The sequence below is a fragment of the Xenopus laevis genome, chromosome 3L (assembly GCF_017654675.1).
Source record: "Xenopus laevis strain J_2021 chromosome 3L, Xenopus_laevis_v10.1, whole genome shotgun sequence".
In the NCBI taxonomy this organism is placed as follows: Eukaryota; Metazoa; Chordata; class Amphibia; order Anura; family Pipidae; genus Xenopus; species Xenopus laevis.
This window is the reverse complement of record NC_054375.1, coordinates 104,034,398-104,106,486: the sequence shown is the minus strand read 5'-3', so window position 1 is coordinate 104,106,486 and position 72,089 is coordinate 104,034,398.

Genomic DNA, 72,089 nt, shown 5'->3' with positions numbered 1-72,089 from the left:
TCTGGCATTGACTCCTACATGACCTTGACAGGTTTTAAATGGTTTATTTTCTGATTCCAGCAATTTCCAGGTTTGGGTTATAATAAATATCAAAAAATTTGAGTTAGAAAATGTTAGTTTTGACCCAACAAATCAACTCGAATTTTCATGGAAAACACGAACCTTAATAAATGACCCCATTAATTTACTCATTTAAATGTTAAATAAAAGCTAGGTAAATAGTGCAAAACAAAACATGTTTTCCATACAGTTAGCCAAAAACGTATTTTATAAAGGCTAGAGTGACTGAATATTTAACATAATAGAACCCAACTTCCTGCTTTGCAGCTCATTTATTGGTTACCAGTCATTAACAAATCAGTGACTTGAGGGGTGTCCATATGGGTCATAACCGTTTTCTTTTAAATCTGACCTGCATGCTAAAGTTCAAAAGCAAACTAACTTGCCCCCTTTCAAGTAACAAAGAGTTAGAGAGTTGAAAAGCAGAAAGTTGACATCCCTTGACGCAAGCCTTTATACATAATATTTTAAGCTAATTATACAAGAAACTTTTTATTTTGCACAGCCTATTTACCCAGTTTTTATTTTTACACTGAACTGTTTCTTTAAAACAAAAAGATATCTGTATTATTTTTAATTTTTAAATATTGTTAATAAAGACACAACTTTTAAAAAAATATTTGTTTGCTATCCATGCTACAATAAAAATCATTATTTTTGACAACAAAATAAGATGTTTGGGTAGTAAAGCAGATCTTGCCCAAAAAAATTATTTAAACTTTCAGGATACTATATTCCAGAATTTCATTGTGTATTGGTAGAAATGTCATTTTTCTTTGAGTGCAGTGTTCTCTCTGCAGCATGCACACCAGCTAGGACTCTCTGTGCCTAGAGCACAATCATTCTCTGTGTAACAAGACAAATAAAATATTCCCTTTGAAGTTGTAAGAAGAAAAATACGTAGAAGTTCAGAAAAGAAGGATCCTTACAGATCACACAAATACAATGTAGAAAGCTTCCACAAGAGCACAATAGGAGACAGAAATGTTGCGTCATTGCATTCAAATATGATATATTTGTAGGTTTCTGCTGTCATGTAAAAACAGCCGTAACCCCTCTCTGACAAGAAAAGTCTTAAGTCAGTTCTCCCTAATTATTAAAGGGCAGTTTACCTTCAGGTGATACAACACCGTTTGCTCGAGAACAAAGGGCACATATGTGTTAGGTTATACAAATTATTTTGTAAACAACCAGCAACGGGCAAAAAAGGTAATAGTAAAATAGTGTGCAAGGAGCAATTTTCATATGCAAATCACTACCCACATTGCAGCATTATGCCTCAGGATTCAAGCATTCCCCCCAATTGCACGTCAAAATGAACGCAATTACTATAGTAATCAGGTGGAAGACACGTAACATTTTCAGAGCAGCAACTGTGTGACTTCTGGCATTAAAATGGCATTAGCAAGCCTACTGCGCCTATTGACAGAATACACTTTGGGAACTGTTTATATATTTTATATCTTTTATATCTGGAACGGTCTATTTCCTATGACGGACGAATGGCTAGTGTCAGAGGGTCGATATCTATTACCCCCGCCCTCTATGACGCCATAACGCCATAGGGCCCAAGGCAGGATGGACTATAAGGGCTAATGGTCAACTGTGGACAATGGTCACTCATATAACTTATACTAGGCCATACAAATAAATGATCTCCAGTCTGTTTCTTAGATTCCAGAGTGTGAGCATAGTGTCAGCATGTTTCTTGGGGCCACTTTTGCAGAAGTGTTGCTCAATTACTGGTTTTACCACAATGGCTTTGTTTAGCCAAAAGATGTTTATGAGGCTGTTGACAGTTGGAACCAGAAAACTCTTATGTTGCAAAACTGTACATCTTATAGGAATGTATAAATGTATATGCCAGTAAGTCTCCTCGCCAGACCATGTATGGTATTTCCGTGTACTCCTTGTCAAAATAACTGTTAATGCCTTCTGAAAGCTATATAGCGTTTGGACCAAGAGGTGTGTCTTTGGTGAGTCCTTGGGTGACATTATGTGTGTTACTCCAACAGCTTACCCAGACAAAACTGTTATGTTGCATTCTGTATGAATAAATTGCCTGACTATTTTTTAGATTAGAGAAAGAAACCCCACCAAATAGTTAATACTGTATCGATACCAAGTTAATTCAAACCTTAAATTGCAAGAAATAAATGGTAATTAAAGAATATAATATAGGGAGGCTGAGAATACCTGTCACACTCTATGGGGGTTATTTACTAAGATCCAAATACCCTAAATTCCCCCGAAATCCAAAAAATTTGTGATTTTTTGTGTTATAATAGGCTTAAAAAAATCACACATTTTTTGGAATTTACTAAACCCCGACGGCTAAAAAGCCCAAATATAAAAACACGGCATCTCAAGCCTGTCCAGGTTGCATAAAAGTCAATGGGATCAGTCCCATTGATTTTTGGTTGTTTTCGGAGCTTTCGTGGGAAAATTCCGAATAGTGAAAATCTGAGCTTTTCCTGCAAAGGTAATTTTCAAGAAAATGTAATAATAAATAAGCATTAAAAACCCGAGCGGGTTAGATTGAAGCTTGTAACAGCCAATATTGAGATAAATTCGAACCTTGATAAATAACCCCTATGTGTTGACTCTGAGCACAGAGGGGGAGGAGTCCCTTCCCATGTGAGCTGACAGGAAGGTGTCACGGATTAAGTAGGGGGCGCTGTGGAGACTGATAGGGAAAGGGCGAGTCCTTAAGGAAGGAGCTGTATGAGCCTAGGGAACACTTGAAGGGAAAGCAGGAACAGGTTGATGAGAGCGAAGAGTCACTGTCTGGATCAGGTGCAGAACAGGGCAGAGAGGCCGAAGATCAGGACTGGACTGGACTAGGCAGGAAGAAGAGGGTGACGACTCAACAGGAACAGACTGGACGGGGCAGGAGTGGAACAGGAACAGAACGGAGCAGGCGTAGATCAGATCAAACTGGGGATAGAGTGCAGAGGGAGACTAGAGCAGAGGGAAACTGGATAGCAAGATAGTAAGACAGGACTGGAGCGGATAGCAAGACAGGAGCAGAAGGAGACTAGAGTGGATAGCAAGAGAGGACTGGAGCAGGATAGCAGAGGGAGGGGTACAAGGTACAAGGCAGGGTCAGAAGGCAAGAATCAGGAACAGGTGAGACAAGGTCAGTACAAGGTGGAACAGGAAGTAGAAATCAGGAACAAGCAAGGCAGGGTCAGGTCAAGGTCAAGGCTGGGAAGGTACAAGATAGGGTTAAGCAAGACAAGACAAGGACAGGCAGACCAGGCGGAATAATACGGGAAAAGGGGCAGGAGCTAGAACTACCTAGTAAGGGGTGCTAAAGCAGTACTGGGGAGAAACAATGCAATGCTCTGGCAAGGAGTGTTCTAAGTGCTGCCCTTAAATAGGGAAGAGTCAGCCCTGATTGGCTGATTGCAACTAGGCAGCAGCTGAGTTGGGACTGCAGAGGCTAAACAGGCTGCAGCTGAGCAGGGGCTGGAGAGGCCAATCAGGCGGCAGCTGGGCTGGGGGTTCAGAGACCAGGTTACACATAACCAGCAACCCTACAGGCTGCTCACCTGGCCAAATGGTTAAGGTATCGAGCCAGAAACCCAAAGGTCCCTGGCTTGAATCCCAGCAATACCTGACAGAAGAAAGGCCTGCAGAGGAAGTGCTGGGAGGGAAGCAGGGAGAGTAAAAAGATGCAGGTTGAGAGTGTTGCTCCATTAAATAACGGTTCCAGTATGGTTGTAACAGATACAGATAAGGCAAATGTGTTAAATCAGTTCTTTTCTTCAGTGTATACAATAGAGGAGTCTGGGTTCACAGGCTCACTTAATAACTGCACGAATGGTTCAGCTCAATCTAGTCAGTGGCTGACTCAGGATATGATTCAAAAACCTTTAATACAAACTAATGTAAACAAGGCTCCAGGGCCTGATGGCATACACCCCGGGTTCTAAGAGAGCTTAGTTCAGTTTTAGACCAGCCCCTATTTCTGATTTTCTCAGATTCACTGTCCTCTGGTATGGTGCCTATGGATTGGAGAAAAGCTGATGTTATTCCAATATTTAAAAAGGGATTTCGATCTCAGCCTGGCAATTATAGGCCAGTAAGCTTGACATCTGTGGTCGGCAAATTATTTGAAGGCTTGTTAAGGGATCACATTCAAAATTTTGTCCAAATGAATGGCATTATGAGCAACAATCAGCATGGCTTTATGAAGGATAGGTCATGTCAGACAAATTTGATTGCTTTTTATGATGTGGTAAGTAAGATTCTGGACAGTGGGGGGGCAGTAGATGTGATCTATTTGGATTTTGCCAAAGCGTTTGATACTGTGCCCCACAAACTACTGCTTTCTAAACTAAGGTCTGTTGGGCTTAATGAAGGCATTTGCACGTGGATAGGAAACTGGCTACAGGATCGTGTACAGAGGGTGGTTGTTAATGGGACATTCTCTACTTGGAGTAAGGTTCTTAGTGGGGTCCCCCAGGGCTCAGTATTGGGTCCACCTTTATTTAACTTATTCATTAATGACTTAGGGGAGGGTATTGTAAGTAATGTATCAGTGTTTGCAGATGACACAAAATTATCCAGCCCAATTAATTCCATCCAGGATGTGGCATCCTTGCAACACGATCTTGACAAACTGGCAATCTGGGCAGCTAAGTGGCAAATGAGATTCAATGTTGATAAATGTAAAGTCATGCACCTGGGATGTAAAAATATCCAAGCCACTTATACCCTTAATGGGACTGCACTAGGCAAATCCATTATGGAAAAGGAACTTGGAGTCCTTGTAGATGATAAACTTGGCTGTAGCAAGCAATGCCAGTCGGCAGCATAAAGGGCAAATAAGGTCTTGAGCTGTATTAAAAGGGGCATAGAGTCAAGGGAGGAGGGGGGTCATTCTTCCACTGTATAGAGCACTTGTAAGGCCCCATCTGTTTAGGGTGGTCCTTGTTAAGGCTCTGAAGTACAAAGGGTTCTCTTTTCAGGGCACGGAAAACCAGAGGGAGTCCTTCTTGGGACTCTGAAGAAACTCCCATATAAGTGGGGATCCCCCAGCAGCATAGAGATCAATCTTCAATATTATGTGAGATTGCTGCTGGCTGGCAAGCCATTATGCAAGTCATTTAAAGGTACAGTGCCTTGCAAATAAACCTCATTCATATATACCAAAATTAACCTTCCTCCATCTGTGTGATTGTGGATCAAAGAAGTTCCCAGGGAGAGGTATTACAGCCCAGTCTAACCTCACACTCCACATTATAGTATACCTGGTCTCCCATATAGCTAAGACACAGGGCTCATGTGTTTTTTTTACACTTTATTTACAAACACGCACACTCACACAGTAAAGTCATTTAGACTACTGTGGTTATTATACAAGAAGTTATTCAATCAATTCAGTAGAGCCCGAGGGGTATTCCACAGTCTCGCTGCCCTGTCTCGCGCAGATTCAAGTGTATATATATATATATATATATATATATATATATATATATATTATACATATACATACATACATACATACACATACAATGAGAGAATACCCAGCAACTGAAGTTACCTAAGGGAAATACATGCATATTTTTTATTCACTGACTTGGTGGCAAATAATACCTGAACATATATTGTGCCACAAAAGTAAATGTGCAGGATCATGTGCTTTCGGTTAAATCGATTCAGTTCCTGGTCTTTTCCAGTAGACTTGTACACAAATGGATATACTATACATCATCTGTAACGTGCCTCTAAATGCAGACGCATGTGGCTATGAAAAATGTGTCACAGCTGTTGTATCTCCTTTTTGTCACATTCCCTACAAACATGAATGACAATGATGTTTTAATTGGATACATTTACAGCAGGTGTGCATATGGCAGTGCTTTTTATGAAGATATATTGGTCTTTTTGTCCCTAATAAGTATTTAGCTGATCCTGTGCATCTGCTTGCACTCTTTTCCTTATTCACACTGTTTGTCAGGCTGCTCGGGAAGAAAAGCTCTGAGGAATAAGAAAAAGAACAAAGGTTGCAACTCACAGCGGAGTGAGGAATGAATCATAGTACAACCTCTTTTTAAACTAATGGAAAGAAACTGCTAGAAGGTACATACTGTGACTAGTGATGAAAGATTTCAATTACAGGTATTACATTTTTATGTGTTCATTTGATCAAGAGATATAACATGCTTCTATTTTAAACACCAAGGTGCTCAGGTCCAGAAAGCTCAGGTGTTCTGAAATGAATTTGTTCTGAGGCTGGTAATGGCTGGCATGCAATAGCCACATATTCCTTATTTCTTTCTGGACAATCTCTTGTATAGTTGGTATACCACAGATTAAATTGACCCTAACTCCTTCAAACATTTAACATTCATACGATTTTTTTCAAGTTAAAAGGGAACTATCACAAACAAGTTAATTCAATAGGGACTTACTAAATAAATGTAATCAAAAATTCTGTACCCTTTCTGAAATACTGTAGTTACTATTCTGTCTTTCTATGGGCAGGAATCAGAGTTAAATTTTGACAGTTAGTTGGTGAGTTCGAAGCAGAGCAACATCACAGGACATTCCTTTTGCAAAAATGCTAAAAATGTAAAAAGTTTTACATTCAATTGTTCTAAGGGTTTACAGTTTTTTATATAAATGATTCACAATAAAAAATAAATAAATAGTGAATTGTCAGTATCCCATTTTCTATTACTTAAAAAACATAGGATTCAACTTAAACAAGACCCAAAAGCCAAGATGTTATTTATAAATGAGGTGGTCCAAACAAATTTAATTGTGTTGCATATCTGAAAGATTGCAGGATCCTTCAATCACTATCTCTGAATCAGCATGCATTACAATAATATACTAAAGTGACCTCTGGAAGGCTGGAAGAAGGCATAGTTGTTGCAGTTAGCCTTTGGTATGCTGCATTTAGAAACTGGGATAGCACAGAAGTATCTCAGGGGGGCTATTTTAGGTATGAAGTCATTTTAAAGTCAATTTGCAGTGAGAAATCATGCAGATCAAATTGGAACTGCCTGCAAATTCCATGGAATATGCTTTTACAGATGCAAATGTATTTAATTCCTACAATATTGCAATCCATTATGCAAGTAGATTCACATTACCGTTTAATGTAATTGAAGCATAAAGTGCTTTTCTCAACAAAATTACTTTTTCTGAATACCTCTCATTAATGATCATTGAAAAAAATCTGTTTCTTATGTTTTATAAATGTAATAGTGATTTAGTGTAACACAGTGTATAAGTTTGTCAGTGTGTGAATCTGTCATATACGGATTTTCTAGGTACAAGGCAACCTATTTAGAACATGCTCATTGTATAAAATTAGCGAGCAAATGACATTAAGCCATGGACACACATGCATTTTCGGAGCGGAAACGCAGTGCGGTCTTTAAAAAAGCCGACCACCGTGTATTTACTCTAACCTAGTGTGCCATTACCTAAGCTTGCATATGTACGTAGCAATTGGCTTTTTTAAAAACAGTGCTGCGTTTCTTCACTGGAAAAATACTGTGTGTGCCCATGCCCTTATATTTTAACAGCAGCTACTGGGTGAACCATCTTGGTGCGACTTAATTCTCTGCACTCTGACCCAAGCCTTAAAATGCATTCCTATATTTTTTGACCCAAGCCTTAAAATGCATTCCTATATTTTTTGTGCCACTCTGAATGCTGTCTCCTTCTTGGGAATATACATTGAATGGTTGTAGTTTAGTAACAGATTGGGGGTTATTTACTAAACCTTTAATTTATTTAGTTTGGCTTTTTGGGGTAAAAACTCAAATTTTTCAAGATTTATTATACCCGATGCTGCAAAAAGCCAGAATCTGAAAATCCACCATCTTAGACCTGTTGAGGTCCTTTATAAGACAAAGGGAATGGCACCTATCTCAATTTGAAGTTATTGTGGACTGCTCTGGCTTTAGCCTGTAAATCCAACTTTTTCTGCGTTTTCAGGCACAAACGTGAAAAAAAGCACGAAAAGTATGGGTTTTCGCTCGATTTTGTCGTGTTCTTCCATGATATGATTAATTCTGGTTATTTTATTAATAAATAAGGTCAAATCGATCATGGGAGTTTGGTCGTGGTTTTTTTAATAAAATATGGGAAAAATTCAGATTTTAGTAAATAACCCCCATTGTATTTAAAAACATAAATTTGTACTCAACCTAAAGCTGCCTAAGTATCTGTCTTTTAATTGGACAACTTTACTTAGCAAACCGCATACCCCACTTCAAAGAAAATTCTAGTAGTTTACCAAGCCGTGATTTAAAGATGGTTATTCTCATAAGAGTAACCTTTATAGTTGATTTAATAGTAAGCTTAGGAACAATGGCACACCATAAATTTTGATAAGGAAAATGGATGTGATCCTTTTTGTTAAAGCCTGCTTCATCTGTACTGTATTAAAAGTTTACATAATATATTTAGACAAAACAATATTATATTTATAATTATAATTTTATTTAGTAATATCTACTACACAAAAAAATAACCTGGAAAAGGAATTTTTATAAACATAATTTATTCGAGAGAGATATATAGAATCATAATTATAACTCAATACCTATGCGAACAGATGCTCAATCATTAGTAAAATATGCCTAAAAATCATAGTAAAGTATTGAGTTTTATTGATATCAGCAGTCATTTATGACCACAAGCACAGTTGTGGGGCTGCTAAATTGGCCACAGTCAGTTGTGCAAAGAAATCTCATTCATTAAGGTACTTGCTCCATCATGCATTCCTTCTACTTCCATATAGTTAATCTTGGCATCGATGATCCTTCCTGACAACTGTCGAATTTTGCAGTTGGGGAACCCTGAAGCTACTGCCACCTCTGAACCAGGCAGTAGCTCCTGCTGTTTCTGAGGCTGATGCTCCACAGTATGTCATTCATACTGGTTAGTATGAACTTGATCTTTTTTAACATAATGTAAAGCACAATAGAATTTCCCTGTGAAGAACAAGATGTTAGCCTTCTGTTTAATCATAAAATGCACAGTCCCGACATAAGAGGTAGATGAACTCTCTACTTCAGAAGCACTGAACCAATATGCAACGGGAGATTGGATTCTAGATAAGGAAACAGGACATAGTTATTCAAGAACAATGCCACAGCATGAATATTAATATTTATATTTATGATATAAACAATCCTCCCAATTATAACACAACTGCAGTAATCAAATTCCTTCTCTCTATTTGAAAACTTTGAATAATTTATTTAACCAGCTGCACATTTGTAGGATTTCTGTTATCTTGACAAAGTGCCATATAGAAAGGACAGAGGAAATAATGGAACACCAAACTATATTTCTATGGATTTGAGCTAGTTTTTGCTTCCAGAAGAGCTTCTTTCTTGAAATACTGCTATATAGGTTTTCAATTCATCGTAGTGAGATATTACCCCATTGTACAAGAATTAAAGCCTCTGGCTCTTTGACCTACTATAATAATTTTGGTGATTGGGGAAAAACATAGCATGCATTTGATTCAAATCTGGAATGTACCGTATGCACGGTGCATGAAGTTACAGTATGTTACATAAGCGAATTGTCCTTTGAAAAGCACTGTCCTTTGGAATTCAATATCCATAAATTAAAAAATATCCATAAAAAGTGCAAATGTTAAAAATGTATGTTCATTTTCAAAGACATATTCATATATGTTGGAACAAATTTTAGATTGCTCAATGAATCAACCTACAATACAATTTAGGAAGTTACTCCAATATTCTATTGAAGACAAAATTATTACATTTGATCACAAAGTTCAATTGATCTTCTGTGCTTTTTAATATGCGTTTTATCTGTTGTCTTTTGTCATAAGCAGTGAAAGGACAAGGGAAGGTGGATTGACTAAGGAGCATTATAAGTCAGGCACCCCCAGTGAATCCAAGTGCTACATTTTTCCCCAGGTTGCTGCTAGTGATGGGCGAATTTATTTGCCAGGCGCGAATTCGCAACAAATTTGCGCGATTCGCCGCCAGCGAATAAATTCGCGAAACGCCCGCGAAAATTCGCGGCACAAATTTTTTTAAAATGAGATGCCGGCGCCATTTAGTGAATTTTTCACGGTTTAGCGAATTTCGCGCGAAATTCACAAATTTTTCGGCGAAGCGAAACGGCGCACATTCGCCCATCACTAGTTGCTTCTTTTAGGAAAGAAAATGCACTGGCCCAGACAGATTAAATGCTCTGAGTGGCCAATACATGTACTTACAAGTGGAGTTATGCTCTCATTTGTATTTGTTTCTATTTGTTTTAAAAAGATTCTCTCTTTACAGTTTACAAAGAGATCTAAACAGGGCTTCAGCGTTATTAAAGCTAAACAGTTAGTAATAAAATTGACTTATGAAAAGGGCACATTTATTTTGTCTTGAACCTGATTGCAGATTTTAAGTTCTTCAGATATATATATATAGAATATATTATTCAGAATGCTTGGGGTTTTCCAGTTAAGGGATCTTTCTGTGATTTGGGTCACAGAACTTAAAGGAACTGTCCAGTGTAAAATTTAAATTGGGTAAATTAATAGGCTGAACAAAATATATATATATTTTTTGAATATAGTTAGTTGAATGGACTCTATGCGATATTCAAATTGGACTCTATGGGAGATGGCCTTTCCCTAATTCTGGATAACAGGTTTCTGGATAACATATCCTATACCTGTAATATAAGAAAACACATACAGTGTTCATGGCCTATATAAACTTGCCAATTTCTATGCTTCAAATTCTGATATTTGTAATAAGAAATATTTAGCTACTACCTTCCATAGCTTAAAAAGTAATCTTTTCCACAACTTGCCAGGTTTTCAAAGGTCAGATAGTGGCACAAAAACAACTGCTTCAATCATAGCAAAATAATGTTGGTAAGTGACATAAATCAAAACAGTTGTCTGATGCTGGGATTTCATCTCCTCACTGTTTAAAAAAAATGCAAATGAAAATAACCTGCATAAAAGAACTGAAAACAGTGTTTTATTACCAGGATAAAACATCAATTTATGCAAGGATGTTCTGACTTGTTTTCCCTTTGTTATAGTTAATTAGAAAATACAAGTTATAAATTAGTATATTTATTAGGAAAATCATAGTCCCAGACCTTGGCCTTGTTCCTCTTCTGCTTAATCATTAACAGAGGGAGATGGGGCAGACATAGCCTAGAAGTGGGTGTAAGTAAAAAACAAATGATAGGTAGTTCATAATACAAACTGCTTAAACCATTTTATTGGAGATTCCGCAAAACCTCTAATACTTACACCGGGATTCTTGTTTTGACGTCCAAAAATGGGTTCCGAAGCTTAGGGCGAGAAGTGCAAAGTGCAGAAAACAAGGAATAGGGGGACTGCTTATTGCCCTAAGATTTAGAAATGAGCCCTATATATTATATATTTTTACTGGAGATTTTTAAAATTGCCCTCCATTGTTCTCTTAAGAACCTGCTATAGATCAAGCAGCACAGACAGCAAGATAAGTGATCATTGATTTTAGTATTATAAACAGCTTACAACTATAACCACATTTAAAGCATTTGAACTCATTTAATACCATCAATGGTTCAAGTTCAGCTTGATTAACTTACTTTATCCATTGTACACACTCAACAGACTCCGTTCTACAGAATCAGCATTAGAGTGCAAACAGGGAGAAACTGCTTAATAGGTTTAACTAATAATCTGACAGAAAGGAAAGATTTAACATGTTTTAGTCCTTGCTTGTTTATTTTGTTTTCAGTAAGGAAAAACCTCTTCCTAAAAGATTGTTCCTAAAATGCTACATAAAATATATTTTTCTTATTTCACAGAGCTGTTTACAATAAGGGTATCAATGTATGAATTCACATTTCAATGCACAATAATAATCCCTCCAATAATAAATACTTTTCCAAGGTTACACTGCCCAAATGCACTGTGTGTGGCATAATGGGTTTGTATTATGGCATATCCTAAATACAGTATGTATATATCCAACCTAGTATAGCTGAGCAGTCCAGACCACCAATCCAGCATATCCTCTCACTTAAAAACCCTTTTATCACATTTTGAGGAGCTAGTTGAAAGTACAATATTCTTTTTTGGTTAGGAACACTGGCAAACTTTTTTTTTACAATAGTTCAATATTTTCTTACATATCTTCATTAGCATGCATAAGAAAAGAATACAGCAAAAAGTGGAGGCAACGTGCAAAGATCTGTGCTTCAATGAAAACATCTTTTGTAGATGTAATAGATGTTATTGCTTTGATTGTTCTTCCTAAGATATCTGTTAGTAGCTATGGATGTTTTTATCTTTCATTGATAAGCTGATTATAACTAAGCTGTATAACTGGTGAAATTCTTTATCTGCCTAGGCTACAATTAAAAGCGTTTTTCTGACTGTCTAAATTCAGGTACAGCTTTAAATGTGAATCAGATTTATCAAAGGTTAAACTTGAATTTCCAGGTAAATATAGTACTTCTACAGTAGTTTAAATCCTTATTACACTTATTTAAAAGTTTGCAGAGATTTTGGAAAACTTCTATGACTTTTCATCATGAGTTACATTTTTAACGATCTACCATATTTATCAAAGTGGTTTCCTACTTCCCAGTGTTTTAATGTTTTATCCTGCTTTGAGCAGTCATATCGCATTTTATTTTAATAGGCAAAAACCTTCACGTTTGTGCAAAATTCAGTTAGTTCTTTAGAACATAATTTGAGATACGCTATGTGTGAATTCATTTTTTTTTTGGGTCACTAAATGGTAAATGTAGGACAATCATTATTTGGTTATACTACAGTTAAAATTGTTTAATCTTCCCCGAAACAAAAGACAAAATAATACAGATATGGTATCCCTTATCTGAAAAACCCCTTATCCAGAAATCTCCAAACTGTGGGAAGGCCATCTCCCATATTAAGAAAATAATTAGAATTTTTTAAAATTATTTCCTTTTACTCTGTAATAAAAAACAGTAGTTTCTACAATCCTTTTGTGTTTAATGTTTAAATGATTTTTTGCAGAATGAAGGTATGGCGATCCAATTAACTGGAAAACTCCAGGTCCCAAGCATTCAAGATAATAGATCTTATACCTATACTCACCTGTCGATAAAATGTTCAGTCCATATGAAACAAGACGAAACAAGAAGAAAATATGTATGTGTATGGGTGGAGATCAATTAAAGAAAATAACATGACAAATTTGCTTTATTTTATTAGTGGTCCAAATGAATGGCGCGGAATCCATATTAAGCAAAACTGTGTGCACATGTTATCATAGCTCATTAGTCAATTGTCTCCCTTCTTTTCTGCGTTAGTCATTGGGGCATATTTACAATGAAGCCAATGCCTCCCCCTATTCGTGTGCCAACTACATAGTATACCATGATAGTAAACAGCCCAGGTGGGAGCCGCCAGGGGTCCACGGAGATGTCGGTGTCCCACCCGACCCATCTTGAAACAGGGACCAAGGAGTCTTAACGCGCAAGCGAGATGGAGGGACTCTGTTTGAAACCCTGTGGCGCAATGAAGGTGAGGGCCGGGGGGCCCCGGTTGAGGTGGGATCCCGCCACCCCTCTCATCGGGGAGGTGGAGCGTGACCGCGCGATAGGACCCGAAAGATGGTGAACTATGCCTGGGCAGGGCGAAGCCAGAGGAAACTCTGGTGGAGGTCTGTAGCGGTCCTGACATGCAAATCAGTTGTCCAACCTGGTTATAGGGGGCGAAAGACTAATCGAACCATCTAGTAGCTGGTTCCCTCCGAAGTTTCCCTCAGGATAGCTGGCGCTCCTCCGTCGCAGTTTTATCCGGTAAAGCGAATGATTAGAGGTCTTGGGGCCGAAACGATCTCAACCTATTCTCAAACTTTAAATGGGTAAGAAGCCCGGCTCGCTGGCTTGGAGCCAGGCGTGGAATGCGAGCACGCCTAGTGGGCCACTTTTGACAAGTAAAGATCCTGCTAAGATGTTACAGAGAAACAAAAAGATTAGCAAGAAACTTGGTCAATTATATATATATATATATATATATATATATATATATATATATATATATATATATATATATATATATATATATATATATATATATATATATATATATATATATATGTGCACAGTAACAGAAAAAAACCCTTTAGGAAATGCCTATAGCCAGGATCACAATCAGGATTTTTCCTTCTCACACTGCAGAAACGGTCATTTTTAGTTGCATAATCCAAAGATGTTGAATAAGATCATCCCATTACTTCCTATTTATACATAAAAGGGTTAATAAAGAACCCCACATCATGTTAATAGAAGAAGATAGAAAGATCAATAAAATTAAAGCAGTATTACTGATCATCGATATTTTCCCCATATTAAACAAAACTATTGAATATGTTCGGAGCTTTTTAAATTCATAACAGTTCTCAAGGTAATTATGATTGTTTAAATTTAGTCTAAAACTGTAAAAAATTATTTTTAATTTAAGAGGGAAAGTTATTTTAATTGTACGCCTCCAAGGATTCTGATATCATCATAAGCTATCATTATTTTAAATGACATGACAGACCCAAACAGTTTCTAACAAGCATGAAATGATCTGATTTGGGAAAAGAATGTGTTTATATAAGTTACAGTACATGTAAATGAGAAAGTCACTGTAAGAAGCATCTTGGCATAGCAGATGCACCTAATATTGAGTTTCTTGACTGACTTCTAAAGCTAAGTTACTAAATTCTAGAGAGGGTGAGAGAAAAGCATTTGCCTTTTATCTAAGATCAAAGAGCGACTGAGCATTTTCAGATAAATTACATGCATTTTCATAATTTCTCCATTAGCTTACAGGACCAAAAAAGTATGACAAGTGACTAACAATTTCTACTGAAATAAAAATGTCAACGGAAAATGTCAAGCATTCTATTTGCAAATTATATTTGCTGTAACCCACTGCTTATTAAATGTATCTGCTTTCATTTTCCCTCATATAATTAGGTCTTTACAAAAAATACAGCTGAACTGGAAATAGGGTTGATCTCATAAGCCTATAATTGTGAATTGAGGCATCCCAGGGGCAACTCTCATGCCTCCCACCACTTTCTCCTCTAATATGCAGCACTGCTGAATGTAGGGAGCACTTGACACATTAAAATGCATTGTACTTGTTTTTAAAAAGTTGTGTTATTTTGCTAAACACAAATTGCCCCAAAGCATGTTGTAGAAGGAGGCAACTGAGTAGCTCAGAGAAGTTACTTGATTTTTAGTTAGTTAGTTTTAGTTAGTTTAGTAGTGACATAGTATATTAGGTTCAAAAAAAAGAAAAAAATGGCCATTTACTTTAATGCATTTGGAGTGAGAAAAAAAAGTTTCAGTTGTAAAAAATTGTTGCGTGTAAAAAAATATTGATGCCCATTGACTTCAATGCGTTTCGCGAATTTTTTGCCGTTTCGCAAATTTTCCGGCAGAGTTGCTCATCACTATTTGTAAGGATATTCCCTGCAAGGATGCCACATCCTGATTTGCACCGCATATTCTTTTTATGTACTACAAGGTTTGCCATCATAGGCCTATTAAAACCAGACCCAAATGATATGCTTGTTGTACTGTATATGTCTACTCAAAATATTCTGAAATATAGGACTTCTGAAGTGTTACATCAAGCATAGAGCTAAAATTATTTTCTTCCAATTTGGGACTACAGTCAGTGTGGAAATTAATTGCTATCCCCAGATACCATTGTGTGACAATTTGAAAGGGGGTGTAACCAGTAGTAGTAACCAGTCACACCCAGGGCAGATTTATCAAGGATCGAATTCGACCCTCGAAGTAAAATCCTTCTAATTCGAATATCGAATTCAAAGGATTTTAGCGCCAATGCTGCGATAGAATGATTTTAAGTGATCGATCTAAGGATTTTTATTTTAAAGTGGCGAAGTCAAAGTATTTTTTAAAGAGAAAGTACTTGACTATCGAATGGTCGAATAGTCTAACGTTTTTTACTTCCCATCGTTCGAATCATTCGATTCGATCGAATTTGACCAATTCGATGGTCGAAGTACCCCAAAAAATACTTTGAAATTAGATTTTTTTTTCAATTCAAATTCTTCACTCAAGCTTAGCAAATCTGCCCCCCCAATGTGGGACTGGACCACCCGCATACCAGGAAAACTCCAGGTGGGCCCAGGTGTCAGTGGGCCCTCCTGCTGCTAAACTTTAGGCCTATTTCATGGCCATTCCCTATTCTCTGAGAATAAAGAGGCTAAATAGATGGAATAATAGAGTATAGTATGTAAAGAAAACAAACTAGGTGAATAGAGGTTGATTGAGGAGATGAATAATATTAGTACTGAGAGTGGGCACCTGTTCTAAGGTTTTTGGGTATGCCCCTGGTGTCCCTGTCCAACACTGGTCAAAGCAAACCAAGTCAAATTCACCTCCCTAACTAGGAAGTCTGCAGCATGTATTTATAGTTTGTAATAATTAGTAATGCAGCAGGAATGTGCAAGTGTTTAAGTGCTGCTAAAATAAAATAGGTCAGCATGTGCCTTTTCACACACTTCAACAATGAAAAAATCCATTTCAAAATAAAAACATGATCCTACCATTTCTTTTGTTCACATAAAATACTATACTATTGTACACTTTTCACTACTTTTACTCTTATATCCCATCACTTTGGTAAGAAAACTGAATGAATACAAATGAACTAGATTTTAACATAGTAAAATACAGCATTTGGTGATTATCTGAGCAACACCATTGTGTGTGCAAATATCAAATGACAGAAGTTCTTACACTCCAGTGAAGTCTACTTCAGGCCCTGTGGCAGATCCATCTCCTGCTATGATCCAGAAAAAAAGAAAGAGCTATGTGCTCCCTATAACTATATAAACGAGGGAAAGGAACTGATCACACAACCTGGGCAGATGGGGAAACTTCACTCCCACATGGTATGGGTTAAAGGGGTTGTTCAGCTTTAAATTACTGTAAATTTTAATATGATTTAGAGAGTGAAATGTTGATACAATTTGCAATTGGTTTTAATTTTTCATTATTTGTGTGTTTTATTCAGCAGCTCACCAGTTTGCAATTTTAGTCGCTAGGGTCACAATTACTCTAACAACCATACATTAATATGAACAATCGACTTGTAAATCAGAAGGATAGGCCCTGTATCAAAAGATGAGTAATAACAAGTAACAATACATTTGTAGCCTTACAGAGCATTTGTTTTGTAGATGGGGTCAGTGACCCCCATTTAAAAGTTGAAAAGAGTCAGAAGAAGAAGGCAAATAATTCAAAAGCTATTAACAAGAAAAATGAAGAATAATTGAAAAATGGCTTATAATTAGCCATTCTACAACATACTAAGGGGGTTATTTATCAAAGTCTGAATTTATCTCAATATTTTCTGCTACAAACTCCGATCAAATCCGCTTGGGTTTTTTACGCTTATTTATTATTACATTTTCTCGAAAATTTGCTTTGCGGGTAAAAATCTGATTTTCGCGTTTTTTCCATCTGATTTTTACGAATTTCACGATTCTTTTCAGAATTTTCACCCGAAAACTTTGAGGTATTGCATGAAACCCAGCGCACATCAAAAAATCATTGGGACTTCTCCCATTGACTTATATGCAACCTCGACACGTCTGAGATGCCGGATTTTCAGATTCGGTCTCTTCCATCCTCAGAGATTAATAAATTCCAAAACATAAAATATTAAAAAAAATTCGTGATTTTTGCATTCGGATTTAGTAAATAACCTCCTAAAAGTTAATTTAAAGGTGAACCACACCTTGAATTTCCTGAGCAATAGAGGAAATGAACCATTTGGGTCCTTGGAAAAAAAATATAACTGGAAGTATCTACTGTATGCCTAACATATACACCATAATAAAAACATTATTGTCAAATACAAGAATTATTCAGAGGCACATTATGCTGTCAACTTTACTTTACTATTGCAAGAAATACTCCCTAAATGTTGCTAGCTATATTTACTGCATAGACATTTATATTCAGATCACTGTCTGGAATATTAACAACAATACTGAAAAACAGGTTCTGTTTGAATGTTTCATTGCAATACCAATAAAACCGAGAAGTTCTGTTTGTTTACTCATGCAGTATCTATTTAATTTAAAAAGTTATGAAGCACACTTTATTGCTTACCACCCCCACACAGATATATTAAAAAGCATATTTATCTCTGAGAAGAGAAATCTCAAAAATGTATAACAGGCAGAGTTTGTCCTTAGTTAACATGATAAAACATCAAAAATATGGGGTCAGGGGTCTTCTGAACAGTTTGATGCCCAATATGCATAGGATTACCAAACTACTTATTACAAAATTTACCCTGTGAATGCAAGATTTCCTGACTGAACTTTCAACTTCTTCAAACACATTACACTGTCTGCTGCAGTGCCCCTAATAGTGCACATTCTGTCACAATATCTATTACGGCATATCTTTGCTAAAAACAAACAGCAACAAGTAATTAATCTTACAACTTGTGGTAGAAAATCTTTAATAATAATCATATTTATAAGGGGAAAATGGAGAGGCAATACATTTATATCATTAAAAGAGATACACAGTATCATAATACCTTTTATAATACACAAAAGCCATGAATATCCTGTAAATTATATCCTTATAAACGGTGAGTTCTGATGTCATCAGTTATAAACGGTGAGTTCTGATGTCATTTCTGTCACATGACTCACTGAAACTTGTGTATTATAATAAATAAAGTACCCCCAGTTGCAAAATATGAGGATATTAGAAGTTACCTTGGAGTTCCATGACCTGTATAAAAACACTCGGCCTTCGGCCTCGTGTTTTTATATGCTCATGTAACTCCTCAGTAACTTATAATATCCTTATATTTTACAAGAGGGGGTACTTTATTCACTATATATCACGCCACGTCAGAATTAGTGGATTGTAAGGTAATGTCCAATAACTCACACTGCTTCTACGAAGGGAAAAAATTATAGCAGCAGTGTCATTTAATTTTTGGATTTACTTGCAATACCCCATATCCTATTTATATAACATGGGATCTCAACTTGTTTTTTAATCTGTCTACCCATATGAATGTTTGCGCTATTCTTGATGGTTCAAACAGGTTATTTAAAATATTTACTGTAGAAGGCGTTAGTTGCTATACATTACATTTAGTGATAATTGCCAGTATCTTCAGTCTGAGTAGACAAGCAACAGCATAATAAATCATGTGTTTATGTATGGATTTGTACTGGATATGTACGCATGATAAAAATGCCTAATGAACCTATTCCAGAGAGTCAGCATGTCATAGAGGTTCTGTAATTTGACTTGACCGTTCTGCTTCAATTGGAATCAAATTCACAGCCACAGCAGTATAATTTAATGAGTCAGAGGAAAGGTCTGTTCTTTTAACATTCTTCCCTGTAGACAGCAAAGCAAGTTGAGAAAAGAACTCATTTCACTTGGCTAACTCATTAAGCACAGACTTTTTTTCATTATTTTTGGGAAAAAATGCTATATTGCATTCTTTAATCTTTTTTTCAGAGACACTTGTAAATTCAATTTTTAATTGAATGGTTTATAGTTAAAGATTTTTGTCTAGTTTTTAGCTAAGGCAAAAAGTAAAATTATACAGCTTGTAAGACCTAAAGTGACAGCTCAGTTGTTATATGAATATATTGAGCAAAAATGCCACACTGCAGTTAAATGAATTGATCCTTGATTATTAAATCATTTATGAGGACACAAAAGGACAACATAAAGGAGCAGCTTTGGGAAAACTTTAACTAGGAAATAGATTTCTAAATAAGATCTGACCTTGGTGTGGTCTGATAAATAGACTCGATGTTCATTCTTTTCCATAAGGTTAGGCTGACATCTTGCCATTGGTCCCTGTTTTAAGTAGCTGTGGCATGGAGCTAGGACAATGGGGCATGTAATGTTAGTAAACATGGTCCAATGAAAGGTAACGAGTTAAATCAGAAATCCAAGGACACAGGTTTTACAGGAAGCACTAAATTGATAACATAAACCTTGGTGTACTCTTTCCTTTTGTCTGCATGATGTCTGTCAGCATGAGCAAGGAGCTAGACATCATGTAGAAGGATTTTAAAGGGCTTTCAGAATTGTTATAAAAACATACAAAATGGGGGCATATTTATTAAAAATGTGAGTTTAGAGCTTACTAATAAAAACCCACCCACGTTATAAACATTCCTTTTGGATTTTTAGAACTGTATTTATCCAATGATGAGTTTTTATTTATTAAGATCTAAACTCACATTTTTATAAATATGACCCAATGTATTTGTATTAGAAGCCATTCCAAGTGGTGCAGGCATTGGAACATGAGCAGTACATGGGAATATCATTACATGCAATGCAGGTTAAAATATGAGGACAGCTTTTTCAGGTCCCTAGAATAGCAAAAATTGTATTTGCCTAATTCTGTGTAATCTGCCCCATAATGTGCGTGGGTAGTGATGGGCGAATTTATTCGCCAGGCGCGAATTTGCGAAATTCGCCGCCAGCGAATAAATTCGCAAAACACCCACGAAAATTCGCAGCAAAAAAAAATTTCCGAAAAAACGGGCGCCGGCGTAAAAAACGGGCGCCGGCGTAAAAAACGGGCGCCGGCGTCAAAAGCTTCGCAAATTTTTCGCCGTTTTGCAAATTTCGAGTGAAATTCGCAAATTTTTCGGCGAAACGGCGCAAATTCACCCATCACTATTCGTGGGCTAACCTCCTTTTTGCAAGTGCTTTTTGCTGCCATTTCTAGCTCGCTGGCAGCAAACTTCAAGTAACTACCACTCTGTAGACTTTTGGAATATAGTTCCACGTGGGGGCAATCATGGTTCCAGCAATTGTCACTTGCTGACCGACACATATTTGGATGGTAATCATCTGACTTGTGTCGTTGCCAAACCTAACAGTGATATGTGATAACAATTAGTCCTCTTAGAAAAACTTTAAGCCTTTGCTATGGGTTACTAGACCAGGTCAAACCTAGTACCTTTTATTACATATGTGATATAGCATTTTAGGCATCCAAAAAGTTCTTTCAATCACTGTTTCTGCAGATGTAATAACAGTAGAGAAGACAAAGTATTCCAGCAATCTCTTTCCTCTTTAATTTCACATGTCATGTCAGCCACAAATATGCAATTTCTTTTGGCAGTATCAAACCACCAAAATTTAGACATTTTTAAAAACTTTGTGAATAATTTTACTCTTTATAATATTATAAAAAAAATAACCCCTCAGTGATAATTTAGGGGTTCACAGTTGTTTGAAACTCCCGTCCCCCCAGTCCCCAGTAGAAAACATTGCAATGTGCCAGAGCAAGCAGAGCTGGTGGGGAAAGGTTTGGGGATGTGTGGATAGGGGGTCTGGTGCGAGGGGGGAAGCGACTGGGGGTGTCAGATGAGAGTGGTGGAGGGGGACGTAGGGGTGCAGCATCTTGAAATCTCTGTTCGTAATTTAATTCTAAATATGGGTTGTTTCTTTGAATCCATGCATATGCCTGAGTGTTTAAGGCCTGAAATAACTTCATTATTCCTTGTTCAGTAGTGCACATAATCCAGAAATGATCCTTAGATCATGGAAGAAATTTCTTTGTGTATTGTGTGACACAAGCTATCTTTTGATTTTATCATTTTCTTAGATACTTACTTAAGATTTTTCTCTTGTCAAAGAACATCTAAAGATTAAATGAGAAGAAACTGTTACAATCACAGCATGAAATGAACCAAATTATTGAACAAATTTACTGTTTTTTTTTAATTTACTGAGAATACTTTAGGAACATTTAGGACATTTTTGTCACATATTGCCATAACCATCCTATAATTTTTCAGTTTTTGAATTTGAGTGTTTAATAAATTTGATTGAAAAAATTGATATCAAACTTGATCAAGGGTTTTTTTTTTTACAATCAGTCGCATATTTCCAAAACACAATTGAAATAAGAAAAAACATAATTGTGTAAATTGGCTAAAAAATCTCATTACGCTATTTATTTAAAAAAAACTCAAAAAACAAGAAACATGAATGATGAAAATACTCTTCCCATTAAATTATTTGCCAGGTTTTAGCTGCCAAATATCTTAATTGACTTTTTCTATTAACTAAGAAAAAACAGCTTTTTCTAAAACGCTCTGTGGAGGTCTATTTATTAAAGGTAAAATTTTTATGGTTTTTATATGTACCAGGCAATGATTTAAAAATAATTAATTTGTATATGTCATTGAGCAAAAAAGACCTACCATTAATATATAAAGTATAGATTTGTACAATTCATTTTAAATAAGAAATGCTGTTTAGATTCAAAGACATTAGGCATGTACAAGCACTTCTAATTCACTTTGAGACTGAGATGATTTGCGTGTTTTGCAGAGAGCCTTCCTGACCATATGGTGCATTCTGCTGCCAAAGTATTAATTCCTGCCCATTTTTAGTTGGTTCATATACGGTAACACCAATCCGTTTTCTCTGCAACATTGACTATACAGGTAATGTCTAATGACTAGATGATAGTGCCATTCAAAACATTATGATATACTTGTCCTGTAGTTCTCTGCTGCATTTATTGTGATACAAAGTCCTTTTTGAGTCTTTTTTGGGATGATGAATTTGAACTTACATAATAATCAAATAAAGGGCCAAAATACATATGAAACAGCACATAGAACTGAGTTCCCCAAAGCATTATTTTAATATTAATATTATTTCAAACTTCCGGCCAGACAATGTATATATTAGTTTATCAAAAGAAAACACCATTGAATTAGGAGATAAAGTTTTATCACTGAATTGACTTTGGCCCTTTATCTGTAATGGAAACCTGATTGGCTACAATCACAAACGATGATAATGCCAGTGATTACAGAATACATGTGAGGTACTCTGATCAGAATCTGCAATAAGTGCTTTGCAGAAACCATTGGCTAGAATGTTTTTCACTCCAGAACATACATTATAAGATATAGTTCCCCATTAAGGATAAGTGTACTTTTTCATCAGGTTGTTTTGTGGTTTCACCAGCAGAAATAATTTTGCGCATCTGTGGTAGAATTTCTCCATGTGGGAAAAATGTGGACTGTTGTACTGGGAAAAGAAATATAATAATAAAGTATAATAAAATATTAGTCTTGCAACCTTGGAGTTAAATATATTCAGTAGCCACTATTGAGGGAATGTAATAAAAGTCGGTAACGGAAAACAAATATTCGCAATGCAAAAAGGTATGCCTTTCGCAAATTTGATATAGCTTTTTTTGGTAACCCAGAAACTGTTTAGCGACCACTTTCAATAGGGGAAGAAGGTTTGCGAATTTTATAGTTTGCCCCCAGTGTGCAGAGAATGTAATAAAACCTCTTTCTGAAAAAGTTATGTTTGCTCCAAAAGATTACAGCACCTTCAAGCTCTTCTTAAATGTTGGCAATGTGCAATTAAAATTTGCAATGCGCAATTAAAATTCACAATGTAATAACAGTTTCAGGAAGACTATTACATTGCGAAATGCACATTCCACCATAAATGTTATTACCTTAAAGAACAAGTAAATCTTCTTTTGTAGCTCTAAAATTACTCTAAACGTCCATGGCCGGATTTACATAGTGAGTGCCCCGGGGCCTGCTGTAGTCTTCTTGACGCCCCCCATCCCCTCCCCTTTATTTATGCACATATGCAAATTTGAATCAGGTCTGGAGCACTGGGGATTGACACACAGGCAACTGTAAAAAATATTGTATTTCCCGAGCATCCCCAGTGTTTATGAACCAATGTGGATGTGGTTGGACAACATGCAGCCCCCCAAAAATCCTTTCGCCCTAGGCCTGAGCCTCGGTGGTCTTTCCACAAATCTGGACCTGTAAACGCCCCAAAAATAACATCCCTGCATTCAGATTTATTTGGTTTCTCTATTACATACAGTTCAACTGCAGCTATTTTGGTTGCTCCCTTGTGTGGTGTGAAGCTCCACCCCCTTTTGCTTTCTGAGCTCTCCTTTTCTTTCTATCTTTTTCTGTCAGAGAGGTACCTACTGGCATGCTCTCAGCTTCTGCTCCAATGGTACTATCCCCAACAAATTTTGTATGTAGTGTAACATAACTAAAATTAAATATTTAAAACAAAATTGCATGCACCATGGAAATACTGTACCTGATATGTCTTTATGTTGTAAAAATCATCTTATGTAATTGTAATCGCTACACTATGGAAATAAAGCTCTTTCTCTAATTCTGACTTTCGCAATACACACTAAGGAAGAATATTGTAGTAAGGTAAAGTAGTTCTTATGAACATCACATTAAATCCCACCAGAGATAAATAAGAACAATAAAACTTCTACCATTGCCACTAGAAATCCAATTTTTACTACACCCAAAGGAAAGTTCTCATCTTTTAGTCATTTCAGAGAGCAGATTGAAGCAAACTTTAATTTAAAATCTTACAGATATTAAAAAAGGGAAATTGAAAAAAACAAACACATATGGAATCTAACAATGTGTAAATAACTACTAATCGATTGTTCCACCAAACTACATGGTCTGACTGATAAGCTGGTAAGTAATTTTGGTTCTAGTGAAAGAGACTTTTTAATTATTTCATTGTATTCCATCTGAAATGCATTCATTCTGGATAAGATGATCCCTGTGCAATTTTGCTTTGCTCCATTTAATACCTTAATGACAATCCTTAAAGGCATTTAACTCTTTTGAGGGTTGTTGCGCTAATTTAAAATGAGACATAAAAAGTGTCATTCTTGCATAAAGAAACCTTCCATATATTAGCCCTTGGCAATATGGCAGCCACTCGCAAAGTATGGGACAGATGGAGAACTGTATAATTAATTTACCAAAAAATGAAGAATAACATTTTGTAATCAGTATTGAGCAGTACTGAGCTTGCTCCATTTAGCTGCAGTAGCTCATCCATGATATGATGCAAGGAGATGGTTCACGGGGGACCCTCCACATGATAAAAGTACTGGACTGTAAAATAGCAGTGTCATGTGTCTTCAAGGTGCACTACAAATAATGCTTCTAATTAGAGATGATTGAGATGGTTCTGCAAGTTTCAGAATTCTACCATTTTTTTGTGGTTTGAGTCTGGTAAAGCTTCTTTACATGTACAGAAGGAGAACCGGTACAGCACAGACATATAACTGGAGGACCAACCTAAAATTTAAATTAAAATGGTACCTTTTAATTGCCTGAAAGTCTATTTGGATTGGGAATCTCATTAATTCCCTATAAATTGGTTTTGTTACCAAAATCTTCCTCTCCTGGAATCCATACAACTCTAGCCTGATTTGAAAGGGCTCTGCAAATGTATTGCCTGGGGTCTGATATATTCCTTCACTTATCTGTGTCTTGAAATTAAATCATCTTGTCAGCTGATTTTGAACTAAAGGAACTACTCCTTGTACACGAGACCATCCTGAAAAAACCCACATGTACAGGCAAACCTATGTATTCACTCTAATTGAGCTAATATACTGCAAGGCAGCATATGAGAAACATTAGACATGCACCATATATCATCTTTAAAGCAGAAGTCTGGCATACCATTTTGATTTTAACATTCCACTTTGATTTTAACGTTCCATTTTAACGTTCCAGCGTTTCGGTCCTCGTTGGGACCTTTTTCAAGGATGACATAATAAATATTATGATTTTTATAAGTCCTGAGAGTGCAGACCTTCTTGTAGTAGTTTATATATATATATATATATATATATATATATATATATATATATATATATATATATATATATATATATATAAATCCATAGCAATGACTCAGCCCTCACAGGACTTGCTTAAAAATTAAAAAAAAAATCCTTTTTATTCTGCAAAATCAAGTTTCAGTCACATATTCAGACCTTTATCAAGATAAGTTATCAAATATAAGACAAGTTATTAGACAAAATATAATATCATTATAAAATATTTATTGCATACTGTAGAACCATAAATAAACAAGGCAAAGGCCCCTTTAAAGCTGCCTCAAAAAGAAAAAGATTTCCTTTTTAACTACAGCAACAGACTATAAGAGATGAGTGAGACATTTTAGCATATTTAAGTATAAAAAACATATTTCAATGGTTCATTACTTAACAAATGCTAGTAATATGTGGCTAAAACTAATTTTAGTGGACAATGAAGACTATTTATCCAATTTGTGCTATACACTGGTGGGGTAAGCAGCTGCCTTCTGGCATGATGATTTTATGGTTAATGTAAAATGTAGTTTTAATTGGATAATATATATATTGGTGTGAACAAACAGCAATTTAACAGTATAATGTTCACTTATGTGTATATTAGTAGCAGCTAACTAGCTACAATAGGTTTATTGTTCTCTATAGGACTGTGTTTGCATACAGTACTTGTCTTTAGAAAGCATTGAATTACTCCTAGCCATATACTGGTAGCAACTGCTTTGAAAGACAACTAGTACATGCTACTTGCATTAGAAACCAAAGAATTTATTTGGTTGGCAAAATATGTGGTTTGGGAAATGATAGTACCAAATTTAAAGGGGGTTATTTATTAAGGATCCAGTTGTGTTTTTCATGATGATTCGAGTTTTCTAGTTTATTTTTTAAAAACGTGACTTTTACAAGATTTAATATACCCCATATTTGCTCAAATATGAAAATACACCATCTAAAAAATGTCAAGGTCATGCAGGAGTCAATGGCAGAGGTCCCTTTGAAGATGTTAATAGCCTTCATGATGTTCAAGTTTTTTTTCAGAGGGTTTTGGCCAAAAACTCTATCAATTAGAGCAATTCAAGTTTTTTCCCTCCACAAATTTGAGTTTTCGGGTTGTTAATCCCAAATTCGCTGTTTTGAGTTTTTTCCATCTGAGTTTTTTCTTAAATTAGAAACCATTCGTGTTGTGAGTTAATTCGAGGAATTATTGTGCTCAGGATATCCTAAGGAAAGTGTACACAAATCAGCATGTATATTAGTACTCCTGAGTCTATGTCGGCATTAAAATTATTCAGTCTTTGCTCCTTTGTACAGTATTGTAGGTATGTTGAAAAGATGAAGTATTGGGCACCTGCCAATGATTCTGAAAAGCACAGTGTGCCAGCTATTCGCTCGTTGTTTTCAATGAGATTAATTTTTCAAGGTAACACACAAAAATGTTCAGCAGTAAATTGTTGCTGTGTTGAAACAAATTTGTAGCAACAATATATTTGGGTCAAAGTTACCCCCACTGCACTCAAGAAAGACATTTATTTTAAGTAGAAATGGACAGAGAAATGATTCAAGGAAAGTATCTGGTTCTATAAAAGAGAAAAGCAAAATGTGACTGAAAAAGAAACTGACATAAAAATATATATATATACAAAGTCATTTACTCAGACCCTGGTCAGCAGTGCACGACTGTTAAGGGAAGCAAAAGTTTGTCCCTTAGTGGTCATTTAAAGAGCACTTCTGTCTGCAGTTTGGTTGCACTCTGCACCTTGCTCTGGATTGTTTATTAGAGCAAAGCTTAACATCACCTGACACAAGGCCTTACTGGCTGGCAGTCAGGGGCTGATGCATCAAGGAAAGGCTAGAAGTTTGCTGATATCCTTTTTTTTTATTTTTTTTTTATTTTTTGCTTCTTCACAATATCCTTAACAGCCAGACTAATGACTTACATAGATCACCTGTGGCAAGAGGTGAAACAAGCCATCCTTACTTGCAGTTACAAAGCATAGCCATAGGAGTGAACCAGAGCCTTAGCTATATGCTCACATAGAGCAGTGGCAACACAGATAGCACAGGAACACCCGGTCCCTGGTTCAACTCCAGACAGGATATTACAGTATGGTGATGTACAATATGGAAGAAGATGACAGTCTCTGTTTTAGAGGACATTTTTAATAGCCTTTGCACAAAATATGCTTAATATATCAATAAGGGTGAGTGTGGAGGATCTTTTTCTTTGCTGTCTGTTGGAATTCTACCAGGTTTCAGACTATAATAATAATAATTATAGACAAGTATGTGACAAGAAAATATTTTCACTGGGTTTAAAATGGTTTATAGATATAGTGTGTAATGAAGATAAGAGGGCTCAATTACATATGTAAGTGCAGTGAGCAAAGTTACATTTCAAGCGCAATCATCAAGCTTTTCCCCCCCACAAAGCTACTGTATTTCCCAGAATTCAAGCATCATTGTGGTTGCAAACTGGCAATGCACCTGGCGCAATTGTTAGGAAATCTTTTATGCCTTTTCTAAGACTCTTGACTGCCAGGTTTTACCACAAACTTTTCAGCCTGCATCAGTTCTTATTGCTTGGCAGCATCTGATAATTTTAGATGCTAGAGCTCAGGGCATCATGATGGGTGGGAGGAAACAACATAGCAGCACTATTGCAGAAGGTTTCAAAAATTACTTTGTAGCCCAACCAACAGGAAAAGCATCATAAGATTCATCGGTTATAAAAGCACTGCAGCCAAATAACTGTCCAAAGACAACAAAGAGAAAACACAGAACATCAGACCAATCTACCTCAATAGAGAAAAAATAGATTAGAACCTCAATTTATTTTTTTTCCTGTGTGCAACCAGGCCATTCACAAGATCAACATAAAGGGGGTTATTTATAAACGGTTGAGTTGTGTTTTTCCTGAAAAACTTGAGTTTTTCGAGAGAAGTTTTAGTAAAATCTCGAATTTTCAAGGATAAACAAAAACTCAAATTTTTCAAGATGTATTATGCCCCCAAGCTGACAAAAGCTCGAAATTGAGCTAAAACCTGTTGAGGTGATGTAGAAGTCAATGTCAGAGGTCCCTCGAACCTTGAAGATGTTTTTTGAGGTGGTTTGCACTCAAAAACTCAATCAATCTGAGCTATTCAAGCTTTTTTCCACTGATAACTTGGATCAATTCCAGTATTTGAGTTTTTTGATTGCATTCTTTCGAATTTTTTTGTTGTGAGTTGTGAGTTTATTCAAGGTAGAAAAAAAATCACAAACCTCACAAACTCGACCTTTGATAAATAAAAAGATTAAGGCAAATTCAATGGGAGGTGGCAATATGCTAGGCACCCCGCAAATAAATACAAACGCTAGGTTTGAGGTCCGGGGAATAAAGTAGCACAGATTCACATCGCCATCTTACCCTTGACAGGTATCCCTAGAACAGACTGGAAGGCCTATTTATAAAAAGGTTGAATTTTAATGGTATTCAAGCTTTTTGAAACCACTGTTAAATTATATTTCTCTAAAATCACAAATGTCATGAAAGTTATCAAAAGATCCAAATATAAAAAGTACAAATGGAAAAAAGTCCAGAAAAAAATACAAAAATCTCTAAAACTATTGAAAAAAACAGAAAACTCGTAGGGGCACATTTACTTAGCTTGAGTGAAGGATTAGAATGAAAAATATTTTGAATATCGAAGTTTTTTTTTGGCTACTTCGACCATCGAATTGGCTACTTCGACCTTTGACTATGACTATGACTTAAAATCGTTCAACTATTCGACCATTCAATAGTTGAAGTACTGTCTCTTTAAAAAAAACTTTGACTACCTACTTCGCCACCTAAAACCTACCGAGCACCAATGTTAGCCTATGGGGACCTTTCTCATAAGCTTTCTAAGCTTTTTTTGATCTAAGGAAAATCCTTCGATCGATGGATTAAAATCCTTCGAATCGTTTGATTCAAAGGATTTGCGGTAAATCCTTCGACTTTGATATTCGAAGTCGAAGGATTTTACTTTGAGGGTCGTATATTGAGGGTTAATTAACCCTCGATATTCGACCAATAGTAAATGTACCCATAAAATTCTGAATGGGTAAAAAGCCTAATAGGATCAGTGCAGCTCCCATTGTATGGAACCTCATCTGCTTTTACAGTTTGGTATTTGAGTTTTCATGGTTTTTACACTTAATAAATCTAAATTTTTTGGAATGTTTGAGAAATTTTAAAAAGCTCAAATTTTTAGAGTAAGAAATGTGAGTCGTGAAAAAAATAAGTATCTGAATGTTATTAAATGGGCCCCTTAGAATCATGCATGGACAGTACAGTACAATTTGAATTTTCAGAAAAGGTACTATGTTACTTTTATATAAAAATCAACACTACAGATAGTTAAGAGAGCTCAGTGAGAAAATTCAGAAAAACAGTCCCTGCCCGTGTAAGAGGATGGCTGATTTACATGCAGGTAGAACATCCACAAATTAGCAATAAGGTGACATATTTGAGTAAATGTCTGTGTGGATAATAAAAAAATATTCAATCCAAACACACAGTAAAATAAGTGTTATGAAGACTTGCAAATGAATACATAAGATACCAGAGAAATACAACTTCACTTTACAAATATTTTGATAGCTACATTTATTGCTCTCGCTGTACAGGAATGCTAAGTAAGCATCAAAATGGTATGTAATAGTAGTGCTATATTGGAAAATCTTTCACAGTATCAGAATGTTGATTTTTAAAATATTAAATCAGCAGTTTGTTCTATAAGGCCTGTTGCAATAAAAAGGGAAACAATATTGTTCCATGAGTGTACCTTGCCATTTCTTTTCATATTATTGTACTGCAGTAAGTACATAGAAAGACGGAGAAGTAACGTTGATCAATTTATTGTACTGTCTGGAATATGCGGAAACTTTATATAAATTTGATTTTCTTTTTTTCTTGCCGCACATTATCTGAAACACAAACTATGCGAAAATGTTTTATTCCTAAGGAAAGGCTGTGATTGCCACTCTCGAAAAAAAGGGAACTTGGCTGAACACAGTAATGGATTTTAAATGATACTACATTAACTGTGTATAGTGTTGATCGATAAAAAGCTATTTTATATTTAGGAACAAATAAATTAGCTTTAACATTTAATTCATTCTGCAGTGGAAGTGTTTAGTTTAATACCCAATTAGTTACACATTACTGTGTGATATAAGGACATCTCTGCAATATATTAACTAGGAAAGACTTTTCACAGGGTTAAAGACAGAAGGAACATGGAATGTCTATCAATGCTGCTTAAAGGGAATGTCAACCCAAAAAAATATTGTGCTGCTAATAAAAGAAAACAAAATTCAAAGCAACTTTGCAATATACATTCATTACAAGTCTTATCTTCATAGAGTTAAAAAAGGAGAAGTAAAGGATCTATTATCCAGAATTCTTGGGACCATCTATTTGTAATTTGGATTACTTTAAATCTGCTAAAAACATGTAAATATGAAATAAACCAAATAGCATTTATGCAGCTAAATTATTCTCAAGGAAAACATTTTTTTTTCATGAAAATTATTTGATTATAATGGACTCAATGGGCAATGGCCTTCCTGAAATTCAATAATGGGTTTCCCATACCCCTATTGCCATTAGTATTGAACAAGCTTTTTCCCTCAGGTTGGCAAATAAGAAAAAAAAATGTGTAATGCAGTGTAATAGTTAAACAAAGTCAGCCATGTTCAAGTCATGTCAAGCAGAAGGCCAGAACAAAAAAGAAACCATGCATCTGTAAAATTATAGGGCAGGTGTATTATAGATTAGGGGTCCCAAACCTCAGGCTACGGACAGTCTTCAACTGGGCCGCCAAATTGGACGCTGGCACTTCAGAATTGGATGCCGACCCCCTCCCTGGTCCCCAACCCCCTCCCCTGGTCCAAAGGTCCCCGGGCCAAAAAAGGTTGGGGACCACTGTTATAGATTGACTAAAGAACAAACTCAGAAGAGAACACTATTACCTAATAAAATAATTATATCAGCATGACCCACACTCAAAAATAATGCAAGTTGGTGAGACCAGTTTAAAGGACCAGTAACATCAAAAAAATAAATTGTTTTAAAGTAATAAAAATGTAAGGCAGTGTTGCCCTGCATAGTAAAACTGATGTGTTTGCTTCAGAAACATTACTATTGTTTATATAAATAAGCTGCTGTGTAGCCATGGGGGCAGCCATTCAAAGGAGAAAAGGCTCAAGTTACACAGCAGACAGCAGATAAGCTCTGTAGAACATAATGTTATCTGTTATCCATTATCTATCCTGTGCCATTTAGCTGTTTTTCAATTTCCGCCATTGCTACTCAGCAGCTTGTTTATATGAACTATAGTAGTGTTTCTGAAGCAAACACATTCGTTTTACCAGTGCAGGGCAACACTACATGATATTTCCATTACTTTAAAACAATTTCAGTTTTTGGTGTTACTGTTCCTTTAAGGGAAAACACTACTAACAAAATCCCCTTAAGAAAAGGTATACCCTTATTAGGAACCATACTCTAGGCTGTGAATTCCAATAAAAACACAACTTTATTGGATGCAAACGTTAAAAATAGATATCCCCATTAAAATAGCACAAAAAGAGGACAGTCATTCTAGCATGTAACCAGCAAAGAAAAAGCTGTAAATAATGTTTATGATAATCACAAATCACACCATTCAGTACGCTGGTTCAAAGTCACACTTCAATAGTAAAAATGATCAGTAAACATTATCAAAAGTGGAGAGCATTCTTTAGACCCAGTAAATCAAGCAGGTATCCACAAAATATAGCAAAACTGCAATTGCATGTTAACGCTTCGTTATGTATCTTACAAATGTCCATGCCCAAAGTCCGCCTGTATTCATTAGCCCAATTGGTTCATCAAGGGTTGGTTACCAACAGGTAGGGGGTTATTTACTAAACTCTGAATGCAAAAATCACAAAAAAATTTTGATTTTTTTTTTTATAAAATTGAACTTTTAAAAAATGACGAATTTTTCAGAATTCATTAAACCCCAAGGATGGAAAAGTCAGAATCTGAAAATCCAGCATCTCAGACCTTTCGAGGTTGCATATAAGTCAATGGGAGAAGTCACAATGATTTTTCATGTGCGCTGGGTTTCGTGCAATACCCCAACGTTTTTGGGTTAAAATTCAGAAAAGATCGTGAAAGTCGGATGGAAAAATCTGAAAAAAATTGAAAATCTGATTTTTTTTCCTGCAAAGCTCATTTCCGGGAAAATGTAATAATAAATAAGAATAAAAAACACGAGCGGATTTGATTGGAGTTTGTAGCAGAAAATATTGAGATAACCCCCTGAGTATTCAGTTATAAAGCCCCAAATGTCCTATCAAATTCACACTGAAAATAGAAAAGAATTGTTCACTCGATGCACCAAATAAAGTTACAATGTTCTGTCCAGAAGGTAAAATAAACTCTGTTTCATTAGGCCAATGCACAGTGGCCAAACATTGAATAGTCACACAAGAACACTATCATGTAGGATGGTTACAAAGACTCCACCATCTTGCTCTATTCCAGACCCGCTCCTCTCCAATTCTAGTGCAAACAGAGCCATCATGGAACTCCCGGAAAATATTTACAAAAGGCAGCTGCTCCTCCTATAGCGATTCCTTACACGAAAACCACATAGATGCCATCTTAATACATCCCTGAGGAGCAGGTTCAAACAAAAGTTACTCCAACCATTTATGTCCTCTCAGCCATAGGGAAAAGGACCATTTTATAAAAAACATCAAATCAAAATAAGTAAAAAAAATAGAAACTCAACATGTAAATAATGTAATGTATTACAGATGCAATTGGGGAATCCATAAAGATTCCTAACAGTTTGGTTTGTTTCCCAATTAAACAGAAATTTCCTGACATTGCTGTATAGCCATTAGAATTATAGTAAAAATGTATAGAGCTAAATCCAATCACTCTGGGAATGAACTAAACTCATCCCTTCATTTTAGTAGTTACAATTAGGGCAGACCTTGAAGCACATTTTGCCTACTGAAATAAGTGCATTGCTATGCCAGCCCTCTGCAGCTAAAGTCTGTTTGATCAGTTCTATGAAGCAAATATAGAGAGTAATATTCTGTACAGGAATTGCTATTTTATTGTCTTATCTGATGTTCCACTTCACCCTGTAAATTATTTACTACACCATCATTAATTTAAAAGTACACATGGATAACAGATTTCATCTTTTCCGTGACTTATTAGAAATAAATTTACTGATGAATAGTACTGTACATCCTTTCAACCAATGTCCTATTCCAATGAATATCAAAAAGAACACTTCATTTTCAGCTATGTGTTCCACTGCAGAATGATTTTTTTGATAAGTGACAAATGCTATCACTTTACTGTAGTGCGACGTCAGTACTTTAAAATTGATCTTTTTTCCCATGTCTAGTTGAAGGACTACATCATGATCATAGAAAAGCTGTGTTGTATGCAATACAGTGTATATTATATGAAAGTGTCGTTACATATATGTTATCAAAAATTAAACTATCCACCTATTTATTTACCCTTCAATACAACCCCTTTGAAGGAGTTTAAAAAAACAACAACTTTATACTGTAGTTACAATTTATAGTACAGTGTATAATGATATACATAAGGACCATGCATTTCCAGTAAAATATATCCTTATAGATCAGGGATCCCCAACCTTTTGAACCCGTGAGCAACATTTAGAAGTAAAAGGAGTTGGGGAGCAACACAAGCATGAAAAATGTTCTTGGGGTGCCAAATAAGTGCTGTGATTGGCCATTTAATAGCCCCTATGCGAATTGTCAACCTACATTGAGGATCTGTTTGCAGTGCACCTGGTTTTTATGAAACCAAAACTTGCCTCCAAGCCTGGAATTCAAAAATAATCATCTGCTTTGAGGCCACTGGGAGCAACATCCAAGGGGTTGGAGAGCAACATGTTGCTCACGAGCTACTGGTTGGGGATCACTGTTATAGATGGTGCTTAGTTAGTGACGTCAGTGCTTAGAAATATAATTTGGGTCATAAGTCAATACAACCTTTGTTTTTTAAAAAATAACATCCTCTGTTGGCCTTTGGCATCAGCAGTGGTAAAACTTTTAAGGTTCAATCCCCCTTGATGTTCCAACCTTTGGTCTGCTGCCCTTAGATGGCTATTCTCTCTATTTCTCACCCTTACTGTTCTTCAAGTTGAGGCATGCACTACTACTGCTTATCATCATGGAACTTCTCAGTGATTTCTAATATCCTTTTCAATAGGGAAATTTTAAAAACTGCATTCCTCTTTCTATTTAGGGCAATGCAGCTATTTGTCTCTTCTCTTGTGGTCCTCAAAGTGTCTGGGGATATGGGGATATATAAAACACATGATGGGATCTGGCCTTCTTCACATTTTCCTGCAATTAAGCTAGATTCCCTAATTTACACTCCTCCTCTTTTTTATAGTAATAATATTACAACTAGTAATATGTTAGATATATAATCATATCTTTATTAGTGAGCAAAGCCAGAATCCAATAGTTATTAAATGTGGTTAGGTGTATATATTAATAAATATTATGTTGTTTTATAAAAATACAACTGCAGTTTCTCATAGGCATGACTGATGGTGGATGGCATCCAAGCGAAAACTCTCCGCCAATGATTTTCATTTTACATTAAAACCGCAGCAAAGCAGGAGCAGAATAAGTAATTTATATTATTTTAGTTAACATTTGCTGGCACATAGAATACACTGCATAAGTATGTGCATTTTTCTATATTAGATTTTGAAGATATTAGATTTTGAATCTTAATCTCCACAATTGATAAGTCCTTTGGTTCTTGTCATTTATTAGCCACAAATGGTTGAATCCCATTAAACCCTCAAAATATACTTAAATGCATTTAATTAGCTTATTCACTAAGCCAAATAACAAAGACTTAGTAACATACAGTAGCATGATATGGTATACCATATTAGCAGATCGTTGGAGTTTATTTAATACTGTAGTACATGGCAGACCTAGGTAAGTATCTTTATTAATACAGTTTCAATAGAAAATGAGAAGAGTAACAGTAATAAATGCAATGACGGCTATTTGCAATTCAATTTGCAGTGGACAATTACTGTGAATGTACAGGCCATCAGCAGTAACATTATGGATGCCTATTTCCCTTTCATGCTCTAGTTTTGAGTCCACATTGAGTCTTTTGCAAATCGTTATTTTTTATCGACTGCTAATAATGCGTGGACAGAGCTGTAGTCCAAAGCTGGATATGGGATCATGACAACTTTTACATGGCAAAGTTTTGTATTAAACTTTTTTGTGGTTTTATACTTTATAAATTTAACATTTTTGATTTTTAAGGGGGAATGTCATTAAAAGTAACAAGCGTTATTTAAAACGGCATCTTTGTGAGCGTTTAACACTGCCCGTCAGTCACTGGCAAACATTACATTGTGCATTTTCACCAAGCAAAGGTTTCACTTTAACAACTGCTCTAGAGTTTTGTTAAATATTTTGTTGCTAAAACTTTGCGTTTATGAAATTTTAATACATTAGCTGCGAATGTTCACAAAATCCATTTGTTTGCAAACTTTGAGATTATGTTTTTAAGGTCTTTAATAAGTCAAAAAGCATACAAACATGGTCGCTAACATTTGCAAGTCTCTTTGCGCAGGTTTTGCTAGCAAAACATATTACATTCCCCCATTAGAGAAATAAACCCAAATTGTTTTGGGAAAAAATGTGACTAGTGAAAAAGTAGAAATGCTAATGTTAGTAAATAGGTCCCATAATGTGTGCAATCATGCAAAAAAATCATCTGACCAGCAAAACAAGCTATAAGGAAGAGGTAGGGAAAATGTAGGTAGTATAAGGCCGCTTGTGTAATAGCAGACTGTCTAACTGTTGCAATATTCTAATTTTGTGGATTGTGAAGAGTCCTGGTGTGAATTGACAAATGCAACTTTATTTGAAGAAATATTTGCTGTTTTTTAAATCTTTCCATATGAAGAAAAGTGTTTTGGATTTTACAACTCTCAGCACCCTTGTATTCCTTTTGTATAGGTAACAGTAATCAGAGGTAGTTAATGCCTACATGTTAATTACCTGGCTTTGGTAGAAATCAGAATCATCACACTTAAACCATCAATATGTCTCCAGCATTCCCCATTTAATTTAAGATACCAAGACTTCTCAAACCTGAACCCCTTAATGCTCATTCAATAAGCACTTGCGTCTGGGTTCTTGCTGAAACTCTCTTGCTGGATTCAAAATGTGCAGATTGGGCAGGTGATAAGTACTGGGCTCCTTTATTTTCTAAATTTTGATTCTGAATGATGCGCAACTTAGGGGTGGGTAGGGGGTGCCAGTTTTTTGCACCTTGTCATAAACAATTGAACCCCCATTTCTGTTGTGAACAATTTCAGTACACCATAGATGTAACAGAGGTAGTTTGTTTTACTTTCACAATAGCTTTGTATTTAAAGAATGAAAAAACATTTTTAAATGTTTTTCAAAAATAAATAAATAAGGTTCCATGATACAATATTATGTTTTACAGAGTTCCATTTTGTGGAAACGTACTGATTTCAATGAATTTCCATAAACTGAGACACACAAGCACTGGGAAAAAATATTGTCAATTAACATGCACTGCAGCTGAATAATTGCCCCAAGTATTCTTGGAATATATATGAGGCACTGCCATTTCTACGAATCTAAAAAAAGAAATGAGCATCCTGTGCAATTTTGATAAATGAATGCTGAGATGCAGTTTTAAAATGAAGGAAGGTTTGTTTGATTTATTCATTCATTTAATTTTAACGGAACTCTCTGGTTTTCTAGTTTTTGTGTGCTGTCAGTGTGCCCCTGATTTACCTTGCGTGTCCAAATGGGTTTGCTGTAATAAGCAAAACTTCCTTCATTTATCTAGATAAGCTTGAGATTTTATTGCTTCTCTTCCCACAACTAATAATACATCAGGCTTGAAGACCAGTGCCCTTTTATCATGTCTTAAGACTGAGGGCATTTGTAATGTGACTCAAAGACAGCGGCACTACATGCACCTGCCTAAAGCATTATCTGTGTATACTCTGCTGGCAGAAAATAGAAATCTATTTGAAGGTGACTAAATAACCTATAGGTGATACATTCTTGCATATTTTTTTATTCGTGTTCAGGTAAACAAATGAAAAAAATGGTTTTGCTAAGGGAAGCGCTTATAATACAGAGATCAATATCTTAAGGCACAGTAAAGACCAAAGGCAATGGATATAGGTTAGCAAATCTGTTTTTGTGTATTTTTGTTCTTGCCACATTTTACAGATATAATAATACATTTGGCCCACATTATTAAAGGATGTATGCCAATGATCCCATGTAGGACTGAGTATTTATCCACATCAATGTGATTAGTGCCTTTTCAAGGAATGAGAGGTCTAGAAAACTAGTTATGCCTAGGAAAAATAATGTAGGATCTTTCAATACAGAAAATCCAATTTAAAATGAGATAATGCAAATATCTGGCCAGTACAAATCAGGTTTAATGGAGTAGGGAGCCCTGCCCAGCATGCTATTTGTTACATATAAATGAGATAGTAGGATGGAGCCTTCATGTTATAATGTATAGTTGAGTGATTCTATTTTTAGAACTGATTGTTATCTGACATAGATCGGTTTCTCATTTCGGCCTTTTGTAAGTGGTATCAGATTACACTTCCCAATTGTCTTGTATATACATGACATTAGACACAAGGGTGTGAGTTTAGCAGTTTGTGGCTAGCTTTGAGTATGGAGAGTATTGGCTAATACCTGTAACGCTAGGGGGAAATGCAGTACTTTACCTTTTTTTCCCACTGACTTGGCACTTTTTATATCAATTGAATAATAGAGAGGGCTCTGAATGTTAGTTTCTTCTTTTCTCTGACACTGCTGACTTCATCATGCATAACTATTAAACAAGAGCAAAAAGGCTTGTCTAAAGACAAAGAGCAAAAACATCTCAGAGGAGCTTTGAAAGCATGTGGCTACCCAGACTGGGCCTTTGTCAAAACAGCAGCAACCAAGCCCAACAGGAACACCAATAGAAATAACCGCCCGGAGACACATAGTAGGCGAAACATAGTCATCCCATATGTAGCTGGAGTGTCAGAGAAACTCAGGAGGATTTCCAACAAACACCATGTCCCTGTGTTTTTCAAACCTAGCAACACACTGAGAAAAAAACTGGTACACCCAAAGGATCCAACACCAAAAGAAAAACAAAGCAATGTGGTATACGGAGTCCAGTGTAGCGAGGAATGCACAGATCTATACATTGGGGAGTCAAAACAACTGCTCTCCAAGCGAATGGCTCAGCACAGGAGGGAGAACTCTACAGGGCAAAACTCAGCTGTCTTTCTACACTTAAAAGACAAGGGACACTCCTTTGAAGACAGCAAGGTCCAAATCTTGGATAAAGAAGACCGCTGGTTTGAACGAGGCGTGAAAGAGGCGATTCATGTCAAGGTGGAGAAACCATCCCTGAACAGAGGTGGGGGCCTTCGACACCACCTGTCTGCACATACAATGCTGTTCTAACTGAAGCTGCTCGGATGAGTAGTGAAATGTCTTCATTGATTACTCAGCAAGTTCAGTTGTTTTGTTTTTTTTTAGATTGAACTATACTAGATATACCATGACCTGGATGAATGAAAATCTTCATAGTCATACTGTCTAACTAAAGACATTTATACCATATCTGAGCTCTAGAAAGAAAATGGAGGCAAGAATAACCCTTCTGGTGGTGTATCTTCAAAGGACCAGGTACATTATATAAAGGATGAAACTCCAGATGCTTGTCACTAAGATGGAACATTCAAAAAGAACAGACTGTGTGTAGCTCATGATATATTCTATCTATGTTATATAATAAATCTTTAATGTTGTAAATCTCTAACATACCCTCCTTTGTAGACTTGCAGACTCGTGGCTAGACATCTGAATTGCAGTTTATACCTCAATTTGAAGATATTGCTGCAAAAATTGCCAATTCAAATAAGAGTTTTTCTGGCATGTTGATGCAAACGTTAATGGGAGTATTTGCAGACTTCAATCTATTTTTCCTTTTATTTTTAAAAAGATTTTGAGACCAAAATTTTGATCTCAAAAAGATTTGGAGACCAATTCAAAATGTGGCAGACTAATTGAAAATGAAAGGGTAGAATGTGAGAATGTGATATCACTGTGTTTTCATTTTTAATAATTACACACACATTTGATTGAAATTTTTTTTGAATTAGGAAAAAAAATTCAGAATGTGATTTTTTGATTAAACTGCTTCCCTATGTTATGTGTTAATGCATATAGGTCATTGCCATAGCACAGTGGAAAACAGACCTTATATGGAAAGGCCACGTGGTAAAGTCTCACAACTATCTTTATAATTAAAAACCGGTACATGAGAAACGGATGAAAAATATTTTTTTTCAGAAATCTCTTATTGCATATCATGAAGGTGACTCAAGTTTATAAATAAATCAAAATGAAAGTTGTATTCATAGGTGACATTTTAAGATTTTCAGAAAATGGTATATATATATCTATTACTTTTTATTCTTTTTTGTAAATTACTTTTGCAACTTGAGCTTTGAACAACTATTTATGGTTATGAGCTATGTAGGAACTGCTGTATAGGAATAATGAGAACGTATAAACTGTTTCAAGAGATCATATTAATGAAAATAGATATTAGAGGGAATGATTATTGCTTGGCTCGATCCTTTTTTTTTGCAGCTCAAAGACATTATGTTAATAGCAATGTTAATTTCACATGACCAATCTCACTTTTATTATTCATTTTTTATTATTCATTTATTAAATGCTTTAAACTCTTCCCTTATCTGCAAGAGATTTTTCATCAGCAACATGTTACTTGTAATGTGAGTTTATTCCATGTAAATTTCTTTGGTAATAAACACACTACTGCTGTATTTTCCATTTCAGAAAATGGATCGAATGCATATTTTAGATTTGTCATGGTTGGTGTTATTGAATCATTGGAGAACTAGACATTGAAGCAAATTATTCACTTTGATTTTCAGAGCAGACCTTATTTTCAAAAGCCGGAATTAAATTTGAGAAACATCATCAATAAATGTGAGAATGAGAATAACACAAAGGGGCAAATTTATTTATGGTCGAATACCGAGGGTTAATTAACCCTCGATATTCGACTGCCGAATGGAAATCCTTCGACTTTGAATATCGAATTTGAATCACGCAAATTTGCCGCAAATTTGCACCTGCCTAATAAATTCGCCCCCATCACTAGCTAACATTGTCTTCGGTAGGTTTTAGGTGGCGGACTAGGGGATCGAAGTTTTTTTTTTTAAAGAGACAGTACTTTGACTATCGAATGATCGAATAGTCGAACGATTTTTAGTTCAATTCGAAGTCGTAGTCGAAGTAGCCAATTTGATGGTCGAAGTAGCCAAAAAAAACATTCGAAATTCGACGTTTTTTTAATTCTATTCCTTCACTAACGTAAGTAAATGGGCCCCAAAGCTTTCCCATATAATAGTGTGTTTTTTTAAAAAAAATGTAACTAAGAACTTAAAATAGGAGGAATGACATATACAAAAATACCAGGTACATTGTTCTTTAAAACAAAAAAGTAAATTTTCAATGAACTTTGTAGCAAACTGAATTTTTACAGACAATTATGTTCAACTATAAACCTTTCAACATTAGCTTCAGACAGGGAAATTATAGGCTTCCCTATAACAACTTGTGCCCTCAACAACATGTGTTGAGGGCACAAAAAAATAAGTATGTTGATAGCATCCCCCGCTGCAACACCACATGTATATATATGGACAAATTCTGGCCTTATAAAATTGTCCACCAATATACTGTAAACACAGAGTTTATACTGAACTGCCATTGTGGGCAGATGTATTTAATACGCTATGGGATTTAAGTGTTTGTACATTGGTCAGTCTCATCTATCTATTATATTATAATGTTGGTATTTTATCATTATGCCACTGGGACATTGCAAGATTTCTGGTATAGTTTTGGCCTTCTAAATGAAAGGAAACCTTTTTTGTGCTGTTTTAATAATTAGTGATGATCCCTAAGCCTCCCAATAGCTGCCAAGACCACACTGAGCATGTGCATGGTCTTGGTCTTGCAAAGATGTTTAACAAAGTTACAAGATGGTGACCCCCTGTGGCCAACTTTGAAAGCATAAATCATTCGTTTTATTAGACTTGTGGTGCAGTAAGTTCATGTTTATTCTTAATATACAAAATACAGCATTTCTAGCATTATTCTATTTTAGACTTTATTTCCCCTTTAATAACCCTTTTCATAAAATATACTAGTTTTATGTAAAATAGGAATCATTATAGTCATTATACTGAGCAGCTATAGACTTGAACATTTTTCATTTTTACATATATTTATTTTTGTTAAATACAATATTTCAGTGCAAATTACTCTCATTTTCAATGGTCTTCAATTTGTTTTTAATAATATTCTTTCCTACTCATTTGTATGTACTTTTAAGAGGCAGGGGTCAAGATATGCATAAAATGTACATTTTCATTGTACATTTTACATTTTTGAAAACAGCACAGTAAACACAAATGAGTGTACATTTCTGAGAAAGTAAAAATAAGAATTACATTTTGGATTTAAAACCCACACAGAAATAAACAAATTGGAAAATGTATTTTTTGCATGCACTGTGGTATTAAGCTACATGGCATTTGCAAAGCAAATTAAAGTTAAAGGTATGCAAATGAGAAAACCAGTCTATTGCAGATCCATTTTTAAATGAGCTATTGGGCCAGAAGGCAAATTAGGCACAATTAATTCTTCAACATAGAATCAAAATGCACAAAATCGCCCTTCCAACATCCAATGAGATGAATGGGAAGTTCCTGCAAAGAAACAATAAAGTATTTTCATGGCACAGTTTCAGTTACCAAGAAGAAATAGTGGTTGTAGATGAAGCCTTTACACTGCTACTTTATTTTTACGTTTCCACTGCTTTTATTCTTCCTTTAATGGAACAGGACCAAAGTAGGCTATATAGGGGGGCAAGGTAATGTTGCAATTAAAATCTCTGCAGTGGTGTCAATGTCAGCATGCTAGTGGTTGAAAATTGCCTCTAGAATAACCCAGAAGAATTAAGGTGTAGGAACAGACATAAGGTAGAAATGATTTATAAATTACTAATAGAGACTGTTATTTTCTCAAACCTTTTTCGTAGAAAGTACACCATTTTTGGGATGTGTGGCTCTGCAGATAATTTTGTGTAAAATGAGATTGATTCATTACAATGCAATGACCTGATGGTCATTCATTAAAATGGTATTTTAATCAAGAGTCTCCCTTGGGAGAAAAGCAAAGTAACTTCTACCTTACCTATCACTGTCCTTGGGTTACATAGTTACATAGTTAAATCGGGGTGAAAAAACACAAAGTCCATCAAGTTAAACCCCTCCAAATGTAAACCCAGCAATCATACACACACCCCTCCCTACTCTCAGATAAATAAAATATCACCATATCTATACTAACTATAGAATTTTTTTTATCACAATAGCCTTTGAGATTATAGTTATGATGACCCTGTCTCCCAGCTGTGTGAGATCACTTAGGTAATAATAACTAAAGTCTTTGTAATATCTAAATGTAACTCCTGTTTCGGTTCAAACCAACAGCGAGTACATAAGTTCCATATTGTTGCAGTGGAGTTTATTTACAACAATAACTACCAGTGGCCCCAACCTTTTTTACTTTGAATGAAAGATCTTATGAACATTTATCATTTCAGTGCTGCACTATACACAGTAAATCATGTTATTCAACAGATGTTGAAAGCAACAACTCCCAGAATCCTTGGCAGCCTTTTCTTATCATTGGGAGTTAGAATACAACAGTTTACAGTCATTGATATCCTATGTGTATTTAAAGATATGTAACATTTCTATGTATTGTATGTATATCTATTAGTGATGGGCGAATTTGCGCTGTTTCGCTTCGCTGAAAAATTCGCGAATTTCGCGAAACGGCGAAAAATTCGCAAAAAGGCGCCGGCGTCTCGTTTTTGACGCCGGCGCCCGTTTTTCCGTCGCCGGCGCCCGTTTTTGGCGCCGGCGTCCGTTTTTCGAAAAAAAAATATTAGCGGGCGTTTTGCGAATTTATTCGCTCGGCGCGAATCGCGCAAATTCGCCGCGAATTCGCGCCTGGCGAATAAATTCGCCCATCACTCATATCTATTAATAAAGCACACAAGGGTAGTATTAATTGCTAAAGCAACAACAGGAAGGCGGTTCCTGCCTCATAGCTTACAATCAGTTAAGCTCACAGTTTTGACACTGTACGAGTACTCTTTTCAGTGTAAAACTGTGCTATTAAATACAAATATAAATGAATGTAGGCTGCTCCGCCCCTTCTACATTCTAGATGCTCTGTTCTTAGTAAACACAGAGATTCTTTTTATCACCTGTGGGCTCAAGAAATCTTTTGAATCTGCTGGAAATTGATTTATTTACCTCAAAGCTGTTTTTATAATCTCAGCAAAGCAAGACAGAAGCTTTGTGAAACTTACTTCTTCTTCTTCTGGCTGTAGAATAAAAAGGATATTTCTTTTTCTCAAATAAGCATTTATAAGGAGATATCAAGCCTCTAAATTGAAAATCTTAGTGGTGTCTCTGCAGAGCACAGATTAAATCTGTACACATATGCATGAACCTTCAAATATTCCCACTAGGCTCCTCATGAGGTACTCTGATTCGATCAGCCTTCTCTGTGCAAACACATTACATATTTATAAAAAGTTAAGGAGATGCTATGGTATTTGGGGTTGAAGCAGATCAAAAGGCTTAACTGAAATTTCAGTTACAAAAACAACAAAAAGTAGTGATCAAATAAAGTATCAGATTTCATCCTCATGGTAATACATATCCCCTTATTATAAGCACTGCAGATAAGAAAGTGTGCAGTAAATATACCAGTAAACTGCATAATGGATCATATTTGCTTGGTGTGTAATTAATCTAAATACTACAGCAAGCTACTGTGTTTTCTCTTTGATACTGGGAGAAGAATTCTCTAGCCAACAAATACTAACTACTCGACAGTTCTACAAGTAAGGTAAGCAGTCATTAAAAAAGGGTTTACAACTATAGTAGTTTATAATGCTGAAATACTGGGAACACAAAGCCCTGCGAGTGCCAACCCTCTGGTGACTTTTCATCATAGCCGGTGGGAAGGTAGGGGAAGGCAGTTCGGGGAGATTGTTGCCCTGAAGAAGAGGAGATTTGTCGCCGGGGCGACTAATCTCCCCATATCTGCCCATGTGCCCTTACCCTGAAGGTATCACCTTTCCAACACTTTTGTTTTGCTTCATATCAAACGTTCTACCCTATAATTTTCTCAACGGGCTAACACTGTACAACAAAAATGTTACCTGGAATTTAGAATATTCAGAAAATGTACATATCCATTGATTTGTAGATAGTAGAAACAGAAAGATATTTTAAATATGTTACATTTATTCTGTTACATTATATCTTTTTATCACTAATTCCTTTTCTATACTGCTACAATATATGTTATCATGAAAGGAAATGTCTTTCAGCAGTGCATCAGGGGAACTTGCAGCACCAGTTGAGCTTCAGGGTATTCAACACAGCTGGAGAGATTTGTCTCATATTAATGTAGGAAGGGCTGCTTTCCGCTCCCTTTCCGCCTCCCCCTTATGCTGTAGAGCCAAGGTCAATTCAAAGATCTTTTTATCCATAAGGGATACTGAGTACAAAGAGGCCATTCCTTGAAGCTGGACGAACAACAATGTTATCTTTAGTACAAGAAAATATTATTTACTATATTATTTATATATTCTTCAAATAAAAACATTAGCATTTTAGAAAATGGGCCATTTTTTTCTCTGTAAGAGAGAAAATTATAAATTATTCTTTGCCTTTGTGGCCTTTAAAAAAATCAGTAAATGAAAAGGGATTTGTGAAAGGCTGAACTGAATGCACTCTGTTTTCTACTCTGATCACTAAGTAGCAAGTCCATTTATACTGTTTTAATTTTGTTTTACTATTGCACATAAGCAAAATTCAGCATTTAATGGAACAATAACAAGGACTACATTTATATAAATTTTAACAGCAAATTTGATAAGTTCAAAAATCAATCTTTTATATAGTTTGAAGAGTAAAACAACGCCATTTCCATCTATGCAAGCACTTTACAATTTTTATTGGCTTGTGGTCACTAAAGATGAACATTTAACTGGTCTCTGAAGAGACCAGGAACAATATATGAATCTATATAAGGTTAGATGTCTTTGCTTTTCAAAATACAAGAATTAAATGTTATTGATGAAACTAGGAGCTCTAGTGATGACAGAAGACTGGAGTTACTGCCAACTGCTGGGTCCTTACATTTTTGTAAATCTTGAGAGCAAGTGTCCCTCAGACCTAGCTAGAAGAGCAAGATTGGTGATATAACTTATTAAAGTTGTAATTTTAGTTGTAGAAGACTTTATTAATGCAGTAGCACACCATTTGTTTCAAATGGAAAAATGTACTGGTATACTGTATCTGGTACTTGTATTTCAGCTGCTTCAATCACAAAAAAATCAGCATAAGCAATTTGAAAAGCAAAATAAGTTGTATGCAAACTGCACTTATACCCAGTGCTGAAATATCAGTTAACTCTCTTCTTGCTTTCTTGTATCATCACTTATTATTAACTTTTTCTTAGCAACTACAATGGCTATGAAGATCCTTTGCAGAACTCAACAGAATACATCCTGACAATGCAGTAAAATAATCTCTGGTCTACTTACAAGGTGTTAGCAAATGCAATCTCCTTTCACCATGACACTTGAGAATTTTCGCTTTCTCTGTTCCATTTCAAATTGTTCTTAGAATACTATGTAGTACCTTCTGACATAGGAAGACTATACTGATATTCTTGCCAGGGCATTGAGCAACAAGATAACCTTTGCACAACTATAAGGAGGTTAGTAAGCCCTGAATCCATAAGTATATGGTGAGTGAAGACAAATAGTGATGGGCGAATTTGCGCCGTTTTGCTTCGCCGAAAAATTCGCGAATTTCGCGCGAAATTCGCGAAACGGCGAAAAATTCGCGAAACGGCGCCGGCGTCTCGTTTTTGGCGCGAATTTTCACGGGCGTTTCGCGAATTTATTCGCTGCCGGCGAAACGCACAAATTCGCCGCGAATTTGCGCCTGGCGAATAAATTCGCCCATCACTAAAGACAAACTGTATTTCTGATTGATCTTTTAATAACCATACCAATACCAAGAAATACCAAGGGAAAGATAAAATAGGAACATAGATCTCATCCAAAATATGAGTCATATAAAAGTATGTTGAATTAATGTTAATCCTATCAAACAGCACTTAAACAAATTATAGATACAGGGAATATTATCCTTGAAGGTTAGTGTCCACACAAGCAATCCAAGAAGACTAAGGGGCACATTTACTTAGCTTGAGTGAAGGAATAGAATAAAAAATACTTTGAATTTCGAAGTATTTTTTTGGCTACTTCGAATTGGCTACTTCGACCTTCGACTACGACTTTGAATCGAACGATTCAAACTAAAAATCATTCAACTATTCGACCATTCGATAGTCGAAGTACTGTCTCTTTAAAAAAAACTTCGGCCCCCTACTTGGCCACCTAAAACTTCCGAACCTCAATGTTAGCCTATGGGGAAGGTCCCCATAGGCTTTCTAGCCAATTTGTGATCAAAGGAAAATCGTTAGATCGATGGATTAAAATCCTTCGAATTGTTTGATTCCTTTGATCAAACGAATAGCGCTAAATCCTTCGACTTCGATATTCAAAGTCAAAGGATTTAACTTCGACAGTCGAATATCGAGGGTTAATTAACCCTCGATATTCGACCGTAAGTAAATGTGCCCCTAAATTGTATAAAATGTTCTTGGCCATCATTTACCCAAATAAGATCATTTGTAATTCAATAGAAATATATTAACTAACTGAATCCAATCCTTAAGAGGTAGAGCATGTATTAATTCACATGTAAGGCTGTTTTCCAGTGTAGAATAAAGTTACCTTTTAGTAAAAAGTGTGTAAAAGAAACGGATCCGCACACACACCGATTAGTGCAGTCGGGGATTATCCCCTTTTATTCAGCCACCAAACATCAACGTTTCGGGGGGGAACACCCACCCGAAGGGTGGGTGTTCCCCCCCGAAACGTTGATGTTTCGGGTGGGTGTTCCCCCCCGAAACGTTGATGTTTGGTGGCTGAATAAAAGGGGATAATCCCCGACTGCACTAATCGGTGTGTGTGCGGATCCGTTTCTTTTACACATTGGTTGCTAAGGGACCCGGCCGGGTCAACGGAAGGAACGCACCACCAGCTTGCCGGATTGGTGAACTACAGGTGTGCGGTAGGATAATTACATTGCTTTTAGTAAAAAGGCCTCCCGAGTTTTTCCATTTTCATCGCAAGATACTAATTTATATTCTGTAGGAGATGTAGAAGAGTTAACGTCCACTACTGGGTAAAGTGTACCTTATTTTATGAGGTCATATTGGTACATTGGTCAGAATGTCCATAGTTAGAGTAACTTATTGAATTAACGTTCTGTAATTGATAGGAATTAAAAAGCAACCTTTTGAGATTGAACCAACACCAGTTTAGTGAGTGAAGCACACTTCTCGTTTTTTTTTATTCTACAACAAAGTCCTTATTTCTGTTTAAGACCCACTGGTGACACACATATATAAATGAGGCATCTTATTAATTTACTAGGGGAAGGCTTGTCAAGGCAGTAGTCAAATTGTCTGTAAATACTCCTGTCTCTCTTTTATCTAAATTCTCTTGCAATAGATTTCTTCAGAAAATATTTTGCCCTTGAAGGCTGTCATACACACAGAGATAGTATTGTATAACCAACAAACATTTAGTACGCTGATTGTTCAGTGTATAGAAATATGACAGCATGAGTACTGGCTTGAAATGTGATCGTTTGTAGAACAGATTGGTTGTCAAACTGACCATGAATGCAAAGACGGCAGTCAGGAACATCATCGATTGCTACTATAATTCTACCATTATTGTCAGATGGACTAAACACAGATAGTAGCCTATTCAAAATGAAATGCCAAACGGGTTCTATTGTCTGCTGCAATTATGCAGTTTAGCATCTGTGGTAGTAAATAAGCACTGCTATTTTTGTTTGAGAGAAACAGACTGAAATTTGATTTATGGAACAACGATATGAAACAACAACAAGGGTGTCTGTCCCAATAATTCCTTTGATACAAAGCCTGAAAATTGGACAAAACCTTACCATGTATCTACCAACAATAAATGTACAGGTATAATCAGCATAATAAGTGTATGGAGTCATACACTCCATACACTTATTATTATACACTCTGCTACAAGGTGCTGTATATTTACAGAAGATAGAGTGTTAAAAAATGTTGATACTTTTAGCTTATTTCTAAACCAGAATACACAAGTTTCTGGTTTACAATGTTTAACTTAATACAGGTAACTTTAATGGCATAAATTAAAAGCAATATAATAAGAAAAATAGTGAAAGAAAGGATGGACCAAATGATTCTGTGAGATCTAGGAGCTAGCATCTGCTAAGTTATACTGCATGTCTTTTGGAAGGAGCTTAAAGTATTGGTTTTAATGCATGGGCTGACTATTTATTAATATCCATATACAAATACAACAGGTAAATTATAGGAAAGGTAAGCTTTTGGAAAATGAATTCAGCAATATGTGTAAAAATTAATTACCATTGTATATAATTACCTACATATCTGATATATACTTCTTCGAAAATTAGAGACATTGCACAGTAATGTTTCATTTTTCTCAATGCAATGAACAACTCCAAGCCCTCATGGCTCACGAATCACTGATTAAACTGAGGCCATTAATATTTGTTGAGTATGTTTTACTTTTGTAAAAAGTCTAAATCCATTATGACAAGAGCTTTGCATTAGCTGTGGTTATTAAATCAAATTGCTCATTTAGTGTAGTTGCGGCACGGACAGGGGAATGAGGCAAATTCAAAAGTAAGCTGAGAAAAGTGGAGGGGATGGTAACATGGTCATTGTATTCCGAATGAGGGAAGCTGGGTTGCCATATGAAAAGCATGTGCTGTGATAAATATGACTGTAAATATAACTACATGTGCTGATCCTTCCTCAGTATCATCACTGGAATTCCAAAGCTAAAAAGCCTTCAAATCCATATTTATTTTGTGTGACTACAGAAAAGCTTTTACTTATGTAATGTCAACTGATCTTTGCTAATGCAGTCATCCATCTACTCTGTCATCAGTCAGATTTAGCAAGACTTTAGACTGCCCATTATTTGCTCATGTGCTACAAAAAAAAATAAAAAAATAGATAAGTCCGCCATTGAGAAATTTAAGCACTTACCCTATGCCTACATATTAAATAAGCTGCAGGTACAGGTATAATAAAATGCAAAATAAAAATAATTCAGGCTTGTATTGTTTAGTCTTATCCCATACTGCATCAACATGCAATACCTACAGCATGGTTTATTCTAATTAGGGCTCTGCAGAAATAAAATGAAATTAGAACTTCATTTTGTTGACTCAGACAGAAACTAATGTTATTAAATCAATAGATTATGTCAGCTAGTGGCATACAAGGGTTGTATCTTGGATATATCTGGCAATGACTGCCAAGCACAAAATGGGAAAATGTTTTACTTGTACATTATGACATGGCTGAAAGTAAATGGTTTTGTTTACTAGTTTTTGTTTTGATGAGAACAGTAGTGTGGCAGGGAGCTTAGTTGAAGCCAAAGAGTAATCAGTACACAAAAACTGCAAAGATCAAACTGGATTGCTGAATTGTCAGAAAAATACCCACATCTATCTTAAATCCATATCAACATGGTACTGACATAAGCTGGATCTGGATCTTTTCCCATACTCACTTACAGAACTACATACACGTAACACTTTTGGTTGTAGTATTCTTCCCTTTTAATAAATATATGGCCACCAGTTTTCTTGCTTTCCTGTGCATACATATTCTGATAAATTCCCATATGGCTCAGATGGCATGCATGAAATAACTTTATTTTTATAAGAAATAAAAATACAGGTATGGGACCTGTTATCCAGAGTGCTCGGGACCTGAAGTTTCCGGATAACAGATCTTTCTTAATTTGGATCACCATACCATAACTGTTTAAAATCATTTAAACATTAAACCCAATAGGATTGTTTTGTCTCCAATAAGGATTAATTATATCTTAGTTTGGATCAAGTACAATGAATTGTTTTATTAAAACAGAGAAAAAAGAAATACATTTTTTTAATTTTGATTGAAAAATGATTTTGAAAACAATCTTGATAAAATGGAGTCTATGGGAGGCAGCCATCCTGTAATTCAGAACTTTCTGAATAACAGGTTTCTCCAATAAGGATTAATTATATCTTAGTTTGGATCAAGTACAATGTATTGTTTTATTAAAACAGAGAAAAAAGAAATACATTTTTTTAATTTTGATTGAAAAATTATTTTAAAACAATTTTGATAAAATGGAGTCTATGGGAGTCAGCCATCCCGTAATTCAGAACTTTCTGAATACCGGTTTTCTGGATAACGTATCCCATACCTGTACCTCTATGCAAAAAATTTTCTGACACAAATTTGTTAAGGATTTAAGAAGTATTTCCACCTCACCCTTTAACCGGGCACTATCTCCGCCTTCTGTGTGTTAATAATCACCCTTGTTTAAGTGATTATTAACCACTAGACATTAAGCCCGTTAAATTAACGGGTGCTAGACGGTCCGTGGGGCACATGCGCAGTAGCGCAATCCCACGGACACAGGGACTGGACGCAGAGACACTTCAACTTTATTATATAGGATTGAATATGTAGATTTCAAGTGTATCATGAATGCACACACAGATTTTAAGATGGGCTATTCAACAAATTTGTGTTAGGTATGCAACCACATATTTCAAAGGATCTCTGACCTTATGTCCTGCCTTTGACAAGTGGTAAGTACAGAGCTGTTTTGTGCCCAACTATGCTGTGCTCTGCACCTCATACCAGATTTTTAATCCATCAAGAGATGTAGAGTACACATGCAGAGGACCCATGTATTGTATAGCAGCTTAAGGTGGTAATGTATATATGGTAATTAAAAAAGAAAAAAAAATCCAACTGATAAATCTGGTAGCAGAGCTGAGGGGGAAGTCTAACCCCTCTGGTGACCAGCACAACATTAGTTCTAAATACATCCCTGATTAAAAGGGTGGTTTGTCTTTAAATTAACTTTTAGTATATTATAGAATGGCAAATTCTAAGCAACCATTCAATTAGTCTTTATTATTTATTTTTACTACTTATTGTATTTATTTATTTATTTGTCTTCTTCTTCGTACTCTTTCCTGCTTTCAAATAGGGATCACTGACCCCATCTGCTCTGTAAGGCTACACATTTATTGTTATTGCTACTTTTTATTACTCATCGTACTATTCAGGTCCTCTCCTATTTCTACTCCAGTTTGTTTCAAATCAATGCATGGTTGCTAGGTTAATTTGGACCCGTTTTTTTGCTGTTGAAACTGCAAACTGGAGAGATGCCGAATAAAAACCTAAATAACTCTGAAACCATAAAAAATGAAAACCAGTTGCAAATTGTCTCAGAATATCACTCTCTACATAAAACTAAAAGTTGACTTGAAGGTGAACAACCCCTTTGAGGGGTGAAATGTGTATGTAACTTTGTAATTATTTTGAATTCTGCATGTTGCACACTTCTCTGCTAGGGATGTCGCGGACTGTTCGCCGGCGAACTTGTTCGCGCGAACATCGGCTGTTCGCGTCCGCCGCAAGTTCGCGAACGTCGCGCAACGTTCGCCATTTTGGGTTCGCCTTACCTGGCGCTTTTTTTTGACCTCTCACCCCAGACCAGCAGATACATGGCAGCCAATCAGGAAGCTCTCCCTCCTGGACCACACCCCCTGGACCACTCCCCTTCCATATATAAACTGAAGCCCTGCAGCGTTTTTTCATTCTGCCTGTGTGTGCTTGGAAGAGCTAGTGTAGGGAGAGAGCTGCTAGTGATTTCACTGATTTGAGGGACAGTTGATAGTAAGTTTGCTGGCTAGTAATCTACTTGATACTGCTCTGTATTGGAGGGACAGAAGTCTGCAGGGATTTGAGGGACATTTTAGGGTAGCTTTGCTGGCTAGTAATCTACCTTCTACTGCAGTGCTCTGTATGTAGCTGCCTGCTGTGGGCACTGATCTCTTCTGATCTCATCTGCTGACTGCTGTAATAACCCAATAGTCCTTGTAAGGACTGCTTTTATTTTCTTTTTTGTTGTTTTTACTTTGCTACTTTAACAGCCAAGTGCTATTAGTCTAGCAGTGTTGGGGAGTGGGACTGGTGTGCTACTGTGCTGCTCCTAGTAGTTCAGCAGCACCAACCCGAGAATATTTTTTTTTTTAATATACATATAATTTTTATTTTTATTTTACTTATCTTACTGTTCTTTAAGGTGTCCAGTGCTGTTTGCTGTTCTTCATAGTAGTGCACCAATAGTAGTGCACTTGCAGGCATTATTTGCCCAGTAGCCATCTAGCTGTGTGAGCTTGTTCACATTCTGTCTAAATATCAATAATAATACCGTCTCCAGAAACACCACCTGAGTGACGTTTTTCAAGCAGCAATAATATATTCCGTATCCACCACTGCTGTAGTGTATACGTTGACCTTGTAGGCATTATTTGCCCAGTGTGTTCTTCATTTTCAAACCACTGCCACTTAGCTGTGTGAGCTTGTTCACATTCTGTCTAAATATCAATAATAATACCGTCTCCAGAAACACCACCTGAGTGACGTTTTTCAAGCAGCAATAATATATTCCGTATCCACCACTGCTGTAGTGTATACGTTGACCTTGTAGGCATTATTTGCCCAGTGTGTTCTTCATTTTCAAACCACTGCCACTTAGCTGTGTGAGCTTGTTCACATTCTGTCTAAATATCAATAATAATACCGTCTCCAGAACACCACCTGAGTGACGTTTTTCAAGCAGCAATAATATATTCCGTATCCACAACTGCTGTAGTGTATACGTTGACCTTGTAGGCATTATTTGCCCAGTGTGTTCTTCATTTTCAAACCACTGCCATCTAGCTCTGTGAGCTTGTTCACATTCTGTCTAAATATCAATAATAATACCGTCTCCAGAAACACCACCCGAGTGACGTTTTTCAGGCAGCAATAATATATTCCGTATCCACTGCTGTAGTAGTGTATACGTTGACCTTGTAGGCCTTGTTTGCCCAGTGTGTTCTTCTTCTTCTTCATTTTCAAACAACTCCATCTAGCTGTGTGAGCTTGTTCACATTTTGTCTAAATATCAATAATAATACCGGTCTCTAGAAACACCACCCGAGTGACGTTTTTCAAGCAGCAATAATATATTCCGTATCCACCACTGCTGTAGTGTATACGTTGACCTTGTAGGCATTATTTGCCCAGTGTGTTCTTCATTTTCAAACCACTGCCACTTAGCTGTGTGAGCTTGTTCACATTCTGTCTAAATATCAATAATAATACGTCTCCAGAAACACCACCTGAGTGACGTTTTTCAAGCAGCAATAATATATTCCGTATCCACCACTGCTGTAGTGTATACGTTGACCTTGTAGGCATTATTTGCCCAGTGTGTTCTTCATTTTCAAACCACTGCCATCTAGCTCTGTGAGCTTGTTCACATTCTGTCTAAATATCAATAATAATACCGTCTCCAGAAACACCACCCGAGTGACGTTTTTCAGGCAGCAATAATATATTCCGTATCCACTGCTGTAGTAGTGTATACGTTGACCTTGTAGGCCTTGTTTGCCCAGTGTGTTCTTCTTCTTCTTCATTTTCAAACAACTCCCATCTAGCTGTGTGAGCTTGTTCACATTTTGTCTAAATATCAATAATAATACCGTCTCTAGAAACACCACCCGAGTGACGTTTTTCAGGCAGCAATAATATATTCCGTATCCACTGCTGTAGTAGTGTATACGTTGACCTTGTAGGCCTTGTTTGCCCAGTGTGTTCTTCTTCTTCTTCATTTTCAAACAACTCCCATCTAGCTCTGTGAGCTTGTTCACATTCTGTCTAAATATCAATAATAATACCGTCTCCAGAAACACCACCTGAGTTGTTGTTGTTTTTTGTTTTAAAAATAATGCCAGGCAAAGGCAGGCCGCCACGCAGAGGCACTAGGGGCCGTGCTGCTATGCTATCCTGTGGCCCTAGGAAATTGCCCAGTTTTAAAAAGGCAATGACCCTGAACTCCCAAAATGCTGAAGAGGTAGTTGACTGGCTTACACAGCACACCCCATCCTCTACCGTTTCTAACTTTACCACAACATACTCATCCTCCACTGCTATGGGCACCCCACGTAACACTTCCTCCACCACCGGCGCCCCTTCTTCACTGGAGTCAGGGGAGTTATTTTCACATGAGTTTCTTGAACTGAGTGATGCGCAACCATTATTGGCAGAAGAAGATGAAGGAGATGAGGACGTTACACCAGATTTAATTCTGGCAGAGAACACAACAGAGATGGACATAATGAGTGATGACGAGGAGGTCCCCGCTGCTGCTTCCTTCTGTGAGCTGTTAGAAGAAATTGATGCATCTGAGGAGAATGATGATGAGGAGATTGATGTTTTGTGGGTGCCCAGTAGAAGAGAGCAAGAGGAGGATAGTTCAGATGGAGAGACGGAGAGTCAGAGAGGCAGGAGGAGAATAAGACTTAGAAGAAGCAGGGAGGACAGCTCGCAGGGAACAGTAGGGCAACAACATGTATCGGCACCTGTGGTCAGCCGGCCAACGCACCCGCCATTGCCGCCAACGCCGCCGACTTCTACTTTTACCCCCAGATTGCCAGCCTCAAAAAGGTCAGCAGTGTGGGATTTTTTTTAATGTGTGTGCCTCTGACAAAAGCGTTGTAATTTGCAATGAGTGCAGTCAGAAACTGAGTCTTGGGAAGCCCAACAGCCACATAGGTACAACTTCTATGCGAAGGCACATGAACGGCAAGCACAAAGCACTTTGGGAGCAACACCTCAAAGGCAACAGGCAAACTAAAAGCCACCCTCCTTCTGGTCCAGCATCTTACTGCTCTACCTCTGCTGTCCTTGACCCGTCTGAACCACCCTGTAAGGAAATCTGTTTTACCTGGGATTGGGGGTGCTGTAAGTCGGCCGCGGGGACGCCCGCCACGCCGGCCGGGGACGCCCGCCTCGTGGTTCCACCATCTTGCCTCCTTAGGACGCGCGCGCCCGCGTCTCGTTTCCTTTATTTTGACGCGGACGCGCGCGCGTCGATCCTGACGCGTGTGCGTCGATTTTGGCGCGAAAACCTTGGCGTCCAAACAGGGTATAAATAGGCCACTTCCACTCCCAGCAAACTGCCCGTGATAGAACTTGTTTCTGGTGCTCTGTTCTGAAGCCTTGTGCTATTTTGCCTGTTTGAATCTGATTATCCGTGTTTGACCCAGCCTGTACCTTGACCATCCTGAATTCTGTATCCTGACCTGTGCCTGATATCCGACTACTCTTTCTGCTTGTACCCTTCCTGCTTGATACCCCGGTTTTGACCCTTGCCTGCCTGACGACCCTTGCTTTCTGCCTGCCACGACCCAGCCTGTCTGACGATCCTTCTGCCTTATCCTTGTCTGTTACCGTGATCCTCGGTCCCAAAGACTCTAGCTACCAGCCGTGCCCCATTGCCTGCCAGAACACTTGCTTGAACCTCTCGTAAGACCAGGTGGCACCCGATTAGGCTGAGGGCTCCTCCCGAAGCTCAAAGGTGGTCACACCACTGGTGAAGCTTAGCTCAGAACCAGGATTCGAGCACTTGTTCTGGTGTTGGGTGCCGGCCGTGACATTATCACGGGCCATCGAGGACGACGATCACACCGAAGCTGCTGCCGCTGCTCCACTTCCATCTTCTTCCGAGCTGTTGCTAACTACGCTGCTGGAACGCATGGAGGAGCAGGAGCAGAAGCAGAACTATCTACTCCAGGGGTTTCATAACCTAACACGCCAGCTGGAACCCTCGCAGCAGCCAGCCAGTTCTGTTCCTACTCCTTCAGTGGGTTCCCTGCCTGATAGGGTGCTGTATTCAGACCTCAGGAACCCAAGATTTGCATTTCCGGCCAAGTTTGGTGGGGACAGAACCCAGTTTTTTGTTTTTCAAGAAGCCTGTAAGCTGTACCTCAGCTTTTTCCCCCACTCATTTCCCTCTGACGAGGAAAAGGTCAGGTTCGTAATGACCCTATTAGTGGGTGACCCCCAAGTCTGGGCACTTAGATTGCCAGCCACCGACCCTGCCCGTTTCTCTTTAGATATTTTCTTCTGCTCTATGGCCATTCTTTACGATGACCCGGATCGCGCCTCTTCGGCCGATTCCGCTATTCGCAAACTACGCCAGGGTAAACGGGAGGTGGAAATTTACTGCACAGAGTTTCGTAGGTGGGCGGTGGAGACTGGCTGGAACGATGCAGCTCTAAGGAGCCAGTTTCGCATCGGTCTAGCCAAATCTGTCAAAGACAGGCCTGGTCAATTACCCCTATCTACCAGTCTGGATGACCTTATGTCTCTGGTTATCCAGGTAGATAGGAGACAGAGGGAAAATCGGGAGGAACAGGGTACTTCTTCTTTGTATAAGCATAATTTTAGTGCTAAGTTGTCAAACCCCTCTGTGTCTCAACCTCAGGAGGAGCCTATGCAGCTGGGCATCTTTTCACCTCTCTCCTGAGGAAAAGGCACGGAGGCGGTCTCTTGGGTTGTGTTTGTATTGTGGGGAGAAGGGTCACTTCCTCAATCAATGTTCCAAGAGGCCGGGAAACGCTCTAGCCTAATGGAGAAGGGGAGCTCCATTTGGGTGCAGGCGTTTCCTCTCCCCAATCTGCCTCCAAGGTCCTATTATCTGTTAAATTAACCTGGCCTACGGGCACTGTTAAATTGTCAGCCTTCATTGATTCTGGGGCGGAGGGTAATTTCTTGGACGCAGCATTCGCTGCTAAAAATAAAATTCCTTTGGTTGCCCTCAATCCTCCTTTGAGAATTCTGGCTGTCGATAAAAGACCCTTGGGATCAGGGGTGGTTTCCCAAAAGACCACAAATCTTTCCATGTGTGCAAATGATCTACACTGTGAGGAGATAGCTCTATACCTCATTGAGGGAGCTTCCTCTCCTCTTATTCTTGGTTTACCATGGCTCCAGAGGCATAACCCTCTGATAGACTGGGTTTCTAAGGGGTGACTCAATGGGGTACAGGATGTAGTGGGGTTTGTTTTCCCTCTGTAGTAGCCACTACTTCTTTTGAGGGGTTACCCACAGCATATTCTGTTTTTTCTGATGTTTTCTCCAAAAAAGCAGCTGAGACCTTACCTCCGCGTCGGCAGTATGACTGTCCTATTGATTTAGTTCCTGGGTCAATTCCTCCACGTGGTAGAACCTACCCTCTTTCATTGCCCGAAGCCCAGGCAATGAAAGAGTATATACAAGAAAATCTTGACAGGGGCTTCATTAGGCCCTCCTGTTCCCCTGCGGGGGCAGGGTTCTTTTTGTGGGTAAGAAAGACGGTGGTTTACGCCCCTGTATTGATTACAGGGGGCTTAACAAAAATCACTGTAAAAAAATCGCTACCCCTTACCATTAATCTCCGAACTATTTGACCAGGTCAAGGATGCTAAGATCTTCTCCAAGCTTGACTTGAGGGGTGCCTATAACCTCATTCGGATCAGGGGAGGGGGATGAGTGGAAAACGGCTTTTAATACTAGGGATGGCCACTACGAGTACCTTGTTATGCCGTTTGGTCTATGTAACGCCCAGCAGTGTTTCAGGAGTTTGTCAATGACATCTTTCGGGACCTGCTGGGGATATACGTAGTGGTCTACCTAGATGACATCCTCATCTTCTCTGCCAATCTGTCTGATCATCGTCTTCATGTTTGTGAGGTATTGCGTAGGCTTAGAGCTAATAACCTGTATGCAAAATTGGAAAAATGTATTTTTGAGGTTGCTTCCGTACAGTTCTTGGGATTTAATATTTCTTCCAAGGGTCTCGAAATGGATCCAGACAAAGTAAGAGCTGTCCTGGAGTGGACCCAACCATATTCTTTACGTGCAACCCAAAGGTTCCTAGGTTTTGCCAACTATTATAGGCAATTCATTAAAAATTTTTCTCTTATTGTGGCTCCTATCACAAATCTTACTAAAAAAGGTGCTGACCCCAGTATGTGGCCTCCGGAAGCTATCCAAGCTTTCGAGTTCCTCAAAAGGGAGTTTAGTTCTGCCCCAATCCTCCGCCATCCCGATACAACACTACCTTTTATAGTTGAGGTAGATGCTTCTGAGGTGGGAGCAGGGGCAATTCTCTCTCAAAGGCACCCGACTACTAATAGGTTACATCCCTGTGCATTTTTCTCTAGAAAATTTCTTCCTGCAGAGGCAAATTATGACATAGGGAATAGAGAACTATTAGCTGTCAAGTGGGCCTTTGAAGAATGGCGGCATCTATTAGAAGGGGCTAAACACCAGGTTACGGTCTACACTGACCATAAAAATCTTGTTGTATATTGAGTCAGCAAAGCGTCTAAATCCCAGACAGGCAAGGTGGGCTTTGTTCTTTTCTAGGTTTAACTTTACCTTGACGTTTAGGCCTGGTACAAAGAACGTCAAGGCAGATGCTCTTTCCAGAAGCTTTGACTCAATATATTCTGAAACTGATGACTGTAGTACAATTATTCCGGGTGAAGTCATTGTGGCTACTTTGGAATCTGACCTCTCTTCTTTGTTATCCCCTGTTCAGACAGACGCTCCTCTAACACTCCTGTTGGGAGATTTTTTGTTCCTGAAGATCTTAGAGAACAGGTTCTAAGAGAGGTTCATGATTCCAAGATGGCAGGACATCCTGGTGTAAGTAAAACTATTTCATTACTTACTCGAAGTGCTTGGTGGCCGACCTGTAAACAAGATGTTAAATCTTTTGTGGATTCTTGTCCTGTCTGCCAACGCTCCAAGTCTTCTAGAAATTTGTCCCAAGGGTTACTGATTCCCCTCCCTATTCCTGAAAGACCATGGACCCATCTTTCTATGGATTTTATTGTGGAGTTGCCTGTGTCCCAGGGGAAAACAGTAATTTGGGTGGTGGTGGATAGATTCAGTAAGATGGGTCATTTTATTGCTCTTCCCCACCTCCCATCTGCCAAAACTTTGTCCGAACTTTTTATTCAACATATATTTAAGTTGCATGGGTTTCCCAGTAATATTGTTTCAGACAGAGGTGTTCAATTTATCTCTAAGTTCTGGCGCGCATTTTGCTCGTTAGTGGGGATCGATCTTTCTTTTTCAACCGCCTATCACCCACAAACCAATGGGCAAACCGAAAGAGTGAACCAGTCTTTAGAGCAATTTTTAAGATGTTTTGTGTCCGAAAATCAATCTTCCTGGGCAGAACTGTTACCCTGGGCAGAATTTGCCTACAATAACGCTACCCACTCCTCCACTGGGGAGTCTCCATTTTTTGTTGTTAATGGGTTACACCCAAAAGCCTTTTCCTTCTCTAATTCTGGTTCTTCTGTCCCTTCCGCTAATTCCTCTGTCGAACAATTTTCCTTGATTTGGTCCCAGGTACATGATTCCTTGTCTACTGCTACTTCTGCTCAGAAAAGGCTGCTGATAAAAGACGTAGAGAAGCACCCCAGTATAAAGTGGGAGACTTGGTGTGGCTCTCTACCAAAAACATCAAGCTAAAGGTTCCTTCCCTTAAGCTGGGTCCCCGTTTCATTGGTCCTTACCCCATCACTACTGTTATCAACCCTTCGTCTGTTCGCCTTAAATTGCCTGTTAATTTCAAGATTTCTGATTCTTTTCATGTTTCTTTACTTAAACCTGCCGCTAATACTCGCCTTACTTCTGTTCCCCCTCCAGTGCAAGTTGACGGTCAGCCTGAATTTGAGATCCAGGAGTTCCTTGATTCCCGAATGGTACGTAACAAACTCCAGTACCTCACTAGGTGGAAAGGATTCGGTCCTGAGGAGAACTCCTGGGTCTCAGTTGATGACATCAAGGCTGATCGTCTTAGGAAGCAGTTCCATTTAAAGTTTCCTGGGAAGCCTGGGGGTCCGGTGTCCCCCCCTAGAGAGGGGGGTAATGTAAGGAAATCTGTTTTACCTGGGATTGGGGGTGCTGTAAGTCGGCCGCGGGGACGCCCGCCACGCCGGCCGCGGGGACGCCCGCCTCGTGGTTCCACCATCTTGCCTCCTTAGGACGCGCGCGCCCGCGTCTCGTTTCCTTTATTTTGACGCGGACGCGCGCGCGTCGATCCTGACGCGTGTGCGTCGATTTTGGCGCGAAAACCTTGGCGTCCAAACAGGGTATAAATAGGCCACTTCCACTCCCAGCAAACTGCCCGTGATAGAACTTGTTTCTGGTGCTCTGTTCTGAAGCCTTGTGCTATTTTGCCTGTTTGAATCTGATTATCCGTGTTTGACCCAGCCTGTACCTTGACCATCCTGAATTCTGTATCCTGACCTGTGCCTGATATCCGACTACTCTTCTGCTTGTACCCTTCCTGCTTGATACCCGGTTTTGACCCTTGCCTGCCTGACGACCCTTGCTTTCTGCCTGCCACGACCCAGCCTGTCTGACGATCCTTCTGCCTTATCCTTGTCTGTTACCGTGATCCTCGGTCCCAAAGACTCTAGCTACCAGCCGTGCCCCATTGCCTGCCAGAACACTTGCTTGAACCTCTCGTAAGACCAGGTGGCACCCGATTAGGCTGAGGGCTCCTCCCGAAGCTCAAAGGTGGTCACACCACTGGTGAAGCTTAGCTCAGAACCAGGATTCGAGCACTTGTTCTGGTGTTGGGTGCCGGCCGTGACACACCCTCCACTCCGCCTTCCACCTTGACCACCAGTTCCCATTCCCAGTCATCTGCCCCCAGCCAAGTTTCTGTGAGGGCCATGTTTGAGCGTAAGAAGCCAATGTCTGCGAGTCACCCCCTTGCCCGGCGTCTGACAGCTGGCTTGTCTGCACTCTTAGCCCGCCAGCTTTTACCATACCAGCTGGTGGACTCTGAGGCCTTCCGCAAATTTGTAGCAATTGGGACACCGCAGTGGAAGGTACCCAGCCGCAATTTTTTTTCAAAAAAGGGAATACCACACCTGTACCACCATGTGCAGAGCCAAGTCACCGCATCTCTGTCACTTAGTGTTGGGCCAAAGGTCCATATGACTACTGACGCATGGTCCTCCAAGCATGGTCAGGGCAGGTATGTCACCTACACTGCCCACTGGGTGAACTTGGTCATGGCTGGGAAGCAGGAAATGTGTGGCTCAACAACGACAGTGGAGTTTGTGTCACCGCCACGGATTGCACGCGGTTCTGCCACCACCTCTACTCCTCCTTCGCTCTCTACCTCGTCTTCTTCCTCTTCTTCGTCCTCTGCTGCTGGGTCCTCCTCCACACCTGTGCACCCCCAGCTCCCCCTAGGCTATTCGACGTGCCAGGTACGCCGTTGTCATGCTGTCTTGGGGATGACGTGCCTGGAAAGCAAAAACCATACCGGATCTGTACTCCTGTCATCTCTGCAGTCACAGGCCGATCGGTGGCTGACCCCACACCAACTGAAGATCGGAAAAGTGGTGTGTGACAATGGAAGCAATCTGTTGGCAGCACTGAGACTGGGCAATTTAACACATGTGCCCTGCATGGCACATGTTCTGAATTTAATAGTACAACGTTTTGTCTCAAAGTACCCAGGATTCCAGGACGTTCTCAGGCAGTCCAGGAAGGTGTCGGCCCATTTCAGACGTTCCTATACAGCCATGGCATGCCTTGCTGACATTCAGCAGCGGTACAACATGCCAGTCAGGCGTTTGATTTGCGACAGCCAGACTCGCTGGAATTCAACGCTCCTCATGTTGGAACGTCTGCTGCAACAACAAAGAGCCGTCAACGAATACCTGTTTGAACTGGGTGGTAGGACTGGATCTGCAGAGCTGGGGATTTTTTTCCCCCGTTACTGGGTGCTTATGCGCGATGCCTGCAGGCTCATGCGCCCTTTTGAAGAGGTTACAAATATGGTCAGTCGCACCGAAGGCACCATCAGCGACCTAATACCCTTTGCTTTCTTCCTGGAGCGTGCCGTGCGACGAGTGACAGATGAGGCTGTAGACCAGCGTGACGAGGAGCAGGAAGCGCACGATTTCTGGTCGGAATCACCAGAACGAACCCAGGCACCTGCTGCAACGCAGGGAGAGGTGTCAGAAGTGGAATCAGAGGAGGAAGGTGGCTTTGTGGAGGAGGAGGACCAACAGGAGCAGGCTTCCCAGGGGGCTGGTGGTGACCTTTTGGGGACCCCTGGTCTTGTACGTGGCTGGGGGGAGGAGACCGTGGATGATGCAGTCCTTGATAACGAGGAAGCGGAGATGGATACCTCTGCATCCAACCTTGTGAGAATGGGGTCTTTCATGCTGTCATGCCTGTTGAAGGACCCCCGTATCAAGAGGCTTAAGGAGAAGGACCTGTACTGGGTCGCGACTCTACTAGACCCTCGGTACAAGCATAAAGTGGCAGAAATGTTACCAACATACCACAAGTCTGAAAGGATGCTGCATTTACAAACCAGCCTGCAAAACATGTTGTACAATGCTTTTAAGGGTGATGTCACTTCAGGAACTCATCAACATTCCAGGGGCAGAGGTGCCAGTAATCCTGCCACGAGCGCACCTGCAAGGACAAAGCACTTTGGCCACTCTGTAACGTCAGACATGCAAATGTTTTTCAGCCCAAGGCAGCGGCAGAACCCTTCGGGATCCACCCTCAAAGAACGCCTCGACCGGCAGGTAGCGGACTACCTGGCATTAACTGCAGATATCGACACTCTGAGGAGCGATGAACCCCTGGACTACTGGGTGCGCAGGCTTGATCTGTGGCCAGAGCTGTCACAATTTGCCATGAACCTCTTGTCTTGCCCCGCCTCAAGTGTCCTCTCAGAAAGGACCTTCAGTGCAGCAGGAGGGATTGTAACTGAGAAGAGAACTCGCCTAGGTCACAAAAGTGTGGATAACCTGACCTTTATTAAAATGAATGAGGGGTGGATCTCGGAGGGTTACTGCACGCCGGAAGACTTGTTCTGAGTTTCTGATTCTGACTCCCCATGCAGCTGTCCTTCTCTGCACGCCTCATGACTCCACATACAGCTGTCCTTTAGCGTCCTCCTCCCTCCACCACCGTTACAAACTAGGGTGCAAACCCTACTGGTTTAATTTGAATCCAGGTAAATCCTGAGTTTTTCTGGCCTCTGTGCTTCAGTGGCTGCGACCAAAAAAAACAGAATATTTTCAGCATTTATATGGCATATTTTTTCTGGCCTCTGTGCTTCAGTGGCTGTGACTAAAAAAAACAGAATATTTTCAGCATTTATATGGCATATTTTTCCTGGCCTCTGTGCTTCAGTGGCTGCGACCAAAAAAATTGAATATTTTCAGCATTTATATGGCATATTTTTTCTGGCCTCTGTGCTTCAGTGGCTGCGACTAAAAAAAACAGAATATTTTCAGCATTTATATGGCATATTTTTCCTGGCCTCTGTGCTTCAGTGGCTGCGACCAAAAAAATTGAATATTTTCAGCATTTATATGGCATATTTTTTCTGGCCTCTGTGCTTCAGTGGCTGCGACTAAAAAAACAGAATATTTTCAGCATTTATATGGCATATTTTTCCTGGCCTCTGTGCTTCAGTGGCTGCGACCAAAAAAATTGAATATTTTCAGCATTTATATGGCATATTTTTTCTGGCCTCTGTGCTTCAGTGGCTGCGACAAAAATAAATGAATATTTTCAGCATTTATATGGCATATTTTTTCTGGCCTCTGTGCTTCAGTGGCTGTGACAAAAAAATGAATATTTTCAGCATTTATATGGCATATTTTTTCTGGCCTCTGTGCTTCAGTGGCTGTGACTAAAAAAAACAGAATATTTTCAGCATTTATATGGCATATTTTTCCTGGCCTCTGTGCTTCAGTGGCTGCGACCAAAAAAACAGAATATTTTCAGCATTTATATGGCATATTTTTCCTGGCCTCTGTGCTTCAGTGGCTGCGACCAAAAAAATTTATATTGTTAGCATTTATATGGCATATTTTTCCTGGCCTCTGTGCTGCAGTGGCTGCGACAAAAATTTTTTTTATATTGTTTGCATTTATATGGCATATTTTTTCTGGCCTCTGTGCTGCAGTGGCTGCGACCAAAAAAAACCAGAATATTTTCAGCATTTATATGGCATATTTTTTTCTGGCCTCTGTGCTTCAGTGTCTGCGACAAAAAAAATTTATATTGTTAGCATTTATATGGCATATTTTTCCTGGCCTCTGTGCTGCAGTGGCTGCGACAAAAAAAAATTAATATTGTTTGCATTTATATGGCATATTTTTTCTGGCCTCTGTGCTGCAGTGGCTGCCACAAAAAAAAATTAATATTTTCAGCATTTATATGGCACATTGTTTCTGGACTTCTGGTTCAGTGGCTGCGACAAAAAAAACATAATTTTTCAGGAAAGTACACATGCCTAATTTTTCAGGGTTCTGCAACAGTGGCAAAATCGCATCTTTTATGGTCACCGCAGGTGATCAATAAAGTAGACCAAAACTGGGCCCACACTGCAGAATCAGTGTTTTTTGGTTCGCTTCACTGTACATTGAATTACCTCTGCCTGACCGTGCACGTGCGCACAAGCACGGTGACTGCTAAACACACCACTACAGAAATATTGCCACCAACAGGACGAACATCCTGGAGGTGACAAGCAACTAGTAATTAAAAACTATTATTTGCTCACTTGACGGTATCATTCATTAAAGCTCTTTGCGTCTTTTTGCGTTGCAGTAAGCACCGCGTTTCGTCTTTGCGTGTGAACAGGCTGTAACTTTTACACGACTTGATTGGCATGTAGACGCCGGACGTTTTAAAGCATTTTATTACACAGGTTTAGAAATGTAGTGTGATTTCTGCCCTTTACAGCACAAAACGCAGCGCTGTGTCAACAATGGATTTTTTAGAAACATTTTTGCCCTTGATCCCCCTCTGGCATGGCACTGTCCAGGTCGTTGCACCCTTTAAACAACTTTAAAATCATTTTTCTGGCCAGAAATGTCTTTTCTAGCTTTTAAAATTCGCCTTCCCATTGAAGTCTATGGGGTTCGCGACGTTCGCGAACCGTTCGCATTTTTGACGCAAGTTCGCGAATATGTTCGCGAACTTTTTTTCCGACGTTCGCTACATCCCTATTCTCTGCAAACATTTGAAAGGTGGGCATGGAAGCCAAAAAAAAAAATAAGTTGAAACATTAGGCACAACAATAAGTTAAAAGGAAATTATCATCTTTCCAGAATTAATTGTAATTTAACATATAACAAATCGAATGCTAGGAAATATAAAGTTATTACCAAATAAAACTAAATCTTCTCTACAAAAGCTAACATATTTTGGATATCACTTTTCCTTTTACCTGGAAAAAGAGCATCCTCATTCTTTCAAGTTAAACAATCCCTTTATTGAAATTTTAAAGGAAGATGTCCAGCAATTCACTTAACGCATAGTCTGACACATGTCAGAGCTTGAGCCCTTAATCATACAAAACAATTGCTAACATTGTTCTCTTCTGTTAAGTGTGCTTTGTCTTTTCATTCCTTTCAGCTTCTCAGCCATCATTCTAAATCACTGCTCTCTATTGATTGATCGATTGGAGAGCTGACTTTGCTTTGTTAGTGAAGGCTAAATATATTTTACACAATCATCTTACTCAACTTTCCTTTGTTTTCTCCTTTTTTGTTTTCGTTTTTTTTAAATAGTATTGCACAACTGCTATCCACTGATAATCTACAAAAGCAAGCTATAATAGGCAAGGTGAAATGTAAGAGAAATGACCACAGCCAAACAAAACTGTAATACAGTACATTAGAGCTGTCTACCAATTGCCCTGAGATCAACCTCAGCACACAAGGAGATCTCATACAGAAGCATTTGTATAGAAAAAGCTCATTGAAACACTACAATATGTTTCTCTTACATGTGCAGGCATCATACCCCTGGAAAAGGGCTTGGGTTTTGGGAAAAAATACATAGTAGAATTTGATGTTGCCTTTGGGATGCTTATGGAAAGGGACTATAATACAACTATTACTTTGGGGTAGAAGGTATAGTACATTTACAATTGGTTTGTGGTGCGCAGTACACATTTTCAGATGATAGGTTTCAGATGATAAGCAGTATTTTTCCCAGAATCACAACTTGCATCTAATGGATGTAGATATAGTGCCACTTGGCAATTGCCAGGCACACAGCATTAATACATGTTTAGTGTCTGGTTTTATAGGTGCAGGTCAGAACTGATACAACTTGCTAGTGTAATTTTATTAAATTCTAATAGTGTAATTTTAGGGTTCCAGGGTTCAGAGCAAGCTTAGTGCTTAGGATTGTGTATGGTTACAAATACCTTATTTGTATGATATCCACACTTGCTTCCATTTTAGTGCTGCAGGGTTGCTGCTTATCAACTGTGGGGCCCAATTCAGACATTTTGACAGGGCCCCTAGACTGGGTATTGCTGGCTGGAATGCCACAAGGGAGATATGTCAACAAGGTAGACTGCTCAAACTGCTCTATCTGTGCCAGGGTACAAATCCTGAATGATTTACATTATAGATAAACAAAAAATGTGCAAATACAAAGCTAATTACTTTCTCTTTTGTTACTCTTGTTTCATAATCCCCCACTTCTCTTCTGCCAAAAATTTTCTGTGCCCCTTTTCTCTTCTTCTTTTTCACACCAGTCTCTGTCCTGTTGCCTATTGAATTTTCACTTGTCCCCACTCAAGAATTATTTTGCCCCACGGTTCCAGTGGTCTTCTGTGTGATAAAGAAAGTGAAGACTATAGGAAGAGAGAGGTTGGTGTAGTAGGGCTATGGCATACAGGGCACACAGGGAGATCTGCAGGGAAATCTTCACTATTGTAGGCAACAAATCTATAATCTGCCATTGAATTACATTACCATTGGCACAAGTAAAATTTAGCAGTCATGGTGATCACTGGATTAATCAATGGAGAAGGCCAAGGGAGGTAATTTCCCACATTTAAGTCGAATCAGCTCCACAGGGACCATGGTTGTGGGATAGAAGTACACTGGGATAAAAACCCCTGGAAAGGACTATAGGATAGCAAGTATAGTAGTTTTAAACTGTGCCTACAGTATCAATGGGGATAATAGTTGCAGTGTCTAAGACATACCATATTACAAGTTGAGCCAACACTTTTTGTTAGTAGCCCATGACCTCTGGCAATTCATTTGTTGTTGTAGTAAACTTCATGGGATCACAAGAGCTACTTGTGCATTGTCCTGGGAATCTCTATTCAAAGCAACATAAGGGCCATATGTTGGACAGTCCAACTTTACATTAACAGGGTAACACCAGGATCCACTAAAGGTGGCCCTGCATGCCCAAAATATGATATTATTATATTTATGTTTTCATTTATTTAAAAACTTTTATATGGAGCCATTAAAATCTATAAAGCCATATGTCTTTAAATATGTTTAAACAGTAGACATTTCCTAACTGTATAGGCTTGGATTGAGCATTTATTTTTACTGTACTGAACCGACGTCTAGAATTTACCAAAATTGATCGCCTGGTATTTATGATATTGCAGTCATAAAAGAAGCAGGCTTGGAAAAAACAGTAAATAAATTCAAGGCACATTTAAGGAAGAAGATACTTTTGTTTTTAACTAAGAGTCAATAATAATTGATACTTTAGACATAATCATGAAAACTTAGAATCCAGTTTTTGTGGCTTCAGCAATTTTTGTTTACAATTTTGGTGAGCTTCAGTGACTCATGTTTCCTTCATTTTGGCTGGGCTTTAGAAAAAGCAGTGCAGGCTGATATAGTTTGTCATGAACTTAGATTTTGGCTGAGGGAAGGGTTTTAGGAGAAATAATAAAGTTGGTAAGTGAAATGGTTTATGTCCTCTTGCTGACACTTATGAAATTATATTTATTTGATTCAGAACTTTGACCTTCCTTATCAACTGCTATACCTGTGAGCCAGTTGAAGGGAATTGCACTAGAAATCATTCATCTGCTGTTCAAATGATATTTCATAGCCTACAAAGACAAATTATGGAAAGACCCCTTATCTAAAAAAGCCCAGGTCCTGAGTATTCTGGATAAAAAGTATTCCGTTTAATTGAACATGTCTCTTCTAACACTTTTGCTGAATGTTCCAATACACTACACATTTAATTGCTGAACATTTCATTCCATTTAATTTACCTGAACATTACGCTTACTACATTTTTCACTGTGCATTCTGCAAACCTAACAATTACCAAAATTTCCATTTATCTTGTAGAACGGGACATTACATTTTACTAATAATTCCATTTAACACTACATTTTATTTAATTTTCCTAAATGTTCAGTTTACCCTAACATTAACAGAATATTATTACTAGAATATTCAGTTAAACTGTATGTTCACATGAAGTAAATTTAATGTTATGATTATCAGCATGTTTAGTGAAATTAAATTCTCAGCTAAATGTACAATTTAATAATTTGGCTAAATGGTAAATTTAATTAAATGGAATGTTTAATTTCACACGTTGTACAAATACATTGCATAGTCAGGTAAATGGAATGTTCAGCTAAATTAAATGTTCTACTAAACTGAACATCTACATGAATGTCTACGTTGCATTGACCATTCAGTTTTACTATTTTGCTACTGAAATTTTTATTTTACCTCTGTTCATCAGTAAATCTGTTGACCTCTATTTATCAATAGATTTGACTATCAGGTCTTTATTGTTATAATTATGATTACTATTAAGAAGTAGAAGAACAGAAGAGAAGAAGAAGGAAAGAAGAAGAAAATAATGAAAGAAAAATATCTAAAACAAAAACATAGTCTGTGGGATTGTAGAATACAAGGGTTACATAGTTACATAGTTAAATCGGGTTGAAAAAAGACAAAGTCCATCAAGTTCAACCCCTCCAAATGAAAACCCAGCATCTATACACACACCCCTCCCTGCTTTCACATTAATTCTACATACCCATACCTATACTAACTATAGAGTTTAGTATCACAATAGCCTTTGATATTATGTCTGTCCAACAAATAATCCAAGCCATTCTTAAAGGCATTAACTGAATCAGCCATCACAACATCACCCGGCAGTGCATTCCACAACCTCACTGTCCTGACTGTGAAGAACCCCCTACGTTGCTTCAAATGAAAGTTCTTTTCTTCTAGTCTAAAGGGGTGGCCTCTGGTACGGTGATCCACTTTATGGGTAAAAAGTTCCCCTGCTATTTGTCTATAATGTCCTCTAATGTACTTGTAAAGTGTAATCATGTCCCCTCGCAAGCGCCTTTTTTCCAGAGAAAACAACAACAACCTTGACAGTCTACCCTCATAATTTAAGTCTTCCATCCCTCTAAGGGTGTATACATGTAACATACAAATTGCATACAAAACTGATTAATACAGGTAAAATGGGCCTTGCTCAATGAGGTTAAAAATCAAAGCAGTATGATACACAAAGAATTGTGATGGTAAATATCAGGAGTGAGCAAAGTGAGAGATGTTGCACTTGGTGAAGCTTACAAGCCTGGCAACTGTATTTATTATGGATGGAGTGAAAGTCTAGGTAGGGGGAGGGACAATAAATTGAGTTCTGCAGTAGTCAATACATGGCATGATGGTAGAGTACATTAGAAAAGTATTTGGCATCTTGTGTTATGAACTGTTGTGGAAAGATGACATTTCAGTCAGTCAGAATTTCAACCAAAGAATCAGAGGGTGTTTATAGACTTTTCCTGGTTACAGCACACAAAAGCAAGCTTTTAAGAAACTGCTCCCAGGATGTTACATTGTAGTTCTGAACTGAAGGACATGGTAAAGTACTAACCATGGATATGGTACAGTACTAAAACCTTAAGGGGGAGCATGCTGTTGCTGGTCAAATCTGCCTACTGCAGGCATTTGAGGCTTCCACACACAGGTGCCAGTGGAGGGGTTCCCCTGGGTGTAAGTAGTTTCCTTGGTTCCCAAGTCATTCCAGTACAATGCTGTCATAATGGACTATGGCTGGACCACCCACCAATCATTTATTGGTTGTGCATCTCTTCAAAACAAATTTAAGGCCCGCTGCCATTCGTTGACCCTGTCCCCTCCCCTTAATAGGGATTGGTGCACTGGAAATTTAAAAAATGATTGTAGCTCCAGCACATCCCCATGTTTTTGAACTAATGTGGGTATTCTTGGGCAGCATGCCTCCCCTAAAATCCTGCCACCCTAGGCCCAGGCCTTGGTGGCCTTTCCACAAATCTGATTGGCACCTCTGAACCTACACAGCTAAGCATAAAAAGCAAATAAAAATTGGAAAGGTATGTACCAATGTGGAAGATATATATATATAGAAGTAGGGCTTATAAATTCATTTTTCCAACAGGAATTTAGTCTATTTCTAGTGATTCTGAATGCATTGGTAACGATTTACACACAGCGCATCTGTTGATTATGTGATGGTTCAGTCTGAAAGATATGAATTGTATGGAGACACACACTTAGGAGGTTTTTTATTAAAGGTAGAGGTAATTTCTAGAGGTGAAAAGGGTAGATTTTTTCAAGATTTATTATACCCCGATGCTGCAAAAAGACCAAATCTGAAAATCTGCCATCTCAGACTTGTTGAGGTCATGTATAAGGCAATGGAAGAGGCATCTATCCCAATTTGAAGTTTTCAATGGTAACTTATTCCTGCATATAAACTAGATGTATGCCACTAAAAAGATTTGTTTTAGAGGTCATATCTATGTGATCAGGGCACATTTCAGAGCACTTCATAAATTAAATGGTTAACTTTAATAAGTGAGACACTATATAAGTATAAATCATTAAATCAGTCTAGGTGTATTTTCTATTTGGGATGCTTCAGAACACTGGTTTAAATGAAGTACTGTGCCTTTATTTGTAGAATGATTGGGACTTGCAGAGAGCAGAAGAGAAGAACAGTGGCTTTTTCTGCAATGTAGGTAGTTCAAGAAAATGTGGTTGTGACAGAACTAGGATCAGACAAAGGTTGAAGGGATATCTCCAGCTACCAGTTA